This window comes from Myodes glareolus, chromosome 15 (assembly GCF_982192425.1).
Source record: "Myodes glareolus chromosome 15, mMyoGla1.1, whole genome shotgun sequence".
Classification (NCBI taxonomy): Eukaryota; Metazoa; Chordata; class Mammalia; order Rodentia; family Cricetidae; genus Myodes; species Myodes glareolus.
In genome coordinates, this window is record NC_142040.1 from 46,191,494 (window position 1) to 46,252,441 (window position 60,948).

At 47.2% G+C, this 60,948-nt stretch overlaps 1 protein-coding gene, 1 long non-coding RNA gene and 1 pseudogene across 2 annotated transcripts; 2 read left to right on the forward strand and 1 right to left on the reverse strand.

Annotated features, from left to right (window-relative positions):
* Positions 1–12,504: 12,504 nt before the first annotated feature.
* LOC148119685 (uncharacterized) lies at positions 12,505–16,310 on the forward strand. Its single transcript, XR_015735005.1, has 2 exons — positions 12,505–14,241; positions 15,683–16,310. It is a non-coding gene; the product is annotated as an uncharacterized LOC148119685 (long non-coding RNA).
* A 29,739-nt stretch (positions 16,311–46,049) lies between these two features.
* LOC148119686 (uncharacterized) lies at positions 46,050–53,373 on the forward strand. The gene is made up of 3 exons (XM_087897032.1): positions 46,050–46,061; positions 46,278–51,417; positions 51,965–53,373. Exons 1-2 carry the CDS (start codon positions 46,050–46,052, stop codon positions 46,965–46,967), a joined length of 702 nt encoding a protein of 233 aa, XP_087753158.1. The 3' UTR covers positions 46,968–51,417; positions 51,965–53,373.
* LOC148119687 (large ribosomal subunit protein eL29 pseudogene) lies at positions 50,142–50,732 on the reverse strand (annotated as a pseudogene).
* Positions 53,374–60,948: the final 7,575 nt, after the last annotated feature.

A 60,948-nucleotide genomic window follows, 5' to 3' on the forward strand; every position in this document is an offset into this window, starting at 1 on the left:
CCAACCTCGCAGGCATTTTCTTGCACAGGTGAAATCCAGGAGACTTAGCCTAACTGACTGTACCGATTTATGAGCCCTGTTTTACGTAACTGTTTCCTTTATTTCCGCAACTGCAGGGTGGTCTTTCCTTCCTTCCTTCCCTCCTTCTTTCATCTCACTAAGTAGATCCGTCTGTCCTAGAACTCACTGTGTAAATCAGGATGGCCTGGAACTCCCAGGGATACACCTGTTAGACGTAAGCCCCTGTATGACCATGCCTAGCTTAGATTCATTGACTACTGAGAGGCTAGACTTTCTGAAGACCAACAGTCGATGTAAGGATTATAAAATATCAGTCTGTTCCAACACTGAAAGTGCATAAAGACCACCCTCTCAAGGCCAAGCGGCAGGGTTTTCTGTGTCTGGGCCAGCACTGCCATGACCTTCCTCTCCAGTCAGCCCTGCTTCTGTAAATGAGTTCAGTTCTGCAGCAGAAACTTGGGGTCTGGAAACTGCTAAAATAGAAAAACTCTCCTGGTCAGGAGAGGTGGTACAAGCCGCTAATCCCCACACTAGGGAGACAAGGCCAAGTAAACCTGAGTCCAGGACCAGCATAGCCTCTATGTAGAGGGTTCTAGAACAGTCAAGCAACACAAAACCCCTGTCTCAAAGCAAAACAGAACCATAAAAGCATCCTTGGGATAGTGTATGCGTATGGAGGGCTGAGTACTTAGTGTGGCATTAGTGATCTTGCCTGGCATGCACACAATTCTACAAGGACAATAATCATAACATGTATTTGGATAGGGAATCCAGGCTGGAGGAAGAGGGGTTTGGGGTAACTCAGTAGTTGTCCCAGCTGTTTCCCAATGTTCTCTGCGTGCTGTTGTCTTGGGTCCCAGCGCGCACGTGAGCATGAAGATGCCTATTGAGGACCCTGGAGGACTTCCCTTAGAAAGAACTGAAGTTTGCCCTGTGCCCATCATGGGAAAACAGTAGTGCGTCCTCATCTGTGTCCACTCCACCCTTCATCTTTCCCCTAGGGCCATCCCCCAAACAACACAAATTTCCAGATGTTTAATATGTTTATTAAGAAAACTGAGAAAGTACCGGGGTGGTGGCGGTGCACGCCTTTAATCCCAGCACTCCCGAGGCAGAGGAAAGTGAATCCCTGTGAGTTCAAGGTCAGCCTGCCTGGTCTTACAAGAGCTAGTTCCAGGACAAGCTCCAAAGTTACAGAGAAACCCTGTCTTAAAAATCCAAACCAAACAACAACAAAAACAACTACAGACTCTGCAAAGATAACTCTGCCTTTGCCTGTGAGCTGCGACAGGGGTGTTGCTGTAATAGCTGGAGCTCAGCTAATTGCAAGACTCAGCAGGCATCAGGTCTCCTGAGATTGCGACTGTTTTTGCGCTTCCTGCCAAAAGCCCTTTGAATCCATAGCCAGCAGTTTAGGCACCTGGGGCTGTCAGAAGCCTGATCACCCTCAGGGTAGTCTCCACCATCACAGGTCACAAGTTCCAGTCCTTGCTCCGAGATGCTGTGCAAGCCTGGGGAGGCTTGGTCTGGCTCCTCCGCATTGCTGTCTTTGTTGTCCACCTCTCCTGGGGGCATCTGGGGTTCCTTCTGACTCTCACTCTGGAGGATCTCTGCACTCCACTTCTTGGCACAATCCAGTCTGGGGTGGTATCTCAGGCAGTCCCAGCTGTCAAGCCCACAGGGAAGGGAAAGCAGTTCCCCCCTAACAGAGCAGCCCTCTTCAAAGCAGTGGCTTGGCTCTGTACAGAAACACAGTGGCCAGGACTTGGAATACTGTGAACTCAGGTCTGGCAATGCGTGTGGACTCTGCCGTCTGTGCTGTGAAGAATCTGACATAGCTTCCACAAAACCGGGGAAGAACTGCTTCACCTATGTAACACTGCGGGCAGCTCCTTGAGCATCTGATTCAGAAATCAATTAGTTATTTTTTTATACTTTAACTTCTAGGCCCCTCCCAGCCATAACAATGCAGGATACTGGGGTATAAATTTAGAATCCCACAGTTTTTTTTTGCATTCAACAAGGTGTTAAGTCCAGATCTGAAGGTCCTGGTGTTGCATGCCTTTAATCCCAGCTCTGGAGAAGCAGAGCCAGGGGCAGCTGGTTCTCTGAGTTCAAGACCAGCCTGGTCTACAGAGCTAGTTTTAGGACAGCCAGGGCTACACAGTGAAACCTTGTTTTGAAAAGTTGGGCAGTGGTGGTACACACCTTTAATCCCAGCATTCAGGAGGCAGAGATAATGTGAATCTCTGTGAGTTCCAGGCCAGCCTGTTCTACATGAAAGGCTCTAAAACCACCAAGAAAACGGTACAAACACACACACACACACACACACACACACACACACCAAAAAAGAAAGAGCGAACGAAAACAACAAACACAAAATGAAAACTAAACAAAAAAGTGAAGATTCTCAAAGTAAACTCCTATCATCCCTGATATGATTAGCTATATATGGAATTTATTAAAGTGACTTACAGGCTGTGGTCTAGGTAATTCAGCAATGGCTGGCTATTAGCTGTAAATCCACGAATCCAGAAGTTTCTCAGTCCACTAGGCTGGCTGTCTCAGCTGGTCTTCAGTAACCCCTGGAATCCTGGAGAAGTAGGCGCTGACGCCAGTGAAGTAATACAGTAGACTTGCTAGTGAGGTGAGGGGAAGTATACAAAGAAAAAAAGGCTTCCTTTTTCCATGTCTTTTTAAATAGGCTTCCAGCAAAAGGTGTGGCCCGGATTAAAGGTGTGTCTTCCTGCCTGGACATCTACATTACAGCTACGCCTTTTAGACTTCAGATCTGGCTTTTGTGTTAAAAACGTGTGTGTTACCCCAGCTCAAAAAAGTTGCATTAAAGGTGCCTCTTCATAGCTCAATGATCTGAATTAGAAATGCACCTTCCTACTTTAAGCAAAACTACCACATAGGCTTGCTCTCCAGTTCTGGATTTTAGTTAATTCCAGATATGTGCATCAAGTTAGCAACAAAGACTAGCCATCACAGAGACAGGGTTTCTCTGTGTAGCCCTGGCTGTCCCAGACCTCACTTTGTAGGCCCGGCTGGTTTACAAAGATCGGTTTGCCTCTGCCTCTGCCTCCTCATTACTGGGATTAAAAGTGTCTGTCTCCATGCCCCTCTTGGAAATCATGTTAATAGTCCTTTCATCTGCCTGAGTCTTAAGCAGATTCTAATCCTGTACTCCGAGCAGAGAAAAGATTGGCAGGCTAAGGACTAAATGAAGAGATTAAATTTTAGTACAAGCAAAGGGAAGTTTTAGAGGAAGGCAAGGGAATGGGAACATGATATACTAATACTATGATCCCGAACCCCATGGCCTTCACTTGTTCCAGGGCAACCGTGGTATTTAACTAGGGAACCTTCTAGGCACAGGGCCTAGAGCACCTAGCAGCAGGACGCCCTGCTCCCAGCTAGACCTGTGGTTTCCCTCCAGATGGCCAACAGCTGTATTTTCCCTTGAGACAAATGCTATCCATTCTCAGCCCGAGGGGAGTACTGCTTGCACTTTTGCTCATGTAGATAAACCTGTCACTTTCTTGGGCACCTCAGAGTCAGGCTGAGCTGAACCACGGTGCTTCCCCCTCCCACACACACACAGTTCCGTGTTTGCACACTCATTCGAAGCTCAGCTGCTAAAGATGCGTCGACACATTAAGGAAGTGCCCAGTACAGGTCACCAAACCAGGGCCGTCTGTGTCAGTTTCAGATCTAAACAGCTGGCTTACAGCTGGTCTTTTTACTGAACAACACACAACAACCTCTTTGGTGTGAAATACAACACCAGGAAAATCCCACGACAAAGTAACCTGACCGTTTCTTAGGCCCAAACTCAAGGTTTAATCCAGCCTTGACATATTCTGCAGTTGTGCGATTACTAAACTTGCGCACCTATCCCTGCTGATAGAGGGGCAGAGCAGGAGTTGAGGTCAATGGGGGAGGGAGTCCAAAGGTTAAGCCAAAATGCTTTTGTCACAAGTACCCAGTTTGGCCTCCCAGCTGCAGGCGGATGCTTATTTACCGCAGAGGGCGCTGAAGAGTCAGTATTTAGTAGCGATTCCTGATGTTCAGCGCCTTATCTTTGTTTGTTTGTTTTTTCGAGACAGGGTTTTTGTGTAGCTTTAGAGCCTGACCTGGAACTAGATCTTGTAGACTAGGTTGGCCTCGAACTCACAGAGATCCACCTGCCTTTGCCTCGCTAGTGCTGGGATTAAAGGTGTGCGCCATCACCGCCCAGCTTCAGCTCCTTATCTTGAGTTTTCCCCGTTCATATTCAGTGACCTGCAGTGTCCGTGATCCCTCCATTGAGCCTTCTTTCAATGGGCTGCAAGCAGGTCCGGGTTGCAATCCGACCAAACCATGTCCTTTTATTTTCTGCCTCATTCTTTGTTGGACTCTAGTGTCCAAACTAGAGAAGGAGTCGCCCCCAGAGACCACCTCCTATACCACAGCCGATGCAAAAGCATGAGGATTTTATTAATTCTGTCATGACAGGGTCCCTCAGCATTTGGGAAGCCGAGAGACCTCGAATAGCTGGTACAGTCTACTTTTAAAGGAGAAGGCCCCATAGAAACAAGAGGGGTTGTTCCTTCACCATTATGATTGGCTTATTCGAAAAGGACTAATACCAATAATTGACTGGAGAACTATTGTCAGATCAGATGAGGTAAGAGGTCATTTTGACCCCGTTTCCCAGGGGACTCAGTTTGGGTAATTGTTCAGGAACTGAGTATGTGCATGTGTAGCTGTTAGGTCCTTGGTTCCCAGGGGAGGAGGGGAAGCACTGAGGCACAGAGGCTGAGGGGGTTTGGAATTGTCAGAAATGGCTTCAGAATTGTCTAAAATCTTACACCTTTCGTTTTGCGGTTGGAATCAGGCGCTGCGTGGTAGGCTTCCGAGGGATTCAATCCAACACGAATCAAGATTCCGACACTGGAAGACCAGCACAACGCTGGAAGAAGCGAGTGGCGTCCTGGTGCAAGTGTATTCCAGATGCGGTCAGGACTCCTTGGTTTCGGTTCGGTGTCCTCCACGTTCGGCTCGTCGTCGCTTCTAAACGTTGAAAATTCTTCCGATTTTTTTCGTTAGCCCATTTTGTGTGGATGCCATCGACAAACGCTCATTTTCTGCTGAGCAAGTGTCCCAAGTGACCCCGGCCGCCTGGAAGAAGACTGATTTGGTGTTTGCACCACGGAATCTCCATCGAGGCTGCCTTCCTTTGTTGCAGTTTTCGGGCAAAGCATCTTCCAAGGTTAGAGTGTGTCGCCTTCTCCGATGGCCTTTGCCCTCTTGTCTTCCTTTCTCGGGTCTCAGAGCGGTTTCGTATCGCGGGCAAGACCACGCTGGCATAACCGCTTCTCATCCTCGCCCCCTTGGTATTTTGTTGGGCCTTGCGAACCTGTCCCAGTCGGTTGTTAGTCCCCTGGTCCGCTGTGGTGGGTGGTCACAGCGGGAGTCGGAGCCAATGAAGAAGTCCCAGTCAAAAAGCTTCTTAATTTCTTAATTTCTGGGCTCTCTGCGGCGCCGGCAAGCAGACTTGCCGTTATTCAAGGTGCACAGCGCCAGCACTAACGGTTTTTCCAGCCGACGTTCAGCGGTCTGAGAGTGTCAGCGATGCACCCCCCAGCCGACTTCCGATAGGCTTTTAGGAGGCCCAGGCTGCAATCCGATAGCGAGTTCAAATCACGTACACCATTTTCTTCCTCGGTCCTTTCCTTTTGTGGGAGAAATCCAGGCCGGCCAGGAAGGCTGAGGCAGAATTAGATACGAACCAGACACTGAGTAAAACGCTTTAAGAAGCCTTTGGCGTAACGGTGCGAGTGTGCAAAGTAAGGACGCCCAGTGTCGTTTTTTCACGTCTTCTATGCTCAGACCATCGTCGCCTCTAAATGCTGAAAAATGAGTCTGATTTCTTTCGTTAGCGGATTCCGCGCCTACTGCAGTTGGCCAACGCGCGTTTCAGCCGGGCTAGTGTCCCAAGACCTCTGACCTGGACCGCCTGGAAGACGATAAATTCCGTGTTTACACCGATTATCCGTCATGGCTGCGTTTCTTTTGTTGAGCAGACGTTTTGTGGACAGCATGTTCCACGTCGCCAGTGCAGTGTCGTCCTGGCTGGTCTTCTCGCTGGCCGTCTGTTTCTCCTGTCATTGTCCATTATGGCCTCTTGCTTGCACTGATCAGGCTGTCAAGAAGGAGACTTACGCCCGCCTGTTGTCAGCGCACTCGCATCCTACAAGTGTTTCCCCAACCTTGCATTCCTGGGAAAGTTCCTGGTTAGTCCGCCCACCTGCTTGTTCAAGCTACTGGGTGGGCACGGAGGGAGCCAGGTCTATGAAGTCCCAGGCAGAAGTATAAATGCTTCAAGAAGCAGATCAGCTATGGAGCTGCCTCCGGTCTTCACTGGAGGGGTCGCTGCTGCTCCAGCACTTAGCCTCCAAGCGATTTCAGACAAAGCCCAAGCTTTTGGTTTACCCAGCCCGCCTGTCCCCAGTTCATCCCTCCGAGCCAAGTTGTGATCAGCTGTCAGCAGTCCTGGGCTGAAATTCGAAGGTGATTTCAAACCGCATTTTGTTCCACGGTGATTTTATTTTACCACCGGAATCAGGCCCTGACAGGCAGGCTTCACAAATTCTTCTGATTTCTTTTGTTTACCGATTTTATTCGACGTTCTGTCTGGCAAAAGAACGTTTTGAAATGGACAAGTTTACCAATTCATTCGACCTCGACCCCTCCCGAAAGACTACAAAATACCTAGGGCCAGAGGAACCTGCAGAAGGCGCTGCTGTCCTCCCGGTGCAAGTGCTGCTACAGAGAGCCGGAGTCGACTTTCTGGTCCATGCAGGCCTGGGATTCCCCCCTTGTGGTACCAGAGGCCTAACCTCCTCTGCTTCCTGTCTTCTCAGAAGACCTTGGTCCATGGCCTCTTCCTTTCTATCCAATCCTAGGAGTGATCCCCTCCAACAGAGGTAAACACCGCTTCATTGTCTCCAGGGTGACTTCGCCGGATCCCATGGCAGGACCAACTCGGTACCCAGCGAGTCCAACTCCCTGAGCGCCTTCCACGGGAGCCAGGAGAAATCCGCGACTCTGGGAACACGGGGTGACCCTGCAGAAGAAAGGGTCACAATGGAGATGAAGCACCGGACCTGTTCCAGAGCGCCCCACCAGGGTTGCGAGAAAACTGTGGGACACCAAGATCTCTGACGAGAGCATCTGGGAATGCCAAAGAAGACTGCCAGTTTTGTTAAGCCTCCTAGAGCTCGTTCATTGCCCAACACGCAGCATGCTCCATGGCTGCTGCACACCGGTATTTGGCTGCAGGCGCCTCTCAGCGATATAGAGCGACCTCTGTGCCAAGAGAATAGGCTCCTAAACCTAAGCCGCAGCGGGTATTTTCAGTACAGCCCACGGCTTCCAAAAGAAACACACAGAGAGATGTATGTACCTTGGATGGTCCCTGTCAATTCTTTTAAATTAATTATTTAATTATTTTTCCAGCCCTCCATGTCAATTCTTTTCTTTTCTTTCTTTCTTTTTTTTTTTTTTTTGTTTTTCGAGATTGGGTTTCTCTACGTACCTTTGGAGCATGTCTTGGAACTCCTTGTGTAGCCAAGGCTGGCCTCGAATTCCGCTGGAATTAAGGGCCTGTGTCACCACCGCCCCATGTCAATTCTTACTTGTTTAATAACTGATTTCGAAGATATTTTTTTGTTTGTTTGTTTGTTTTGTTTCTTTCGAGACAAGGTTTCTCTGTAGCTTTTGGAGCCTGTCCTGGAACTAGCTCTTGTAGACCAGGCTGGCCTTGAACTCACAGAGATCCGCCTGCCTCTGCCTCCCCAATGCTGGGATTAAAGGCGTGCGCCACTACCGTCAGACTGACGCACAGTTTTTAAAGGCACTGATTATAGTCTGGTTCACCGTTTTTCTAGGATTCACCGCTTTCTAGGACTCTTGGAAAGGTTGGGATGGGGGCAACCGTGGGACAACCTGCAGTGAGAAAGTGGGCTTGGCTTTAGCTTTCGAGATTTGGGGACAATTAGGTCCAGGGAGACCAAACTGTGCTTGTTTGGTCTTCATTTGCAGCATAGGGAGTTTCTTCTGTTGCTGCAGGGCTACTGGTCGGGGGTGGGGGTGGGGGGCAAGAGGGCAGAGGATTAGGACCTGGTGACTTTTCACTCGCAGGCTCTGGGTTTTATGGGAACCTAATTATCCTAGGCATGTTGGTGCTTAGTGGGAGAGGATAGTGGAAACAGGAGTCAATGAACAAGTCCAAGACAGAAGCCCACGAGGTTCATTAGCAGATCTTCAGCTTGGCCAGGAAGTTGCAGGCTAACGACATTTTCACCGCAGGGGTCCCTGAGACTCCCGCGTTTAGCATGTAGGCCTCGCTTTGGGTTCTGCTGACTGTCAGCAGGCCCGGGCTAAAATCCAACAGCGAATTTAAACCGCGTACGCGATTTTGTTTATCAGTGCTTTCGTTTTGCCGCCATTATCAGGCTCTGCCAAGGCGGCTTTGGTGGGATTCGTCGCGAACTCGCCTCGCGGTCCGGATGGTGTGGGCAAAACGCTGGTATCCCTTTGCGAGTGTGCACCGTGTTAGGTCAGGACACCGCGGTTTCGGTTTTGGCGTCCTTTCCATCCTCCGCCTTTTCTAAAACCCGAGAATTCGATCGATTTCTTTGGTTTGTCAACTTCGTGCCGTCAACAAATGCCACGTTTTTAGCTTGGCAAGGTGGCAAGGCATCCTCCTCACCCCCCGCCCCGTCCCTTGGAAGACTACAAAACCGCTGCCTGGCTGCCTGCCCCCCCCCCCGCGCCCCCCTCCCCCGTCTCCAGCGTTTGGGGGGGGGCGGACAGCAGGGTCCACTGCGCCAAAGTAGTTCTCTCTCTCTCTCTCTCTCTCTCTCTCTCTCTCTCTCTCTCTCTCTCTCTCTCTCCCTCCCCTCCCCCTCCCTCCCTCCCTCCCTCCCTCCCTCCCCCCCCCCCTCTCTCCCCTCCAGGATTTAGCCATGCTTTGGGAACGTTGCTAAGTTCATGGTTAGTTCGCCCTCCAGCTGCTCCACACTGGTGGGGGAGGCAGCCAGAGCTGGGAGGCCAATGAAGAACTTCACCACAGGGGTCACAGCGATCCCAGTACCATGATTTTCTTTGTAATAGGAATTGTTCTTTCCATGTGAAACACCTTGCTTTCATGGTGCGGGAGAATTGTCTATATTCTGTCAATCATATTTTAATAAAACGCTGATTGGCCAGGCAGGCAGTATAGGCGGGAAAGCCAGACAGGAAGTAGAGGTGGAGCAAAGAGACTGGGAGTATTCTGGGAAAACAGGAAGCTCCCTCCGCCATTCCTGTGCAGACCACGGAAGAGACAGCATGTAACCTGCCCAACTGAAAAAGGTACTGAGCCGTGTTGCTAACATAGATAAGGATAATGGGGTAATATATGTTATAAGAGCTAATAAGTAGCCAGAGCTAAGGGCCAATCAGTTTATAATCTTATGAAGTCTTGTGAGTGATTTTCTTTGGGCTTGCCGGCTGTGGGGTACCGGGTGGGACGGAAACCCCAACAAGCCAGCCGTCATGTTACACTTTCACACAATATGTAACAGGTTTCTATGCGAATTAGAACGCTTCAACTCTATGATTTCCCATAACACTGTGTTAGGTTTTTATTTGCCTTCATAGTTTTTAATATATAACACAGTGCTGTGCCTGTGTGTCGCCAATTTCTAGTCACGTTCATTTTCTAAAGATTTATTTATCTATTTATTTCTTTTCTAAATTTTATTTATTTATTTCTTATGTATATACTGTTCTGCCTGTATGACAGTAGAGGGCACCAGATCTCATTATAGATAGCTGTCAGCCACCATTTGGTTGCTTGAAATTAAACTCAGGACCTCTGGAAGAACAGCCAGTGCTCTTAACCTCCGAACCATCTCTCCAGCCCTGTGTTGTTGTTCATTTTTGAGATTATTATTTGGTAAGAGCATTCTCCTCCTTTTCGCTTGCTGCCAAACTCTCCCATGCATCCATACTCTTCTTCAAAATGGTTAGCCATTTTTTCACTTCTTGCTATTGCATGAATATTTTTATTTATACAAATATTAGTCAATACAACCTACATTATGGTTTTTAATGCTATATCTCGCATAACACTGTAACCCTTTTTATGTTCCTTTACAGTTCTTAGGCCTATACTGTGCATAACACTGGAGCAGGTCTCTATACAAATTTACAGTGTATAATGTTGCAATAAAGCTGCATCTGGTTTCCAATGCATTTCCCTGTTTTGTTTGCTGCTGTTGCTGTTTTCTGTTTTAATTTTACCTGTTTGGATGTGAAGTCTACATGGATAGCTGTTGTGGAATAACACTGTAAAGATTTGTCACTTGAATTAGTTTTATAAAAACTCTGATTGGCCAGTAGTCAGGCAGGAAGTACAGACTGGACCAAACTGAGGATGATGGGAAGGACAAGGACAGTCAAGAGTCACCACAGGCAGATGCAGAGGGGCAGAAGATGAACCTGCCTTGCTAGTTAAGGTGCCACCAAATAGTAGAGAGTAAATAACGAATATGGGTTAACTTAAAATGTAAGAGCTAGTAAATAGCCTGAGCTATCAGCTGAAAGTTTACAAATAATATTAAGCTTCTTAGCCAATTATTTGCGAAGCAGCTGACAGGTATTTGGGAACAGGAGCATGGAAAGAAATGTCTATTTACAGTATATAACTACCAATTGTTCTGAATGCCCAACATTTGTGGAGGCCAGAGAATCTACATGCTCCAGAGACATTTAAAGAATGATGTCAAAAAAATAAATAAAAAATAAAATAAAAAAAAGAATGATGTCATTTACAGCCCTGCCGACAAAAGCTAAGTGGCATAACCAAGGAAAGTATCCAGCAATGAAAGATCGAGTGAAGAGTGTGGGGACAGACAGGGAAGAATTATTGTTGTTCACAAAGAAGAATGAAGTCATGTCTGCAGAGAGATGCCTGCACCTGGAAATATCACACCAAACTGATGGGTGGCCAAGTCTCAAGATGACAGCTATCTGGTGTCTCTCATTGAGAAGCCTTGCATTGATAAATACATGAAATTGTGTTTTGCTCCTATCATGAGAGTAGCTGGGTAAATACATGTGTGGAGAAATGTTGGCTAATGTTATCAAGGAGAATTGAGACATATGAGGAGATTTCAGTATTGGGGGAATGAACTCAAAGAGGACTATAAAGTTGCATGAAATTAATGTCAGCCAACCCCACATCACTTAATAATGAAAATGAGTGAATATGTCTAAATTATTTTCCATAATCAAAGCACTTGTAAAAGGAAGCGATTAGTTTGGTTTATGGCTTCAAAGAGGTAGAGTATATGATATCAGAGATAGTAGTAGCTAATAGAGTTCACATCATGATCCACCATTAGAAGGTAGATCATGAGATCTCAAGGTAGAGAGAGAGAGAGAGAGAGAGAGAGAGAGAGAGAGAGAGAGAGAACACAACAGGAGTTCTTTGAAATCTCAATACCCATTCCTAGTGACACATTTCTTCCAATAAGGTCACACCTCCTCATTTTTCCAAAAGAGTTCCACCAACTAGGAACAAAGCATTCAAATATGGACCTCAGGGATCACCTTAATTTAAACCATCACAGCAATGAGAGACACCAGATTGCTGAATTACAAGGACCTGATTATAAACGACAAAGTGCAAGTATTTTGCTTCCTGGATTGCGGTTGGTTCCAGTGTTAAATTTCTGTATATCCCACTAATGATGGCTTCAGTCTGGAAGCCACATTACTCTGAACTTGAGGTCAAAGGCTCCTGGCTCCCTGGTGCACTGTGGTCAGACCTTTCTGGTCAGAGGGTGGTGGGACTCTGCAGGAAAATGACTTCTCAGTGTGGAGATATCTGTGTGCTAATGGCCACTGGTGGCTCTTGGGTTGTGCCTGAGAGTCTTCTCAGTTTCATTTAATTTTATTTTTTAGCTTAATGGGTTCACTTCCCCTTTTCAGAAATAAAAATCGTCAGTGGCCAGGGGACATCTTGGCCCCAGCAGAACTAGGAGGCCATCAATATGGCTGTTTCTCAGCTTCTCTGTGTGTTTTCAGCAGGGCAGACCAACAGCCTGTGGAAGAAATCTACAGAATTCCGGTCCCCCCAGGTGGTCCACTGTCAGCAAGATCTTTGGGCAGTAATCCACAGGAGCCCCACTCTCGGTATCTAAATTTTCTAGGTGCTTCTACATCTTCTAAGTCTTAGTCATCCTAGAGTTTCACTTTTTGCTGCTCTTTGAGTAATTCTTTCCATGTCCCCTGGCCACATTTGCTTTCGGGTTTAAAAATTTGTGGGGCCCACAGATGTGAGTCTTGTTCCACCTTGACTAGAGTTCAGAGAGTTTGCGCTTGTTTTCACTCTTTCAAAGTTGTTAACAACAGGTTTGTTTACACACAAGATATCCTGACCTAGGGTGTGGTGGTTACTTGGTGTTTTGGACATTAAGGCAGCCCATAGAGATGGATGTGGTCCACCCCTGTAATCAGGGAATTCAAACCTGTTCCTGCTCCTTCATTTTAACACAGGAGGTTTGACATATGGACTGGTTTTTTTACAGGATATTGGTCTAGGATGTGTTTGCTGAATATCCTGCCCAAAACATCAGAATGTTTAACTCAGGAAACAGTGATCTGAAGAAGCAAGAATTGTTCTGGCTCTCTTTTGTGTTGTGTTAAAGCAGTCTTTTGACATCTCCCCATCTCCCATTTTTTTTGTATTGGGATATATAAGCCTACAGAAAATTAACGCAGGTGGTTTCAGGGTTCATTATTCACTGAGTTGCCTTCTTAGTACTATCCTGTGTCTCTGTATTTCTTCTGTATCTCTGTCTAGTCTGCATAACTTCGAATCTACACAACCCTGCCATGGAACATATAAACCAGTTAGTTGTAGCTGGACCCAGACAGATGTCACCCCGAGTGTGATTTATGACAACAATGTTATAACTCCAACTATTTCCTCTGATTCTGTTGATGCAGTTGAGGGGATTGGCAAACAAAGACTTGTCAATAGCTCTCAGAATCAACCGGTCCATCGCTGGGTAGACTATTAAAAGGCAAAAGCAGCAACTGCAGCAAGCTATGCCTCATCACTCCTGGGCTTCCAAGGAAGCGCTGCTGTCCTAAACTTTGTAATACAGAAAAACTAAGAGAGACGGTAGGAGTTGGACATGTGCAACACTGTAGCTATTTGCCTGCTGCTACTGTGTGTTGTGTTTGTGCTAGGAAGCCGAATTTTTGCTCGGCTCTTTTGATGGAGGAGGCACAGCGACAGAGACCCAGCCTGATCAGCTGTCTTGGAAAACCTTCATTCATGGCCTCTGCCTTCCTACCCAGGTGTTAGAACAATCATTGGCTGTCTGTTGAGCCTTGGGCAAAAATTCTAGCAAAGTACAGAATAATCCTGGCAGCTTGGGGCCTAACTTTTGTACTGGAAGAAAAAAACAAAAACCGTCTTTTAGTTCATGTAGGAGGACCCAGTGGAAGCACCAGGAAGGTTTTCACTCTACAATACCCGGAACAGGGACCCCAGCCTGGTGTCACATCAGTATACCCCATACCCTTGTCTTAGGACACCCGTCGAGTATAGTGTGTCTGGCACCAATAGTTGGTGGAGAAGACAGCCACATTTGTTCAGTCTCCTGGAACATTCCTTAGCCCAGTGCCCCCCTGCCACCTGTTGGTGGTTCACAGTTGTTGGCATCAGGGAGCCACAGTGAACAGTGGGCACCTCTGGGCTACTGCTTCCTGAAAGTATGGGTCCTTAGAGAACGCCTTCATTTTCAAATGAAAAACTCATTCCACTTGCCTATCATGTTACTGCTAAATGTTTACTCTGTGTTATGCTTATAATATTTTTACATAGAGCAGGGAGTAAAGGCGCTAAGCGGTGGTCCCAGCACCTTCAGAGGAAGAGAGAGAGAGACTGTAAATTCCAGGCCAGTGGTACGGGAGAATTGTCTGTATTCTGTCAATCATATTTTAATAAAACGCTGATTGGCCAGGCAGGCAGTATAGGTGGGAAAACCAGACAGGAAGTAGAGGTGATGCAATGAAAACAGGAGTATCCTGGAAAGCAGGAAGCCATTCCTTCACTCCTGCGCAGACCACCGAAGAGGCAACATGTAAGCTGTCACACTGAGAAAGGTACTGAGCCCATGTGGCTAACATAGATCAGAATAATGGGTTAAGATAAATTATAAGAACTAATAAGTAGCCTGACCTAATGGGCCAATCAGTTTATAACCTGATGTAGACTCTGTGTTATTTTCTTTGTTGCTTGCTGGCTGTTGGGGTACTGGGAGGGACAGTAACCCCAACAAGCCGGCCCTCATGCTACATATGGCGCCCAGACGTGGATAACTGAATCCACAGAAAGCTTGAGAAAGCTTGGGATCAAATAGTGTAAAGCATGGTTTCTTGGTAGCAGCAATTTCTCGGTTCTGCTCTGCTTGCTAAAGGCAAGCAAATGCTCTCATCTAAGAGAGGCTTCCTGACTCAGCTTCAGCTGCAAAACCTTACAGCTCATTAAGAGGTCCTGCCACGAAACACTTAAACGGTGTTGATGAAAAGCTTAATGCATGCTTTTCGGTTTTAAGCTGTAGCAGGAAAAAAGCTGTGCTGTTTTAAAATGTCGGCTTTATGGGCTGTCCTGCCAGGGCAAACTCTGACTCTTTCAGGCAGGCAGTCCAACTGAGTGTGGTCTGTGAGCAGGATGATGCTGCTTGCTTGCTAGCAAGGACCTTGAAACGTCATAGAGTTGTGGCAGTGAACCACAGCTCTGGCTGGTACCTCAGCCTTGAGGCTGAAAAGCTAAGGAATGAGCTGGATCTAGCCGTCAAAGCCACAGCTCTCCATATTGCTTAGTAAATTAAAGACTCATATGGTCAGAAAAAGAAAAATATACAGTAAAGAGAGATTCAAAGAGGAAGAAAACCTCTAAATATTTTACAGTGTGTTAAAATATATGCAGGCTAAAAGTTAAAGTTCTTAATGTAAAAAAAGGAAGAAAGAGAGTAGTTGGGTGTGGTGGTACACACCTTAAATCCCAATGCCTGGGAGGCAGAGGCATATTGACCTCTGTGACTTCAAGGGACAGAGGTAGAGATTGACCTCTGTGACTTCAAGGTGTGGTAGTGCACACCTTTAATCCCAATGCCTGGGAGGCAGAGACAGACAGATCTCTGTGAGTTCAAGGTGTGGTAGCATACACCTTTAATCCCAGCACTGGGGAGGCAGAGACAGGAGGATCTCTGTGAGTTCAAGGACAGCCTGGTCTACAGAGTTATTCCAGGACAAAGATATACAAAGAGCCTGTCTCAAAAAGTAAAAGTAAAAATAAAAGAAATAGAAGTAAAATAAAGCCGCATAAAGATGGAAATTACACAGAGAATCTTGATACTGTGTGTTATTATGCTCTCTTTTAATTGTTTGAATGCTGAGGAAGGAGCAACAGTCACCAAAAGACATTTGTTTATAAATGCTGCTGAACTAACCCAAGATAGGTATTTTGAAAATACCTTGGCTTCAAAACTGAAGTCAAAAGGTATGTTACTTTGGAGAAGAGATTTTGCTTTTGTTTCCACAGAAAATGAGAGGCTATGGATTTATTCAGAGTTAAGAAAAATCATCTTTGACCAAGGGAGGCCACCTGAGAAATCTCCGACAGGAACAGATGGCCCAGATGACAGAGTTCTACATCCAGAACAGGTTCAAGACTGCTGCCTGAGATGATCAAGACTCCCAGGATACTTCAGTCAGGACTTGATTATAACTCTAAATTTTCTTTAGGTCCCCATAAGATCATCAGTGCCCCCAACCAGCAGGAAGTAGCCTGAAATACTACGCCCACATTCCCAACAAATGGACTATGGGTATTTTTCTTTGTTTTTAAAAAAAAAGAGGGAAATGGTACGGGAGAATTGTCTGTATTCTGTCAATCATATTTTAATAAAACGCTGATTGGCCAGGCAGGCAGTATAGGTGGGAAAACCAGACAGGAAGTAGAGGTGATGCAATGAAAACAGGAGTATCCTGGAAAGCAGGAAGCCATTCCTTCACTCCTGCGCAGACCACCGAAGAGGCAACATGTAAGCTGTCACACTGAGAAAGGTACTGAGCCCATGTGGCTAACATAGATAAGGATAATGGGGTAATATATGTTATAAGAGTTAACAAGAAGCCTGACCTAATGGGCCAATCAGTTTATAATCTTATGGAGTCCCGTATGTGATTTTCTTTGGGGTTTGCCGGCTGGGGGGGTACCGGGCAGGACGGAAACCCCAACAAGCCGGCCCTCATGCTACAGGCCAGCCACATCAGGACAGCCAGTATCAGGGCAGGATTAGCTCTCCAGATGACTGTTGGGAGGTTTCCCTAAACATTGCAATTCAAGGGGAATCATAAAGAACCCATGATTGCCAAAATAGTCCTCTAAAGAGCCAAACAAAACAAAGCAATCCAAGTTGTTGAAATAACCAGGCTAGCTAAGATAAAACAATTATATTTTATTTATTCTAAGGGGAAAACTCACGAAACAAAAAAATGAGAAATCCTAGCACAGCAATGTCCCAAGGGAAAAAGCACACATGTAGCATGAAGGCTGGCTTGTTGGCGTATCTGTTCCCGCCCAATACCCCACAACTGGCGAGTCCCAGAGAAAATCAGTCACACAGAGATCTCTATAAGTTATAAAGCTGATTGGCCCATTAGGTCAGGCTTTTTATTAGTCCTTGTAACTTATATTAATCCATTATCGTTATCTATGTTAGCCACACGGCTCAGTATCTTTCTCAGCGTGGCAGCTCACATGTTGCCTCTTCGGTGGTCTGGGCAGGAATCGCGGAGGGAGCTTCCTGCTTCCTAGAATACTCCCAGTCTCTTTGCTCCACCTCTACTTCCTGTCTGGCTTTCCTGCCTATACTGCCTGCCTGGCCAATCAGCGTTTAATTAAAATATGATTGACAGAATACAGATAATGCTCCCGCACCACACACAGAGAGAGTACACTTGGAGGTGCACACATTTTCCCTGGGTGTCAGCAAAATCATGCCCTAACTAAGACCCACCTCTTAAATATGATTGGCTAACAAGGTTCCCCATCACCAGATAATGTCAGCACACCAGATTTCTGAGAGTCTCATAGAGTCATAGTAGTAGAACCAGCACTCAGTCTGAGATAACCAGAACTTGTATACATAGATCAGACCTTAGGTTACATAAAATAACCCATCTCCAAGATAAAGAAATAAACTTATTTTCCAAGACATGGTTTCTCTCTGTAACCCTGACTACCTTGGAACAAGCTGGCCTTGAACTCAGAGATTCGCTTGCATCTGCTGGGATTAAAGACGTGTAAGCAGCAAAAATAAACATTTGGGAAATGACAAAATCTTCAACAAATGGTTCCTGAAGAATTCAATGGCCTCAAATAAAATGCAACTAGGTCTCACTCTGTGACACCCTTTAGGGACACCATTTAACACAAATTCATTCTTCCTATGAGACCCAAAGCTCTAAAGGTGGCAGATAAAAAGAAGCCCAGACACTCAGGATCCCTCATGGGCAAGCACTTGCTGAACAGGCCTCCAGTGCTAAGGGAATGGTGCTACCAATGGCAATGAATGTGATGAAACTGAGAAGCTCGGATCCAGAAAGGGAAATGTTTAAATGCACACAGATTAGGAAAAAAAATCACTGATGGCTTTTCATCTGGCAGTGGATTAGTGTCTACAATACACACAAAACAATTAGTCTTTAAAACAACGTTTAAAGGAAACACTCTGTCTTCATTATTTCTGATATTATGTGCAGCGGTGTTTTACTGAAAGCTATTCTGTGTGTAAGTGTCAAATGCCCTGGAACTGGAGTAACAGACAGTTGTGAGCTATCATGTGTGTGGTAGGAAGTGATCCCAGGTCCTCCGGGAAGGCAGCTGGTGCTCTCACCCACTGAACTGTCTCTCCATGCCCCAAAATTCATTTGTTAAAGAAGAGATTGTAACAAAAAGGCCTGCTTGTTGGGGTTTCTGCACTGCCCAGTTCCCACAGCCAGTTAGCCCCAAAGAAAATCACACAGAGATTCTATACTAATGATAAACTGATGGCCCATTAGCTCAGGCTTCTTATTAAGTCTTGTAACTTATATTAATCCATTATTTTTATCTATGTTAGCCACATGACTCAGTACCTTTTTCAGCGGGGCAGATCACATCCTGCTTCTTCGGTGAGCTGGGCAGGACTGGGGAAAGACAACGAGTTTCTTTAAAAACATTTTTATTGCAGACATTAATTCTCTGCCAAATGAAAATCTATCAAGGAGTTTTTCCCATTCTGGGGCATTTGATCATTTCTTTTCCTGGATGTAAGGTTGCCAGTTTCATGACATTCCTCTTGCCATTGGTAACCCTTTCCTTAGTGCTGGAGTTCTTTTCAGAAGTGCTTGTCCATGAGGGGATCCTGAGTATTTGGCTACTTTTTATCTGCCAACTCTAGAGCTTTGGGTTTCATGGGAAGAATAGATCTGTGTTGAATAGTGTCTCTACAGGGTGACACAGAGTGAGAACTAGCTGCATTCTACTTGCGGCCTCTGGGACACACGGATGTGAGCCTGTTTTGCCCTGGCTGGAGGTCAGAGAGTTTGAGCTTATTTTTGCTCTCTCAATCTTGTTGATAACAGATGTGGCTACAAATGAGAGATTATAACCTAGGGTGTGGCTAATTAGTATTTTGGGTATATAGCTGTATCTGCTCCACCTGGACCATAGGTCAGAGAATTCAAGTCTATTTCTTATGTCATGTTAATGAAATCAGTTGCCTACCCCCTTCCCTTTCAGAGTGAAGTATGTAAGTATGTGGAAAATAAATGTAGAAGGATTCAGGATTCAGTCCTCCTCAGTGCTGTTCTGTGTTCCTGTCTCTTATTTCTCTTATATCTCTGTTCCTTCTGTTTACTAATTCTCCCCCTCATGCACCTACACTGAAATGTATGAGTTTTGTCAAGGTTGGTCTTTGACAGTGGTCACTCAGATTTCCAAGAACTATTTGTTGACAGTTTTCTCATTTTCCAAAAGTTTATTTTTGCTGCTTAGTGGGCTGGATGGTTTTAGTGCATAATTCTACCAGAACTTACAAGAAGAGCTAATACCTATACTCCTCAAGTGTTCCACATTATACAAACAGAAGGAACATTACCAAACTCTTTTTATGAGGCTACAGTTACCTTGATACCAAAACCACACAAAGATTCAACCAAGAAAGAGAATTACAGACCAATCTCATTCATGAACATTGATGCAAAAATACTCAAGAAAATACTGGCAAACAGAATTCAATAACACATCAAAAAATCATCCACCATAATTAAATCAGCTTTATCCCAGAGATGCAGGGATGATTCAACATACAAAAAAATCTAACAATGTAATCCATCATATAAATAAACTGAAAGAAAAATCCATATGATCATCTCATTAGATGCTGAAAAAGCATTTGACAAAATCCAACACCCCTTCATGGTAAAGGTCTTGGAGAGATCAGGGATACAAGGAACATATCTAAAATAATAAAAGCAATAGCAAGCCAACAGCAAACATCAAATTAAAGGAGAGAAACCCAAAGCAATTATGCTAAAATCAGGAACAAGACAAGTCTGTCCACTCTTTTCATGTTTCTTCAACATAGTTCTTGAAGTTCTGTCTAAAGCAATAAGACATAAAAAGATCAAGGGGATACAAATTGGAAAGGAAGAAGTCAAACTTGCGCTATTTGCAGATAATATATTCATAAGTGACCCCAAAACTCTACCAGGTAATTCCTACAGCTGAAAAATACCTTCAGCTGTGACAGGATACAAGATCAACTAAAAAAATCAGTAGCCCTCCTAAATACAAACAATAAAGGGACTAAGAAAGAAATCAGAGAAACATCACCTTTCACAATAGCCTCAAATAACATATCTTGAGGTAACATTAACCAAAGAAGTGAAAGACCTATTCAACAAGAACTTTAAGTCTTTGAAGAAAGAAATTGAAGATGATAAACAGAAAATGGAAATATCTCCCATGTTTTTGGATAGGGAGGATCAACATAATAAAAATGGCAATCCTACCAAAAGCAATCTATAGATTTAATGCAATCGCCATCAAAACCCCAACACAATTCTCCACAGACCTTGATAGAACAATAAAGAACTACATAGGGAAAAATAAAAAACCCAGAGTAGCCAAAACAATCCTGTACAATAAAGGAACTTCCGGAGACATCAACATCTCTGACATCAAGCTCTATTACAGAGCTACAGTAATGAAAACAGCTTGGTATTGGCATAAAAACACACAGGTTGACCAATGGAATCATCTCCATGCACAAAACTCAAGCTCAAATGGATTAAAGACCTCAATATGAATCCAAATACACTAAAGTTGACAGAAGAGAAAGTGGGAAGTAGCCTTCAATGCATGGGCATAGGAGACCACTTCCTAAATATAACCCCAGTAACAGAGACATTGAGAGCAACAACAAATAAATGGGACCTCCTGAACTGAGAAGCTTCTGTCAAGCAAAGGACACAGTCAATAAGACAAAAAAGCAGCCTACTGAATGGGAAAAGATCTTTACCAACCCCACATCAGATAGATGAATGATTTCCGGAATATATAAAGTACTCAAGAAATTAGACATTAAAATTCCAAATAACCCAATTTAAAAATGAGGTACAGAACTAAAAAGAGAATTCTCAACAGAAAAATGTCAAATGGCTAAAAGACACTTAAGGAAATATTCAACAACCTTAGTCATCAGGGAAATGAAAATCAAAACAACTCTGAGATTCCATCTTAGATTTGTCAGAATGGCTAAGATCCAAAATACCAATGATAGCTTGTACTGGAGAGGATGTGGAGTAAGGGGAACACTCCTTCATTGCTGGTGGGAATGCAAACTTATACAATCACTTTGGAAATCAGTGTGGCTGTTTCTCAGAAAATTGGAAATCAACCTACCTCAGGATCCAGCAATACCTCTCTTGGGCATATACCAAAAGATGCCCAATCATACTATAAAGACATATGTTCCACTATGTTATTAGCAGCATTATTTGTAATAGCCAGAACCTGGAAACAACCTAGATGACCCTCAACTGAAGAATGGATAAAGAAAATGTGGCACATTTACACATTAGAGTACTACTCAGCGGTTAAAAAAAATGACATCTTGAATTGCATGCAAATGGATGGAACTAGAAAACATCACCCTGAGTGAGATAACTGTTAAGTCAGGAGTGTAACCCCAGCCCCTGGCATCCATCCCAGCTCCCTGGCCTGGGAGTTGCATTGGTCTGGACTCCAAATCCCAGCTTGCCAGGTCAGGACCACACCCACAGGGTATTTAAGTGGGCACCCAGAGGAGGAACACATGGTTTGGGACTTGCATGTATTCCCCAGTTTCCTGTCTACCTGTCATGCTCTTGGCCACCCAAGGGTGCCGTATTTAATAAAACATGGGCATTTTTAATTTGCTTTAATCTGACCTGAATGGATTTCTTTGCACCGGTAGAGAGGCTCATTTTAGGATTTTTTTCTAACAGTAACCCAGACCCAAAAAGATGACTATGGTATGTACTCACTTAAGTGGATACTAGCTACAAACAAAGGATATTGAGCCTACAGTTCATGATCCGCGAGAAGTTAAGTAACAAGGTGAACCCTAAGAAAAACATATATAGATACACCAGAAAAGTCAAAATAGACAAGATCACCTGACAAAATTGGGAACATGGGGTGGGGGGAAAAGGGAGGGTAGAATGGTAAGGGTATGGGTGAGGAGAACTTGAGGGAATGGTATAGGAAGGACAGAGATGAGAGCAAGGAAAGAGATATCTTGATTGAGGGAGCCATAACGGGGTTAGCAAGAAACCTGGCTCTCTGGTCTGTTTGGATGTTCACCTTTATATACCTGGATGGAGGGGGACCTTGGACTTCCCACGGGGCAGGGAACCCTGACTACTCTTAGGATTAAAGAAGGAGGGGGAGGTGGGTAGGGGGAGGGAAAAGGGAGGCGGGGAGGAGGTGGAAATTTTTAATAAATAAATAAATTAATTTAAAAACATTTTTAAAGTGATTACTATACTTTTCATCCTTTTGAAGAAAAAAAAAAGAAACCTGGCTCTAGAGAAATTCCCAGGAATCCACAAGGGTGGTCCCAGCTAAAGACCCTAAGCAATAGAAGAGAGGCCCACTCTTGACTTACCCTGTATTCAGACTGATGAATATCTTGAATATTACCACAGAACCTTCATCGAGCAACTGATGGAAATAGAGGCAGAGACCCACATTGGAGAACTGGACTGAGCTCCCAAAGTCCAGTTGAAGAGTGGGAGGAGTGAGAATATGAGCAAAGTGGTCATAGCCATGATAGGGACACCCACTGTAAGAGTCTACCTGAACTAATAGGAGCTCACCAGTTGGACATGGAAGGAACAAGCATAAGACTAAACTAGTCCCTCTGAATGTGGCTGACAGTTGCATAGCTGGGGCAGACTGAGGGGCCACTGGAACTGGCACCAGGATTTATCCCAGCTACTTGTACCTTTTTTTTTTGTTTGTTTGTTTTTTGTTTTTTGTTTTTCCTATTTTCTTTGGATGCATACCTTGTTCAGTCTAGATATAGTAGGGAGGGCCTGAACTTTCCCCAAAGGAATGTGCCTTACCCTCTCTGAGGAAAGGATGGGGGCGGTGGCAAGTGGAGGGAATGGGAAGAGGGGAGCGAGTGGGATCTTGGATTGGGTATGTATAATGAAAAAAGACAGTGTTGGGGGCTGTGGACCCAGACCCTGAATTTCCTGTAAACAACTTGTAATGCTTGCAGCTGCTCTGAACAGGAGACCCTCAGGAGTTCCTGATGGCAGGGGAGTGGTTTCTGGTGGGTTTGGCTGAGGCATGACCATCAGTTAAGGCTCCATATATAACTGACTCTGGTACACAATAAAGTTGACATTCTTGTTTCAAGGATGATCCCTGTCTCTGTACGTCTTTGTGTGTAAAAAATCTCCAGGCCATTGCCCAGCTTGCAAATGGTCTCTTAGTGCAGGCACCACACTACAGGTGTAGTACCGTAGTACACATAGTATGGGCGCCACAATACAGGCCTAGTACCATAGTACACATAGTAGTATGGACGGTACAAGATAGTTTGTTCTCTTTTTAAAAAAATAATAATAAACAATAAAGAATAAAAAAGACTCCATAAATCAGAAAAAAGAGCAAAAAAGTATCTGGGAAGGTTTGCTGGCAGGAAAGGGAAAGAGAAAATGATATATACTAATTCTCTGATCTCCCAAATAAAATACATCACTTTACAAAGAGAAAATGGCATTGCCTTAAGTCCTCATGTGGATGCCGATAAGAAGGGAAATGACAAATTTCACCTTGTGGACTTTTGAGTCACCAGCCTCTCTGAAGTCTCAGAGAGGGAGGTAGAATGTTCTAAGCTGGGTCTTACTAAGTGCACCTGAATTTCAGTTCATCATGTTCTGTGTTTAGGATAATTATTTTCATGTGCTGTTGTGCAATCATTAAAGAGAAACTATCCAATTAACAGAACTTGCAGTTACTTGGAATTGAACAACCTATAGTTTTTCCCTGCAGAAGTCAGATTCTCCCTCAAGCTGCAGTCTGTAGTTCTCATTTAAGGAGGAAGCATGGTGAGGATGCATAGATATCCCTGGGGACGGGAACAGGGTTTCTCTGTGTAACCATGACTGTCTGGAAATGACTTTCTACACCAGGCTGCCCTGGAACTCAGAGATCTGCCTGCCTCTGCCTCCTGAATGCTGGGTTTAAAGGTTTATGCCACCAACCTTCTAAGGATGCATAGATCTTGATAAAGATTTCCTTCTAAGGCAAGTTCTAAAGGGGAAAATGTGTAGTGTAAGTTTATTACACTGTGTAATAAAAGAAAGTCATTGCTAACATAAAAGGCACAACATGCTTTGTGTTATTCAAAACAAGCCCAAGTAATGTTTACTAAAATCCTTTCGCTAGATTAATTGCTATGGATTTCTTTTTGAGGAATTAATCTAAATTGTTTCTCTCTCTCTCTCTCTCTCTCTCCCTCCCTCGTTCCCTCCCTCCCTCCCTCTCTTTCTATATGTTTTTGAGGCAGGACTTATAATTAAACAGTAGTGATAAAGGTGTGGTCTCCTTACTCATTTTTCTCAGGTTTGCTTTTGTGAGATGGTCTGAAAAAGTCAGACCCTCATGTCCAAGAGAAAAACCGATTCTCAAGAGAGAGAGATTTGTCCCTGCTCCAGAGTGCAGCCTTGCCCTACAGCAGCAACTGCTTGCATCTGGAACGGTCTAGCCACAGAGGTTTTGCTGTTTGTTTGTCGAATTTTATTTTTGAGACAAGGTCTCAAAGAGTAGCAACATAGATGCAAAACAATGCCTTTTCTCTGGTTTCACTTGCTTGTGCGTCAAAGTTAAGAAACAAAATCAAGCAAAATACCAGAATTTTCCTTATACTCTTCTCTTTTTCTTACAGCCTCAGATGAGAAGTTGATTCTCTGGAAATGAAGAGTCTGTAGACAACAGTCCTAGGGGGACTTAATTCTTTTTATTATTTTCTTCGGATTTTTGAGACATGGTCTCTCTGTATCCCTGGCTGTCCCATTCTCACTACTTAGCCAAGGCTTACCTAGAACTTACAGAGATGCACCTGGCTTACAGCCTGAGCCTCCACATCTGGCTTTATTTATGTATTGTGTGTGTGTGTGTGTGTGTGTGTGTGTGTGTGTGTGTGTGTTGGTGGAGGGGGCAGAGCCACGGCAGAGTGTGGAGGTCAGAGGGTGATTTCACAACTCTGGTCTTCAGGGTTGGCTGCAGGATGAAACTTCTTGCCAGCTCTGGGGCTTAGGCCTTTGATAAATGCATTAATTCAGTCTTATTGCTAAAAAAAAATCACTAAGTCAAAATTCAGTATAGTGTTATAAAACTATGATGAAGTCCTGTGTCTAAATCAATGGCGTTTTCTTAGACTGAAAAGATGCCTTCTGGGTTAACGGAACTTACTGCTCTTCCAAATGACCTTAGCTTGGATCCTAAGATCCCTGTCAGTCAATCCACAGTTGCCTGTAACTGCAATCTTAGAGGATGAGGTGCCCTCTTCTGGACTCTGAGGGGAATGCATTCACATGGTAAGGGGGCAATCACTCACACACACACACACACACACACACACACACACGAATAAAATACATGTTTAAAAAAAATAAATCAATAGTGTTCTCTTATTCAGCAAGGTGGGGGAGGGGAACAAGCCTTTAATCCCAACATTCCAAAAGAGAAGGAAGGCAGAGCTTTATGAGCTCCAGGCTAGTAGAAAGATTCTCTCTCAAACAACTTAGCAAAGATCACATGTCCTCTGGAAGAGCAACCAGGGCTCTTAACCACTGACCATCTCTCCAAGCCCATCTGTCAGTCTCTTAACAATCCACAGAAGTGAATCTTTAGGAAGTTATACATTTGAAACTTTTTTTAGATCTTAGGTAGGATTGGGATGGGTTGCACTGTTGGTGGAGGTGTGTCATGCAGCTGGGCTTTGGGGTTTCAGAAATCCCACACAAGGCCAGTTTCTCTCTCTCTCTCTCTCTCTCTCTCTCTCTCTCTCTCTCTGTGTGTGTGTGTGTGTGTGTGTGTGCTTTCAGCCTTCAGACCACTTCTAACCTCTCAGCTAGAGTACCATGCCATGCCTGCTTGCCCTCCCCTCCCCATCTTTATGTTCATGGACTAACTCTCTGAAACTGTAAAGAGGCCTCCAATTAAATGTTTTCTTTTATAAGTTGTCTTGGCAGTGGCGTCTTTTCACAGTAACAGAAAACTAAGACACATCCTAAAGCTATCTGTTCAGCACACTGATTATATCCAGATGGTTATTGGGAGTCTGCAAATACAGGACAACCTCTGGAAAGGTGACTTTGCTGAAACAAAATAAAACCACCTGAAATTTTGAGCTGGGGTTACTGTTGCATTGGCACTCACGCTGCTTTATTTATTAAAAATAAGCTTTATTTAGTAAACCACAAATCAAGTATCGCTACAAGTTAACATACTGATATTGGGAATGGACCCAAGGTCCTCTGACAGAGCAACCAGGACTCTTGACTATTGAACCAGCTCTCTCCAAGCCTCATAACTCTTAAACCAGCCGAAGAACTTGGCCAGAGTTTTAATCATCCTCCCTCACCTACATAATTGTAAATTAAACGTTTTATTGTCATGCATTTATTAACATGTTTTATTCACCTACAAAACATGACTATGCCTACAATATCCTTTGAATCCTGTTTTATTCTATTATACCATTAAAATGCAGGCAGTTTTGCTTGTTTCCTTATTTACAACAATGTTTCATTATTATGTAGAGCAGTGGGTGGCCAGATACTCACAGCTCCCGTATAAACGTCGCCTTTTGTCCCCACAGCTTACTCCCTGTAAGCAGTTTCTGAATTACCACTCAGAGGCTTATATTAATTATAAATGCTTGATCTATAGCCCAGATGCAGTCAGGACACCGTGGTTCCCTTAGTTTTCGGTTCCTCTACTCTCAGCTTCCTGTTGTCCACTGACCCTGAAAATTCGAAGGATTTTTTTCCTTAGCAGGTTAGGTGCCAACTGCCATTGGTAAAGGCACGTTTTGGCCGGGCAAGTGTCCCAAGACATCTGACACCGCCCCTGGAAGACGATAATATTAGTGTTTGCACGATCAAATCTCCATTGCAGCAGCGTTTTATGTGCTGCCCTGACAATAAAGCACTGTCCACGACTCCAGCCCTGAGCGGTCCTATGGCCTCTTTCTCTTGCCATCTTCCACTAACTCCCTCCCGCCCGTCAAGGCACTGCTGCGGTCCCGAAGTGCGCCCTTGCCTTGGGAAAGACAAGCAACCTGGCCGACCTGACTGCTTCTCACTCGCCCCTGGGTAAATGAAGAAGTCCCAACCAGAAGTCAAAATCCTTCCTTTGCAGTCCACAGCTCTTCCTACCAGCTGCAGACCCGACACTTCTTCACCTCTGGGATCCCTGGGGCGCCAGCACTCAGCCTAGTGGAGATTCCCGGTGCACAGCACCAGCATGCCGGTTATCCACACTCCACGCATGTACGGGATTCGTCAGCCCAGTCAACTTCTGAACCTCTGTAAGCAGGCCCGAGTTGTAATCCCATTGCGATTTCTAACCGCATCTGTGATTTTCTGCTTCGGTCCTTTCGTTTTGCAGCCGGAGTCAGGCTCTATCAAGTGGGGTCCCATAGGATTCCACACGCATCACGATCCCGAGGACGTGAGCAAAACGCTGCAAGAAACGGCTGACGCCCCGCTTTGAGTGTGCACCAGATGTAGACAGGACGCCGCGATTTTGTTTCGTTTTCGAGTCCTCTACACTTGGCTTTTATATCAACGCTGAAAATTCACCCGATTTCGTTCGTAGCCGATTTAGTGCTGGCTACCGTCAGCAAAGACGCGTTTGGACTGGGCAAGTGTCCCACCATTCGACCCGAACCGAACGGACGGACGTCGCGCCTGCGTTCTTTTCATTGTGCCTAAGATTTTGGGGGATGTCACGGTTAGGACCCGAGTAAGGCGTTATCTCCGATGACTGTCTCATTCTCTCCTCTTTCACGGGTCGCAGTGCGGCTAAGGTCCCAGGCGGAAGCAAAAAAAAAAAAACCAACCAAACAAACAAACAAACAAACAAAAAAACGATTCTGACGCCGAACGGAGCTCCACCAGTTAGCTGCTGTCCGGACAGCTCTACACCGCCGGAACTGAGCCTCGCCACGAATCCCCGTGCCCAGAGCCAGCGCTAAGGGCTTCCCGGCCCCTGTTCCGCTGTCCGCGAGCGCCATGATTCATCCACCGAGTCGACTTTTGATCGGATGGCAGCAAGCTAGAGCTGCAGTCCGATCGCGATTTCAAACCGCGTCCGTTATTTTCTCCGTAGCTTCTTTGGTTTCTCAGACTGAATCAGACTCTGCCAGGCAGGCTGTCCCGGGATTCCACCCGAACCACGAACCACGGTCCCGACTACTTGAGCAAAACGCTGCAAGAACCGTCTGAGGCCCCAGGGCGAGTCCACACCAGATGCAGTCCGGACGCCGCGGTTTGGTTTCGTTTTCGCGTCCTCTACACCAGGCTAGCCACCGTTTACATAAACGCTGAAAATTCACCCGATTTTTTTCGGTAGCAAGTTCATAACCAAATGCCATCCTCAAAGACACGTTTTGGCCGGGCAAGTGTCCCAAGACACCCCACCCGAACCGAATGGAAATGGACAAATTTGGCGTCCCGTCCCCCCCCCCACCCCGCAACCGCAACCTAATCTCCATGGTCCTGGTGGTCCTTTCACTGCACCAATGGTTTTCAGGGGCCTCACGCGTAAGGACTGGAGAATGGGCTTGTCTCCGAAGGATGGCCATCTCTCTCCATTCACCTTTCACGGCTTGGCTAAGGTCCGGACGAGCGCCCCGTGCTGTGGGCTAGACGCCGGTCCACGCCTGCCTGACCGATTCTCACTAGCATCGAAGCCAATGAAGAAGAAGTTCCAGGCTGAAGTAGAAACGCTTCCGGCGCCAAACGCAGCTCCGCCTGCTGACTGCAGTCCAGACGCATCTACACCGCAGGCGTCGCTGTGGCGCGGACGTTCAGCCTCGCGACGATACCCGGTGCACGGAGCCAGCGCTAAGGGTTTTCCCTGGCAGTGGTCCGCGAGTATCTGTGATTCATCCGCCTAACCTACTTCCCATTGAAAGGCAGCAGGCCAGGACTGCAATCAGACTGCCATTTTGAACCTCGTCGGTGATTTTCTCCACAGCTTCTTTCGTTTTTCAGACTGAATCAGACTCTGTCAGGAAGGCTGCCTCGGGATTCGCCCCAAACCAGGAACCACTAACTGGATGACGACGCGAGGTTTTGGTTCCTTTTCTGGTCCTCTATGATCTGATCAAGGATCGCTGAAAATTCACTGGGTTTCTTTAGTTAGCCGATTCCGCACCGAAGCGGTCGGCAAAGGCTCATTTTCTGCTGGGCAAGTAAGTATCCCAAGACGTTCGTCCCTGGCCACCTGGAAGACGACAAATTCGGGGTTCTTACCAAAGAATCTTTGTCCCTTTCGCTGTGCCTACGGTATAGGCGACAGCACGATCCAGGCCTCGAGTATAGCTCTGTCTTTGATGGCCATCCCCATCTCGTGGTCCTTTCTCCATAGGCAGAAAGGTCAATAGGGCCCAGGCTAAGGCTCCTACCGCAGATAAAACGCTGGACCACGCTGGTGTGACAGCTTCTTTCTTGCAACCTCTGGGATTTGGTCTGGTCTTGAGAATGCGCCCCAGTCCGTGGTCCAGCCCCCAGGGACAGCCCTGGGGTTTAAGTTGGTGGGCAGAAAGAGGGGGAGATGCAACTAAAGGGGAAGTGTGTGCTTGCAGGCAAAAAAACAGTTCTGGCAACATTCCACAACTCACTTTCTTAGCTGCAGGCCCTACCATTTTGCACCACAGGGATCCTGTGGGGACCCACCGGCCAGAAAGAATACAAACATCCTTGTCAATTACAGACCACAAAGAAGCTCCCCTGTCAGTTAGGGGGAGTGAGTGAGGGCAGCTGGATCACAACATAGCTACATCCATTTTTTTTTTGCAAAATTCAAAATGTTAATTTTTCTGCCCTGTAGTACTCCATTGTGTAAATGTACCACTTTTTCCTTATCCATTCCTTGGTCAAAAGGCATTTAGATTGCAAATTTTATGTTTTCTCAAAAGCTGTTAAATAGCAAAGGACAGGGGAGAAGGTGGGGTGTCAGAAAAGTCCAGTCTGATGGAATTCAAGTCTGAAAGGTCTCTGGCTGAGAGAAAGAGAGATTAACTAACAAAGGAGGTACTAATTGCTTCTAAATCCTGTAGACTGTTGTCTCAATAGGAGATAAAATACCAGATTAATTTTCTAGGCCCAGAACTTATCCTGCAGAGGTGATAGAGGTGAATATTTTATTTAACTTGTAAACTTAAGATGGCTGTAAACTGCCAAAAATACAGATCCCAAAAGACAGGCCTTTGCTTCCAGCACATTCTGACTATCATGGTTCATTTATGATTCCACCTGAATTGCAATGTGTAAGAAAACTTCCACAGAGTATATCTGGGTGGGAAATGCTGGCCTGATACTTGCTTTCTTGAAGTGAATGGACTGGAATTTGTATCCGAACTTCCTCTTCCTCTGAAGGTCACAGCGTTGCACCACAACCCCCAGCTCTGCTTTGTAAATAACAGTTTTCTAACATAGAACAAGCTAAAGATTTAGTAGGAACATGACAAGCAGCTTGAATGAGTTTTTAATTTGAAAATGAAGACATTCGGCAAGGAAGCATGCTTGCAGGAAGCAGTAACTCAGAGGAACTTATTGTTCTCTTTAGTTTCCTGGTGCCAACAACTGTGGTGGCAGCAGCCAGGCCGCACCAGACTAAGGACTCTTCCAGGAGAGCAAGCAAAACTGGTTGTCTTCTCCACCAAGTGTTGTTGCCAGACAAACCACCCTAGACATGTGCCCCAAGGCAAAGGCATGGGCACACTGCTGTGGAGCATGGGCTAACCCTGGGAAACTGAAAGGAAGCCTCCTATCAAGTGTGTTCTTTTATAAGTTGTATTGGAAGTGGCGTCTTTTCACAGCAAGCGAAAGCTGAGACACACCCTAAACCTGTCCGTTTGGCATACTGATTACATCCAGCTGGTTATTTTGAGACTGCAAATATAAGACAGCCTCTGTAAGGTGACTTTGATGAAACAAAATAAATCCACATGGAATTTATCTTAGTAAAAATGCATGTTTTAGGACGAGAGTTGCTATGAGCCAGACACTATTTTTTTAAAGACTACTTCTTTAAAAGTTTTTGTTTATGTGTGTGTATCCCCGAGCTAGAATTAGAAGTTGTGAGATGTCAGATATGGATTCTGGGGACCAAATTCTGGGAGAACAGCACACACATTTCACCATAGACCCATTCCTGTGGTCCAAGACAGACATTTACCTGAGGACCTTTAGTCTCAAGAAGAAGACAACCGCATTTACCATATGGTATTTCCTACTGTCAGCTTCATTTCTTTTCCCCTCACCAACTTTAAAGCCATAGTCCTAGAATAGAAATGTCAGTCAAGGCTTTTTTTTAATGCCTTGTGCCTGCTTTTGTGGGACTCCCATTCATGTGTTTCTAATTGAAACTGTCATTCCTTACCCTGTCTGTTTTATGTTTAATTAATTATGTAAATGAGTTTTAGATTTATTTATTTTATGTGTATGAGTGTTTCCTGCATGTATGTTTGTGTAACATGTGCATGTAGTGCCTACTTGTACAAACAGTAATAGAAAGCATCAGATTTTTTGCGGGGTGCACCATGTAGCACCGGTCACTTGAAAAAAGAAGGCACTCTAGATGAAATGTTAAGGCCTATGTGTCAGAAGGAAGGTCCAGGCTCACTGATGGGCTGATTTCCGAACAGCTATACGAAGGCTTATTTATTGGTTGTTACATAAAATATTTTTTCATACCAAGGTTCCAAATCTAATTTACATGTCTTGCTAAAGGAGAGCATCCCATGCCCGCATGACTCTAGTTCTTTATTATGTGTCATGTGCATTGCACAATAATAGAGGAGCCTCAGGTATGGCTGAGGTATCTTCTGACCAAAGTCATGGAATGTCTGCAATGCTCCTTCAGTAAAACAGTCCTACAAATCACAGAAAACAGCCAGCCACTGTTTTCCACAAGTCTTCTTCAAAGTACTTCTGAAAAAAAAAAAAAAACAGGCTACAGGGAGACCCCTCCAGGAGTGCAGCTGGACAGGGCTGCAGCTGGCCTGATTCCTGGGAGAGGGCACATGCCCTTAATCTGCCCTTGTCTTCAGTACCTTCTGTTTCAATTATGTAAATCGTGTCTGAGAGTTTCCCAAGCTTACAAAGCCTATTCAAAACATGGTTGGGGGTCTGGAGAGATGGCTCAGAGGGTGAGAGCACTGGCTGCTGTTCCAGAGGTTCTGAGTTCAATTCCCAGCAACCCCATGGCAGCTCCACAACCATCTGTAATGAGATCTGGTGCCCTCTTCTGGCCTGCAAGTATACATACAGCAGAACACTGTATTTGTAATAAATAATAAAAAAAAAAAACTTGGTGGGGAAAATTCAGCACACTGGATAGTCCTTGATCGAGAACTTGCATTTGGCATTGTTCTTTTGACAGACTTAGATGTTTTGGGATATGGAAATTAACTCGCTAAAGGTGTAAATTGGAGAACAAGAAAAAAAATGCCCTTGGCTAAGGGAGGGAGTCTCAGTGCAGCTTGAAAGAACAGATTCATCCTTCAGGTGCCCTGGGTCTTCTTTCATGAACCCACACGAACCCACAACCTTCCTACTACACATGCTCGCTCTAATGTCTACCCCAGATAAAGTGACTCTGCTAATTCATACAACAAAATTCCCTTGGAACTAGAATTGCAGTCAGTTTAGAGCCAAAGTAACATAAATGGTAAAATCCCAGAGACAGATATTGGGATTCATGCTGTCTCCGATGGCCTCTTCCTCTTACCGTCTATTTTCCAGTCATGGTACTGCTGCCGTCCCGGAGTTCTCTCCTACCGCGGGAAAGACACTCAGTTGGACCGCCAAGACTGCTTCTCAATGGCTCAATCATCCCTGGGGAAACCTAAGAAGTCCCAGTCAGAAGCCAAAAACGCTTCCTTCTCAGTCCACAGGGGGCGCTATGACCCCGGCACTCAGCCTAGTGGATATCCCAGGTGCAGCACACCAGCACGAGCACTTTTGCCCACCGGTAATCCACGCGTGTCTGCGATTCGTCTACCAAGGCACATCTTCTGATCGGCTGTGAGCACGCCTGAGTTGTATACCGACCGCGATGTCAAATTGCGTCCGTGACTTTCTGCTTCGGTCCTTTCGTTTTGCTGCACAAATCAGGATGAGCAAAACAGACTGCGTTGGAATTGGATCCGAACCACGATACCTAACGTCTCCTAGGTCTTCTTGGTCTCCTCTGATTTAGCGGTCACGACGCAGCTAAGTGCCCCCTGTGCGGGCAAGACGCCAGACAAAGCCTGCCTGACCTTTTCTCACTCTCCCTTGAGCCTATGGGGAAGACCCGGGAAGAAGCAGAAACGCTTCTGACGCCAAAGGCAGCTCCGCCTGCCGGCTGCAGTCGGGACTCCTCTAGACCGCGGACTGCTGGCATAGCTGTGGCGAGGGCTCTCAGCGTCGCCACCATTCGGGGTGCACAGAGCTAGCTCTATAGGTTTCTCCGCCCCTGTGGCGCTGTTCAGGAGTGCAGCGATTAGTCCACCGAGTCGACCTCCGATCGGTTGCCAGCTCGCCCGAACTGCAATCGGACCGCGATTTTCAAACCGCGTCAGTAATTTTCTGCTACTGTCCTTTTGTTTTGAGACCGTAAAGGAACTCTGTATGTAAGGTTACTGTGTTAGTCGATTCCGAGGACGATGCCAACGACTTGGACGGGTGCGAGTCCGCAGCCGAGAATGGGTGCGAGTCCAGAGTCGATTATTGGGGCGAGTGCGCAGCTGAGGACCGGTGCGAGTCCAGAGCAGGGGATGGGGGCGAGTGCGGAGCCTAAGATGGGGCCATGTCAGGAATCATCTACTGGGACGAGTCCCTTCCCCCAATGGAACGATGGGGACGAGTCCAGTCCCTACCAAAGGAGGACACGGACCGGTCCTGTCTCGACCACGGGACGACGGGGTTCGGTTCCTTCTTGACGACTGGACGACAGGGACGGGTTCCTTCCCGACCAAAGGGCGACGAGGCCGGATCCCGCCCAGACGACAGAAAGACGGGGGAAGGATCCCATCCCGACCATGAGAATATGGGGAATGGTTTCGTCCCGACCACGTAACGACGGGAACCGTTCCATCCGGACCACGGGACTAGGGTCCCAACCAAGGGACGATGGAGACCAGTCCTGTCCCAACCAAGGGACGACGGGGACGGGTACTGTTCTGACCGTGGGACGATGAGGACCGGTTCCATCCCGACCTCGGGACCATGGGGACCGGTCCGGACAAGACCTCGGGACGAAGGTGGTCAGTACAGTCAAGACGACGACACGAAGGGGACCGGCCCCGTCGCGACCGCGGAACGTCTCGGACAGGTCCCGTACCAACGACGGGACTACGGGGACCGGTTTCGTCCCGACCACGGAACGACGAGGACCGGTCCCGACCAAGGGAAGACGGGGACGGGTCCAGTCCCAACCGCGGGACTCCGGGCACCGGTCCGGACCAGACCACGGGACGACGGGGATGGGTCCAGTCCCGACCGCGGGACGATGCAGAACGGTACCGTCCCGACCGCGGGACGACGGACACCGGTCTGAACAAGACCACGGAACGATGGGGACCAGAACAGTCAGGACAACGGGACAACGGGGACCGGTCCCGTCTTGACGACCGGGAGATGGGGACCAGAGCCATTCAGACGGTGGCACAAGGGTGTCCAGTCCCGTTCCGACGACGAGACGAATGGGAATAGTCCCTTTCCCACAAAGCAACATCTGAGACCAATCCTGTCCCCAAAACGAAAAAACGCGGACAGGACACGACCGCGGGACGACGCGGACCGGTCCCGTCACGACCACGTGACGACGCGGACGGGTGCAGTCTGGACTGCGGGACGACGCGAATGGGTCCCGTTCCGACCGCGGGACGAAGGGCACGGGTCCGAACCAGACCACGGGACGACGGGGACCAGTACAGTCAGGACAAGGAGACGACAGGGACCTGTCCCGTCCCGACCACTGAACGACGGGGAGCGGTCCCGACCAAGGGAAGATGGGACCGCGGACAGGTTCGGTCTCGACCATGGGACGACAGAGACAGGTTTCGTCCCGACAACGGGACGGGACGATGGGGACCGGTCCCATTCCGACCAAGGGACTAGCGGATGGGTCCTGTACCGACCGCGGGACGACGTATACCGGTCCCGTCCAGACCGCGGGACGACATGGACAGGTCCCTTCGCGACTGCGGGACGACGGGCACCGGTCCGGACCAGACCACGGGACGATAGGGACCAGTACAGTCAGGACAACGGGACGACGGTGACGAGTCCCGTCCCGACCACGAGACAACGCAGACGGGTCCCATCCAGACCGTGGGACGATGGGCACAGTTCGGACCAGACCACATGACAACGGGGACCAGTACAGTCAGGACAACGGGAAGACGGGGCCCAGTCCCGTCCCGACCACCGGACGATGCGGACGTGTACCGTCCCGACCACGGAACGACGGGGAGCGGTCCTGACCAAGGGATGATGGGACCGCGGACGGGTTGGTCTCGACTTTGGGACGACGGGGACTGGTTTCGTCCCGACAATGAGACGATGGGGACCAGTCCCGTCCCGATCAAGGGACGAAGGGGACGAGTCCTGTCCTGACGACGGGGAAATGGGAACCAGAGCCGTTCCGACGATGGCATAAGGGTGTCCAGTCCCGTTCCGACGACGGGACGAAAGGGAATAGTCTCTTTCCCACAAAGGAACGACTGGGACCAGTCCCATTCCGACTATGGAACAACGGGGACAAGCCCATCCCGAAACAACGCGGACAGGTCCCGTCCCGAGCGAGCGCGGACGATGCGGACGACTGCTCCCGTTTCGACGAAGGAACGAGTCAGCTGCACCACCTACCGGTCTAGAGGTTGCGGTTTCTTTTCTGAAATTTCGCAATTTTCTAACCCCGCCTTCCTTCAAGACTACAAATACCCAGGCCTGAGCAGCCTGTAGCAGCTCTTCTGCCTGCTCCTGTGCATGCGCTGCTGTCCTCCCGGTGCAAGTGCTGTTGGAGCGATGGTGTGGATGACAGAGCAGCAGGTCCCGATCGGACGACGGGGTCGAGTGCGGAGGAGAAGATGGGGCAAAGTACGGAGTCGTCTACTGAGACGATTCCTGTTGCGACGACGGGACGACTGGGACAAGTCCGTTCCAACGACGGGACGACGGGTACGGGTCCCGTCCCGACCGCGGGAAGACGCGGACCAGTTCCGTCCCAACCGCAGGACGTCGCGGATGGGTCCCACACCGACGACAGGACTGCGGGGACCGGTTCCGTCCCGACCGCGGTACCACGGGTACCGGTCCGGAGCAGACCACGGGACGACGGGGACCAGTACAGTCAGGACGACAGGAAGAAGGGGACCGTTCCCGTCCTGAGGACGGGACGACGAGGATTGGTCCCGTCCAGACTGCGGAACGACGAGGACCGGTCCCGCCCCGACAGCGGGACGTCGCAGACGGGTCCCATACCGAAGACGGGACTACGGGGACCTGTTTCATCCCGACAACGGAACGACTGGGAACGGTCCCGTCTGGGACGCGGGACGACGGTCCCGACCAAGGGATGACTGGGACCTGTCCCGTACCGACCGCGGGACGACGGGGACCGGTTCAGTTCCGACCGCTGGACGACCGGGACCGGTCCGGACCAGACCACGGGACGACGGGGACCAGTACAGTCAAGACGACAGGACAACAGGGACCGGTCCTGTCCCGAGGACGGGAGGAAGTCAACAGGTCCCGTTCCGATCGCTGGACTACAGGGGCCGGTCCTGTCCCGACGCCGGGTCAACAGGGAAAGGTCGCCGACTGGTCCTGTACCGACGACGCGACTACGGGAACCGGTTTCGTCCCGACCACAGAACGACGGAGACCGGTCCCGACCGGACCACAGGACGACAGTTCCGACCAAGGGATGACTGGGACCTGTCCCGTCCCGACCCGGGGACGAAGGGGACCGGTTCTGTCCAGACCGCTGGACGACGGGGACCGGTCCGGACCAGACCACGGAACGACGGGGACCAGTACAGTCAGGACAACGGAACTACGGGGACCGGTCCTGTCTTGACCACGGGGCGACGGGTACCCGTCCCGTCCCGACCACAGGGAGTCGAGAACCCGTCCCGTTCCGACCACGGAGCAACGGCGATCGGTTCCGTCCCGAGTACGGGACGACAGGGACGACGGTCCCGACGATTCCGGGTCCTATGTCAGGGGGGAGGCTGCAACCGACCCAGAAGGCATGTCCGGATCCGACGCCCAGTTCGGTCCGGGATCCGAGGACGACGTGTGCGTATGTGCAGCCCACGACGGGCGCGGCCCGGAGCCGACGGCGGGTTCGAGTAGGTAGCCGAGGACGGAGGTCCAGTCTGCAGACGAGGACGTGTCCATGTCCGGAGCGCATTCCTTGCCTAATACTCTGCATTTCATATGGCTGCCGCTTACTGGTGTTCCACAGCAGAGGGCCTTAGAGAGCTCCAGGAGACTATCAGAGTTTGAAAGTGGGTTCCCTGCCAAGATGATTTTTGCCTAAACCTGTTTACTTCGTCCCAGCCGGTTTGGTCTTCACTGCAGCCGGTTTCTTCCAAAAATAAACACGTCAATATGCTTTCGGTGGTCCGTGTCAATTCTTAATTACTTAAAACATAAACGCATTTTACTTGGTTGTACCTGCGCCAGTTTTCAAAGGTACTGACGACACCCCGAAGCCCACGTTTCCAGGATTCCTGGATAGGCTGGTGTGGGGACCATGGTGGTCAGTCCTCAGGCCCTCGGGTGAACGGGGTGAGTAGGCGCCGCTAGGATCTGGGGTCAGGGGTGATGAGGAAGTGGTAGCCAATTAATAGCAGAAAGGCTGTTGATGACAGTTCAGCTCTGCCTCTAAGCTGCAGGCCGGCCACTTCTTTGCTGCTGGGGTCACTGTGAGGCAGGCATTGGGCCAAGTGCCACTTCACGGTGCACAGCGCCCGATCCTGCAGTTTTCCAAGGTTGCTCCGGAATTCCATCCATACCACGATCCCGACGACGGGAGACGCACGGTGCGGTGCAAGAAATGTCTGCTGCCCGGGTGCCAGTCCGCACCCTATAGCGCTCAGGAGTCCGCGGTTACTTTTCCTGTTCGCGTCCACTATGTTCGGTTCGCTGTCGTTTATATAAACGCTGTAAATTCACCCGATTCCTTTCCATAGCGATTCAGTGCCAACTTCCGTGGGCAAAACCACGTTTTGGTCAGGCAAGGGTCCTAAGACATCCGACCCGAACCGAATGAAGACGAGGAATTCGGTGTCTGCACCTCCGAATCTCTGTCGTGCCTGCTTTCCATTTCTTGCGCCCAAAGTTTTCGGGGCAGGGGTTGGGGCTTCCAGGTGTCAGGACTCAAGTATGGCCTTGTCTAGGCCGGCCTTCTCTTTCTCTTCTCTTTTTGCAGTCGCGAGGCAGCTAAGATTCCTACGAGTGCCCCTACTGCAGTCAAGACGACAGACAAAGCCTGCCTGACCATTTCTCACTCTCACTGGAGCCAATGGAGAAGACCCAGGCAGAAGCAGAAATGCTTCTGACCCCAAACGCAGCTCCGCCTGCCGGCTGCAGTCGGGACTCCTCTGTACCGCCGGCCGCTGGCGTCGCTGTGGTGCGGGCACTCAGCCTTGCAAGGATTCCTCTTCAGGGTGCACAGAGGTTTGCCGGCCCCTACGGCGCTTTCCGCGAGCGCCATGATTCATCCACCCAGTCGACTTTCGATCGGATGGCAGCAAGCTCGAGCTGCAGTCCGATCGCTTGTTTCAAACCGCGTCCGTTATTGTCTCCGTAGCTTCTTTTGTTTTTCAGACTGAATCAGGCTCTGCCAGACAGGCTGTCCCGGGATTCCACGCGAACAGCAAACTACGGTCCCGATTAGGTGAAAAAACGCTGCATGAACCTTCTGAGGCCCCAGGGCGAGTCCACACCAGATGCGGTCTCAGGACACAGGGGTTTGGTTTCATTTTCGTGTCCTCTACACTAAGCTAGCAACCATATATATAAAGGCTAAAATTTACCCGATTTACCAAATGCTAAAGGCAAAGACACGTTTCGGCCAGAAAGTTTCCCATCATTCTTCCCGAAACGAATGGAAATAGATCAATTCGTTGTTCCTCCTACCCCCACAACCTAATCTCCATTGCATCTGCTTTCCTTTCACTGTGCTGAGGGTTTTCTGGGACATCACAAGTCAGAACTCGAGAATGGCCTTGTCTCCGGTGGCCCTTTCCGTCTCTCTCCTTTCACTCAGCCCCAACACAACTCCTGGTAAAACTAGAAAGAATAAAATAGGGCAAAACCATCCGAGCAGAATCCAGAAGAGATAATTACAATACGTATATGTTTTGGAAAAGGAGTTTCAAAATCACTTTAACATGAAAACCAATCATTTTTACTGGAAATTTGACCCAAGATAAAAAAGTTTCCCAAAGAGGAAGAAACATGAGGGCACAACCAAAAAATTAACTGTGTCACAGAAAAGTTTATAAAATTTAAAACTCAGGAGTGGGGTGTGTCCTCCAACACTTACCTGGTACCAGCATTTCAATGTCTACATCACAAGAATTACTTACTTTCTGCATGGATCAGGCCCTGAATCAGGAAGTGGGCCTCCCAAAGATGAGATTCTGCAGCCATTTAAACTCAGTCTATGCTGCTTTTTCCTTTTGAAAGCTTAGTAAGTTTTTCCAACTAGTGCCAATTTCCTGCTGGATGCTGAGCAACCCAGCTTGGTGAAGAAGAGGAAAGGACTGGCTTAGCCTGGCCTGCGGGAACAGAGGCTTCCAGGTTGGGATGCAGCCTTGACTGTGAAGGCTGAGTCATAAGAGGACTGATTCCACCAGGCAGAGGTGGCTCAGGCTTTTAATCCCAGCACTCCTGGTCTACAAGAGCTAGTTCCCTGACAGAAGGGCAATTACAGAAAGAAACCTAACAGCAGGATGTGATTCAAGCAGACAAAGCTTACGGATGTTGCTCCCTGGATTTCTTTTAGTCCCACTTTCCATTTCTGTATTTTCCCCTAAGGATGGCTTCTGTCTGGAAGCTACATTCATCCAGGCTGGAGACCAAAAGCTCCAGGCTCCATGCTGGACAAGCTGCCGAAAACCCAGTTAGGAAATCCATTTCTCTGCTGAGCTGAGCAAGGGTTGATTCTCCAGGAACTCCATAGCTCTATAGGTGGCAGATAAAATACCCAAACACTCAGGATCACTCACGGGTAAGCACTGGCTGAACAGGGCTCCAGCACTGAAGAAATTGTGCTGTCAATGACAAGGGGTAGGCCATGAAGCTGAGAACCTCAGGTCCACTAAAGACAATAGTCAAATGCCCACAGAATGGGAAAACTCTTTGATGGCATTCATCTGGCAGATCATTAGTGTCTACAATACACCAAAGACTATGGATATTTTCCTTTGCAATGAGAGTAGGAGAATTCTGGGAAGGAGGAACCCCATTGCTTCACAGTCCTGTCCAGACATGGAAGAAGTAAGAAGGAAGATGTGACCTGTGCCACTGAAAAAGTACCAAGCCGTGTTGCTAACAAAGATAAGAATAATGGGTTAATATAAGTTTTGAGTTAATAAGAAGCCTGAGCTAATGGGCCAATCAGTTTATATATAATGTAGACTCTCTGTGTGATTTTCCTTGGGACCTAAAGACTGTGAAAACTGGGTGGGACAGAAATCCCAACAAGCAGGCCCTCATGTTACACCACTTAGGACAATAGTTTCTATGCAAGGAAAAATAACCTTACAACCACAACTCATATTTTCCTAAAACACAGGAAAAGCTCACAGTATGATCACAAGTTACATACTTTTCTCAGGAGACCACAAGTGGTTAAACATTTTTCTTTGTATTAATTTGTATTAATTAAGATGTGTAATAACAACTTCACCCCAAGCAATGATTCTTCTATTAACGATTACCAAATTTTAAGCCAGTCAAGCACCATTCAGCCAGGTCCTTTGTACTGGCAGGAAGCTTTCTGTGGTTACAGTGTAGCAGATTAATATCCTATTGCCACTCTACCAACCTCTGCTACAGGCTCCTTCCAGGCCTGGGTATTTGTAGACATGAAGGAAGGCAACGTCAGAAAATGGCGAAATTTCAGAAAAGAAACCGCAGCTTGGTCATGCGGATCGATCCCGAAACAACACAACATACAGAGTTTGATTCTGGTCAACAAGCCAAAGGACAGTAGCAGAAAATCACGGAAGCGTTTTGAAAATCACCGTCGGATTGCAGCTCGGGCCAGCTGACCTCCGGTAGGAATTCAGCTCCGTGCACCAATCACAGCATTCGCGGACAGCGCCAACGTGGCCCTGGAACCCCATAGTGCTAGCTCCCCACTCAGGCTACAACAGTGACCCTGAGTTTCGGCGCCACAGCGACACCAGCGGCCATCGGCGCAGCCTGCCTGTTGAGCTGCATTTGGCCTCAGTAGCATTTCTGCTTCTGCCCTGGTCTTTCCATTGGCTCCGGTGAGAGAGACAAATGGTCGGGCAGCCATTACCGGGCGACTTGCCCTCCGTGGGGGCACTCGGAGGGACCTTAGCTGCGTCGCCACCGAACGCTAAAAACAGAGGTGACAAGAAGGCCTTCGAAGACGGGAGCCATACTCGAGTCCTGACCCCTAAAACTCCCTGAACACCGTTGGCGGGAGGAATCAAACGCGGGCGCAAGGAAGTTTCGGGGTTGGGGGTTTGGGACATGGACACACCGAATCCCTCGGGATGTCTTGGGACCCTTACCCGACCAAAACGTGTCTCTGCATAGGGAAGTTGGCACTGATTCTGCTACGGAAAGGAATCCGGTGAATTTACAGCGTGTATAGTAACGATGGAGAATCGAACACCAGGAAAAGAAACCGCGGCCACCTGACCACTATAGGGTGCTGACTGGCACCTGGACACCAGACGTTTCTTGCATTGTACCGTGTGTCTCCCGTCGTCGGGAACGAGGTCGGGATAGAATTCCGCAGCAACCTAAAAACTACAGCATCGGGCTCTGTGCACAGCGAAGTGGCACTTGGCCCAGTGCCTGCCTCACAGGGAAGCGGGCTGCAAGGAAGTGGGGGGCCTGCAGCTTGCGGTCTGAGCTTAGGACTGGCATCAACAGCCTTTCCGCTATTGGAGAGCACTTCCTCCCCGCCCCCACCCGCCACAGCCCAGCACCCCAGACCCCACAGCGGAGCCTACCCACCTCTTTCACCTGAGACCTGTGGACTCAACACCCTGGTCCCCACACCAGCCTTTCCAGGAATCCTAGAAATATGAGCTTCGGGGTGGGTGTGGTCTTTGAAAAGTGGCGCGGGTACAACCAAGTAAATTACGTTTATGTATTAAGTAATTAAAAACTGACACGGACCACCGAAAGCACATTGATGCGTTTATTTTGGGAGGAACCGCCTGTGCTGAAGACAACCTGGAGAGGTTTAGGCAAGGATTTTCTTGGCATAGAGCTCAGTTTGAAACGCTGAAAGTGTCCTGGAGCTGTCTAAGGCTCCCAGCTGTGGAACACCGGTGTGCAGCAGCCACATCGCAGGCAGCATATTAGAAAATGAAGGAGCTCAGGACATGCTCCCGTCGTCCTCGTCATCTGCTGCCTGGAACCCCATCTTTGGCTCCATACTCGACCACTCCATCGGCTCTGGCGGACATGCACAGGTCGTCGTTGTTGACTGCAGACTCGCACACTATGCCCTCGGCTCCGTCCTCGCCCCCGTCGATGTCGGCTCTGCACTGGCTGCCATCGTGGTCTTCTCCAGAACCGCTGCTCCGTCGTCGCCATCGCTTCGCTTGAGCAGCACTTGCACCGGGAGGACAGCAGAGGGTGCAAAGGAGCAGGCAGCAGAGCTGCTACAGGGTCCTCCAGGCCTGGGTATTTGTAGTCTTGAAGGAAGGCGGGGTCAGAAAATTGCGAAATTTCAGAAAAGAAACCACGGCCTCTAGACTTACCGTATCGTGTGTAGACATGCCACCGTTGTCCAGGTCGTCGGCTCCTCACTGGTTCCGTCGGTCATCTGCTGTGGACCCCTACCCATCATATGCCCCGCCCCACCCACAACCGCACCTCGGACCGGTCCTCGGCTGCGGGCCGGCCCCAGTCATTGGCTGCGGACTCGAACCGGTCCACGTCGTCGGCTTAGTCGAGCGGATCGAATCACGCAGCTGCATTACATACAGAGTTTGATTACGGTGTCCAAACCAAAGGCCGGTAGCAGAAAATCACGAACGCTGTTTGAAAATCCCCTTCGGATTGCAGCTCAGGCGAGCTGACATTCGGTAGTAATTCGGCTCGGTGGACGAATCACATCCCTCGCGGACAGCGCCACCGTGGTCGGGGAGTCCCTTAGTGCTAGCTCCGTGCACGCCAGAACTCAGCACGGTGACGCTGAGTTCTGGCGCCACAGCGACGCCAGCGGCTGAGCTGCTGAGCTGCGTTTGGCGTCAGTAGCGTTTCTGGTTCTGCCCTGGTCTTTCCTTTGGCTCTGGTGAGAGAGAGAAACAAACGGTCGGACAGCCGTGGCCAGGCGACTTGCCCGCCGTGGGGGCACTCGGAGGGACCTTCGGTGTGTCGCGACCGACCGCTAAAAACAGAGGCCACGGAGAAGGCCGTCGGAGACAGGGCCATACTCGTGTCCTGACTTCTGAAAATCCCCCAACACTATAGGCGGGAGGAATGGAACGCAGGCGCGAAGGTGATTCGGGTGTGGGGGTCGGGGGGACACAGACACACCGAATCCGTCGTCTTCAATGCGGTTCGGGTCGGATGTCTTGGGATGCTTGTCCGACAAAACGTATCTTTGCCTACGGAAGTTGGCTCTGATTCTTCTATGGAAAGGAATCAGGTGAATTTACAGCATGTGTAGTAACGACAGAGAACCGAAAGTAGAGAACGCGAACAGGGAAGGAAATCGCGGCCCCCTGGCCGGTATGGGAGGGGGATACAGTCTGCCCCCCCCCCCATTTTCCCATTAGTCGTCTCTGCACTCATTCCGTCCATCATCTGCTGGGGACCCGGACCCATCGTTGACTTGGTCATGCGGATCGAATCCCGCAGCAGCCTTACATACAGAATTTGATTCCGGTGACCAAACCAAAGAACAGCAGCAGAAAATCACTGTCGGATTGCAGTTCGGGCGAGCTGACGTCCGATAGGAATTCGGCTCAGTGGACGAATCACTTCACTCGCGGACATGAGTCCTAGCTCCGTCCACCGGCAATCACGGTGACGTTGAGGTCCGGCGCCACAGCGACACCAGCGGCCGTCCGCGCAGCCGGCCTGCTGAGCTGCGTTTGGCGTCAGTCTCCTTTCTGCTTCTGCCCGGGTCTTTTCTTTGGCTCCGGTGAGAGAGAGAAACGGTCCTGCAACCCTGGCCCGGTGACTTGCCCGCAGTGGGGGCACTCGGAAGGACCTTAGCTGCGTCGCGACTGACCTCTGATAACCGAGGCGAGGGAGAAGGCCGTCGGAGACAGGGCCATACTCGAGTCCTGACCTATGAAAATCCCCGAACACCGTCGGAGCAAGGAATGGAATGCAGGCTCGACGGAGATTCGGAGGGAGGGGTTTAACACCGAATCAGTAGTTTTCCATTCGGTTCCGGTTGGATGTCTTAGGACCCTTTCCCGACCAAAACGTGTTTCTGCATAGGATAGTTGGCACTGATTCTGCTACGGAAAGGAATCGGGTGAATTTACAGCGCGTATAGTAAAGATGAAGAACAGAACGTAGAGGACGCGAATGTGGAAGGAAACCGCGGACCGGTTGCCGGTACGGGGTGTGTGTGTGCAAACTTGCCCCCCCACGTCTATCCTGGCGGCTCTGCACTCGTCCTGTCCGTCAAATGCTGCGGACCCGGACCCATCGTCCGCTTGGTCGTGCGGATCGAATCACGCAGCAGCCTTACGTACAGAGTTTGATTCCCGTCTACAAACGAAAGGACAGAATCAGAAAATCACGGACGTGGTTTCAAAATCACCGTCGGATTTCAGCTCGGGAGAGCTGAGGTAGGATAGGAATTCGGCTCGGTGGACGAATCACCTCCCTCGCGGATAGCGCCACCATAGCCCTGGAACCTGAGCACTGGGGATCGCGGTGATATTGACTTGTGGCGCCACAGCGACGCCAGTGGCCAGCGGTGCAGCGGTCCTGCTGAGCTGCGTTTGGTGTCAGTAGCTTTTTGCTTCTGCCCTGATCTTTCCTTTGCTCGATGAGAGAGACAAACGGTCCTGCAACCATGGCAAGGCGACTTGCCCGCAGTGGGGGTATTCGGAATGACCTTAGCTGCGTCGCGACCGAACGCTAAAAACGGAGGCGACGGGAAGGCCTTCGAAGACGGGGCTATACTCGAGTCCTGAAACCTGAAAGTCCCCGAACACGATCGGCGCGAGGAATGGAACGGAGGCGCGACGGAGCTTCCGGGGAGGAGGGTTGGGGACGCGGACACACGGAATCCCTCCTCTTCCTTGCGTTTCGGGTCAGATATCTTGGGACCCTTACCCGATCAAAACGTATCTCTGCATAGGGAAGTTGGCACTGATTCTGCTATGGAAAGGAATCGGGTGAATTTACAGCATGTATAGTAAAGATGAAGAACAGAACGTAGAGGACGCAAACGTGGAAGGAAAGCGGGGCCACCTGACCACTATAGGGTACTGACTGGCACCTGGACACCAGACGTTTCTTGCACCGCACCGTGTGTCTCCCATCGTAGGGAACGAGTTCGGGATAGAATTCCTCAGCAACCTTGGAAAACTGCAGCATCGGGCGCTGTGCACGATGCTGTGGGCGAAGTGGCACTTGGCCCAGTGCCTGCCTCACAGGGAAGCGGGCTGCAAGGAAGTGGGGGGCCTGCAACTTGGCGTCTGAGCTGAGGACTGGCATCAAGAGCCTTTCCACTATTGGATAGCACTTCCTCCTCACCCCCCAACCCCCCAAAGCCCAGCACCCCAGACCCCAGCGGTGCCTACCCACCTCTTTCACCTGAGAGCCTGAGGACTGACCACCCTGGTCCCCACACCAGCCTTTCCAGGAATCCTAGATATATGACCTTCGGGGTTGGTGTGGTCTTTGAAAAGTGGCGCGGGTACAATCAAGAAAATTACGTTTATGCATTAAGTAATTAAAAACTGACACGGAGCACCGAAAGCACATTGATGCGTTTATTTTGGGAGGAACCGCCTGTGCTGAAGACAACCTGGAGAGGTTTAGGCAAGGATTTTCTTGGCATAGAGCTCAGTTTGAAAGGCTGAAAGTGTCCTGGAGCTGTCTAGACTCCCAGCAGTGGAACACCGGTGTGCAGCAGCCACATCGCAGGCAGCATATTAGAAAATGAAGGAGCTCAGGACTTGCTCCCGTCGTCCTCGTCATCTGCTGCCTGGGACCCCATCTTTGGCTCCATACTCGCCCCCTCCGTCGGCTCTGGCGGACTCGCACAGGTCGTCGTTGTTGGCTGCAGACTCGCACACCATGCCCTCGGCTCCGGCCTCGCCCTCGTCGATGTTGGCTCTGCACTGGCTGCCATCGTGGTCTTCTCCAGAACCGCTGCTCCGTCGTCGTTGCCATCGCTTCGCTTGAGCAGCACTTGCACCGGGAGGACAGCAGAGGGTGCAAAGGAGCAGGCAGCAGAGCTGCTACAGGCTCCTCCAGGCCTGGGTGTTTGTAGTCTTGAAAGAAGGCGGGCTCAGAAAATTGCGAAATTTCAGAAAAGAAACCGAGGCCTCTCGACCTACGGTATCGGGTGTAGACATGCCACCGTCGTCCGGATCGTCGGCTCCTCACTGGTTCCGTCGGTCATCTGCTGTGGACCCGTACCCATCGTATGCCCCGCCCCCCAACCGCACCTCGCACCGGTCCTCGGTTGCACGCTGGCCCCAGTCGTTGGCTGCGGACTCGCACCGGTCCACGTCTTCCGCTTGGTCGAGAGGACCGAACCTCGCAGCTGCCTTACATACAGAGTTTGATTCCGGTGCCCAAACCAAAGGACGGTAGCAGAAAATCACGGACGCGGTTTGGAAATCCCTTTCAGATTGCAGCTCAGGCGAGCTGACATTCCTTAGTAATTCGGCTCGGTGGACGAATCACATCCCTCGCGGACAGCGCCACCGTGGTCGGGGAACCCCTTAGTGCTAGCTCCGTGCACAGGCAATCGCGGTGACGCTGAGTTCTGGCGCCACAGCGACGCCAGTGGCCGTAGGCGCAGCGGGTCTGCTGAGCTGCGTTTGGCATCAGTAGCGTTTCTGCTTTTACCCTGGTCTTTACTTTGGCTCCGGTGAGAGAGAGAAACAAACGGTCGGGCAGCCGTGGCCAGGCGACTTGCCTCTCGTGGGGGCACTCGGAGGGACCTTAGCTGCGTCGCGACCGACTGCTAAAAACAGAGGCCACGGAGAAGGCCGTCGGAGACAGGGCCATACTCAAGTCCTGACTTCTGAAAATCCCTGAACACTATAGGCTGGAGGAATGGAACGCAGGCGCGATGGTGATTGGGGGGGGGGGGGGGAAGACAGACAGACACACCGAATCCGTCGCCTTCCTTTCGGTTTGGGTCGGATGTCTTGGGAATCTTGCCCGACCAAAACGTGTCTTTGCCCATGGAAGTTGGCTCTGATTCTGCTACGGAAAGGAATCGGGTGAATTTACAGTGTGTATAGTAACGATGGAGAACCGAACGTAGAGAATGTGAAAGCGGAAGGAAATCGCGGCCCCTTGGCCGGTACGGTAGGCGGGGGTGCAGACTGCCCCCACCCCCTGCGTCTTTCCATTAGTAGGCTCCGCACAGGTCCTGTCCATCTAACTGCTGCGGACCCGGACCCATCGTAGGCTTGGTCGTGCGGATTGAATCCTGCAGCAGCCTTACATACAGAGTTTGATTCCGGTGTCCAAACCAAAGGACGGTGGCAGAAAATCACTGACGCGGATTCAAAATCACCGTCGGATCGCAGCTCAGGCAAGCTGACGTTCGATAGGAATTCGGCTCAGTGAACGAATCACCTCCGTCGCGGACAGCGCCACCGTGGTCGAGGAACCCTATAGTGCTAGCTCCACGAACCGGCAATCGCGGTGACGCTGAGTTCCGGCGCCACAGCGACGCCAGTGGCCAGCGGTGCAGCCGGCCTGCTGAGCTGCGTTGGCCTCAGTAGCCTTTCTGCTTCTGCCCTGGTCTTTCCTTTGGCTCCGGTGAGAGGGAGAAACAAAAGGTCAGGCAGCCATGGCCAGGCGACTTGCCCGCCGTGGGGGCACTCGGAGGGACCTTAGCTGCGTTGCGACCGACCGCTAAAAACAGAGGCGACGGGAAGGCCTTCGGAGACGGGGCCATACTCGAGTCCTGACCCCTGAAAGTGCACCCCTGGGTGCAAGGAATGGAATGCAGGCGCGCGGAGATTGGGGGGGGGGGGGTAGGCGAAAACACCGTATCGGTCGTCTTCCATGCAGTTCGGGTGGATGTCTTGGGACCCTTGCAGGACAAAAACGTGTCTTTGCCCACGGAGGTTGGCACTGATTCTGCTACGGAAAGGAATCGGGTGAATTTGCAGCGTGTATAGTAACGACGGAGAATCGAACGTGGAGGATGCGAACACGGAAAGAAACCGCGGCCTCCTGACCACTATAGGGTGCTAACTAGCACCTGGACACCAGACGTTTCTTGCACCACACCGTGTGTCTCCCGTCGACGGGAACGAGGTCGGGATGGAATTCCGCAGCAACCTTGGAAAACTGTAACATCGGGCTCTGTGCACCGCGAAGTGGCACTTGGCCCAGTGCCTGCCTCACAGGGAAGCTGGCTGCAAGGAAGTGTCGGGCCTGCAGCTTGGGGTTGGAGCTGAGGACTGGCATCAACAGCCTTCCTCCTCACTCCCCCCACCCCAAACAGCCCAGCACCCCAGACCCCAGCGGTGCCTACCCACCTCTTTCACCTGAGAGCCTGAGGACTGACCACCCTGGTCCCCACACCAGCCTTTCCAGGAATTCTAGAAATGTGAGTTTCGGGGTGGGTATGGTCTTTGAAAGTGTTGCGGGTACAACCAAGTAAATTACGTTTATGTATTAAGTAATTAAAAACTAACACGGACCACTGAAAGCACATTGATGCGTTTATTTTGGGAGGAACCGGCTGCACTGAAGACAACCTGGAGAGGTTTAGGCAAGGATCTTCTTGGCAAGAACTCACTTTGAAATGCTGAAAGTCTCCTTCCTCAAGACACAGTATTTCCCTATTGGGTATATATCCAAAGGATGTTCAATCATGCCACAAGGACATGTGCTCAACTATGTTCATAGCAGCTTTGTTTGTCATAGCCAGAACCTGGAAACAACGTAATGCCCCTCGACTGTTGAATGGATAAGAAAAATGGGTATGTTTACACAATGGAGTACTACACAGCAGAATAAAAAATAACGACATCCTAAATTTTACAGGCAAATGGATAGAGCTAGAAAACATCATTTTCAATGAGGTACCCCAGAGACAGAAAGACAATTATCACATGTCCTCACTCATAAGTGCTTTAAACATAAAGCTAGGAAACCGAGCCTACAAATCACAATCCCAGAGAACCTAGACAAAGATTAGCACACTAAGGGAGACATACATAGATCTAATTGACATGGGAAGTAGAAAAAGATCTTTTGAGTAAATTGGGAGCATGGGGACCTTGGGAGGGTTCAAGTGGGGAGGAGAGGCAAAGAGGGGAGCAGAAAAAAATGTAGAGTACAAAAAATCAATAAAATTATAAAAAGTAGAAGATAATTAATAGTAAAAAACTAAACTTTTGGAAAATGACAAAAACTTCAAGAAATGGTTCTTTGAAAACTGAATGGCCACAAGCAGAATGCACCTAGATCTCACTCTGTGTCACCTTATAGGGACACCATTGAACACAGATCAATTCTCCCTATGGAACTCAAAACTCTAAAGGTGGTAGATAAAAAGGTATCCCAAACTCTCAGGATCCCTCATAGGCAAGCACTTCCTGAGCAGGGTTGTATCACTAAGACATAGTGCTATAAATGGAAGAGGGGCTGAAATTCTTAGGTCCAGCAAAGGAAGTGGTTCAATGTCCACCACATGGAAGAAACTCTGATAGCTTTTCATCAGGTGTAGTATTAGTGTCTACAATCCAAAGCACTCAGCCATTAAAAATCGTTTTTATTTATTTATTTATTAAAAAATCTTCCCTCAAGTTTATTTGTCAAAACAGCGTAAGATCCTGATCATCTGCAAATACTGTGTAGATATTCACACCAGTCCATCTGTCTTCACCTTGGCAGACTGAGACCTTTTTTATGGGGCCTTCACAGGGGCCTGGGCACCTTTGGGAGCCTGAGCTGCAGCTGAGGCCTCTGCCTTGGCTTGAACCTTGGGTTTTGTTTTTTTGAGCCTAGGACCCCTGGCCATGGAGCTTCTAATCCACTTCCCAAGCTTGGGGTGAGCAATGAATGCCAGCTGGGTGAGTTTGTGGCCTGGGGATCTTTGGCACCTTGGGCTTCACCACCTGGGGCTTCACCAGGACCTTGATGGTCTCTGCTCAGGCACTAATGGCCTTTGCGTTATTTGCAGGCATCTTCTTCAGGCCTTTCTTGTTGTGCTTCTTGGCAAAGCGCATGTTCCTCAGGAACTTGGGGTCGACCCCCTTGAGAGATTCGTATCTTTGTGACCAGGGTTTCTTGATGCCCTTTCTGTGCCATTTCCGGGACTGGTTGTGTGTGGTGTGGTTCTTGGACTTGGGCATGGCTGGACGGTAACCGGCGGCTCCCAAAACGCCTGCGACCGGAAGAGAAAGAGCTAAAACTCTTTTTAAAAGAAATTCTTTGTCTCGCTTATGTTTTTAATTTTTTATGTGTATTGGTGTTTTGCCTGATTGCTTGTTTGTTTGTGGGTGTCAGATGTCCTGGATTGGATTTATACAGTTTTTAAAAATTTTTTATGATTTATTTATCTTTTTATTTTTATGTGCATTGGTGTGAAGGTGTCAGATCCCCTGGAACTGGATTTTCAGACAGTTGTGAGCTGCCATGTGGGTGCTGGGAATTGAACCCGGGTCCTCTGGAAGAGCAGTCAGTGCTGTTAACCTCTGAGCCATTTCTCCAGCCCTGGACTTATACAGTTTTGAGCTGCCAAGTGTGTGCTGGGAATTTAGCCTGGATTCTTTGGAAAGGCAGCTGGTGCTTGCAGCTGCTAATCATCTCCTCAGGACCCAGAAGTCTTTTATTAAGGAAGAGAACTTGGGATGACCCAAACGACAAAAGGTCTAGCAAAGTGATCATATCATTGGCAGAGGCAGCAGCACAACTGCCATGTTCATCCTTGCTAGCCAGCTGTGAGAGGTGCTAACACCACTGAGATCCATCTCATCCCAGTCAGAGCAGCAATGGTGGTCATCAAGAAAGCAAGGGAGAACTAATGCTGGGGAGAAGGTGAGGAGGAGTATGGAAAAGAGGGAGCCCTTGTAGACTGTTGGTGAGAGTGTAAACTCCTTGTAGACTGTTGGTGAGAGGGTAAACTCCTTGGGTTACTGTGGGATTGGGATGGAGGTTCCACAAAGAAACTAGAGAGACCTCCCAGGGGACCCATATTTCCAGTTCTTGGTATTTACCTGAAAGACTTTAAGTCAATTTGCCCTCGAAATCATTGCACATCAGTATTTCTTTTTTTTCTAATATTCATTTGTTTTATTACGTATACAATATTCTGTCTGCCTGTATGCCTGCAGGCCAGAAGAGGGCACCAGACCCCATTACAGATGGTTGTGAGCCACCATGTGGTTGCTGGGAATTGAACTCAGGACCTTTGGAAGAGCAGGAAATGCTCTTAACCTCTGAGCCATCTCTCCAGCCCCACATCAGTGTTTCTTACAGCCCTGCCCACACTATCTAAGTGAAGGAACTAATTAGACATCTCATAATGGAGAGACGGTGAAAAGACGGATATTTACTAATGCTATGGGATTATTTTCACCTATAGATAAGAATGAAGTGTGCGATTTGTATGAAGATGAGTGCAACTGGAGGTAACCACACTAAGAGAAAGAAGTCACTCCCAGATGAAGTCATGTGGTCTGCAGAGAGACACAGGAGCCTGGAGATAATCACACCAAACTGCTGGGTGAGAGTCCATGATGGCAGAGAGAAGCAATAGCTAAGAGAGCTCAATATCTTGATAAGATATCAGAAAGTAAAGGAGAGGGGAATGGAGAGAGAGAGAGAGAGAGAGAGAGAGAGAGAGAGAGGAGAGAAACTACTCCTTAAGCTCATAATGGGGGTCTTTTGAGTTCTTAATATTCATTCACAATGATGTATTTCCTCCAAAATCTTCACACCTCCTTATTTTTCCAAATGTACTACCAACTAGGAATGAAACATTCAAACATGAGCCTTAGGACTGCCCTCAGTAAAACCATCACCAGATGAGTGAATGAACAAAGGACCCAATTACTTTATCAGTGACAATGCATCCCCATGCTGATGCCATATCAGTTGAAATCAGGTTGGTGGGTGCAGTGGGCAGACCACCACATTTGGGCTGCCTGGATCTCATGCTGCCATGCCTTCTGGCTGCGAGGATGGGATCTGTCCCCTTGAGATTGTGCTGGGGCAGCATGAGACACAAATCTGGTCACATTGATGAAAGGTTTTTCTTTTAATTTTGACCAGAAGCACACTATTGATTGTGCAGCCCAGAGATGTTTTTGAAGGGATTTCACAAGAGGATCCTTCACTTTTCACAGAGCTCACATTAGTAATCTCAGAGTCATAGTCCAGGAGTTCCTTTCAAGATGACTTTCTTTATTTTATTTTATTTTTTTAGATTAATTTATTTTTTATGTGTACAGCATTCCTTTCATGTGTGTCCACATGCAAGAAGGGGGCACTGGGTCTCATTATAAATGGCTGTGAGCCATCATGTGGTTGCTGAGAATTGAACTCAAGACCTCTGGAAGTGCAGTCAATGCTCTTAAACACTGAGCCATTTCTCCAGCCCCCAAGATGACTTTCTGAACACCCAGCTGCAGCTCTTCTGGGCCCCCTTCTCTCACCTAAGCTTCTCTGATCTCTGCTTGAATGGAGGGCATTGTCATGAGATGTCAAAGTTCTTCATGGAAGATCACTCCAGAGAGCTTTAGGATCTGTTGATGGACAGGTGATCTGTGCTCTCACTTGCTGACAGCCCAACCCTCTCCATTATTTAGTGAGTTCAGATTTCATCACACTCAAGAGCACTAGAGATCTTGGGAAATCCCATTAATAGGTGAAACTGCCCAACATTCATTGACTTTAAGACACATCTTCTTCTGTACAGTTCATGTTGGAGAAATGAGACTTATGGATGACCATGGAATAAATCAAGATGAGAAAATAATTTTTTTTCTGGCATGGTGTTGCGCATCTTTTATCCCAGCACTCAAAGGGAAGAGGCAGACAGATTCTCTGATTCAAGGCCAGCCTGGTTTACAAAGTGAGTTCCAGGACAGCCAGGGCTGTCACACAGAGAAATCCTATCTCAAAATACCAAAAACAAACTAACACAATAATAAATTAAAAAATGAAATTAGTAAGCAAAAAAGATCCTAGATACTTATGACTCAGTGAAGTGATAAATTCACAAGTACTCATTAATACTTGTATATTTGGGGACCCATGAAACAAATTCTACAAAACCTTAAAATAAATTGAGCACATTAAGATGTACACCATCTTGAAGAGAAATAAAGTGGAAGGATGTGAGATATTTGAATGCTTTATGGAAAGTACTGTTGGTTTATTTAAAAAATAAAAACTTATTTTGCCAGATGATGTCGGCAATGGCCTTTAGTTTCAGCAACTGAGAGGCAGAGGCAGGTGGATCTCAGACAATGCTTTTTTTAAAATATTTATTTATTCATTATGTATACAATATTCTGTCTTGTGTATGCCTGCAATCCAGAAGAGGGCACCAGAACCCATTACAGATCACTGTGAGCCACCATGTGGTTGCTGGGAATTGAACTCAGGACCTTTGGAAGAGCAGGCAATGCTCTTAACCTCTGAGCCATCTCTCCAGCCTTCTCAGTCTATTCTTTTTAAAACAGATTGTTTCCTGATACTTAAATGTTATTTCCTTTTTAAATTATCTGTGGTTAAAAAAATCATTGCCTTTACTGAGTATACACAAAGGGTATTAAAGCCATTTCATTAGAATAATAACAAATAACAATTTGCTTCATTTCTTTTCCTTTTTGTTTGTTTTGATTTTAAGACAGGGTTTCTCTCTTCAAGTGCTGTGGTAAAAGATGTGCACTACCAACTCTATTCTAGCTTGTCTCTTTTCTTTTTTTTTAACTCAAGAATGTATTTTAAAGAGACCTGTTTCATTTTACGTAGGAGTGTTTTCCTGCATAGATATCTGTGCATATTTGTGTACCAGGTGCCCACAGAGTTCAGAAGAGTGTTTCAGATTCCCAGGAAATTGTGGGTGCTGGGAACTGTCCCTGGGCCCTCTACAACAGCAACGTGTGAAGGCGTAAGTCACAGACAATCCCACACCAGTTTAGAATTATGATTAATAGAATAGTTATTTATTCAAAGGGGAAAAAACTTACAGATTACCGTCCCAGACAACAGCCCCTCCGCGCGAACAGCAAAGGAGTCTAGGAGCCGGAAGTGGAGCCAGAAGCCAAAGAGGGAGTGGAGGACAGCCGCTGCTTTTTTAAAGAGAGAGAGACCACGCCCCAATGGGCTGGTAACTCAGCGGCGAGTGGCTGAAGGAGTGGAAAGAGCTCCCGCAGCATCTCCCCCTTTTGTTTAAGTATGAGAGTTTTAAGCCTACTATGAAATTATATACAATAAGTACAAATCTACGAAATTATATACAATAAATACAAATATCCTATTCTAACTAGCTTAAGTCTTGTATAACTAATAACTTGGCCAAGTCATGAAAGGAAAGTAACTACATTTATATAATCTTCAATCCCATCAAAGATCTGAGAAGGGAAATAATGTTACCTGAGTAATTGGGAAGTGCAATCAAACAACTTCCAGACATGTAACAAATCACAGAGACAACTGGCTACCTGGGCAAACACCCAAAGTCACGTTTGCAGCGTTGAAGCAACCAACTTTGGCTAAGGCCTAACGTAACTGACATACCATTTTCAAAGGCAAGGAACTTTTCAAAACTATCTTACCCTGTCTTGGCACGATATGACCGTCCTGTTTTATCCATTTATGGATACTCTGTAACTCTGTCAGTAGTTGAGGTATGGGCATTTCTTTACCCAAAGGCCAGTTCTGCCAAGAAGAAAGGCTCCAGGTGGAGTGTCTTTGGTGCTCAACATTCTCTCGGGAATAGATCGGTGTTGCCAGGAGCGATTGTGTCTCCCTACCACAGAACTCTGAATTAGATTAAAGGCCATTTTCTACAGCTCTTTGAAGAGGTTGAAGATTATCTATCTATACTGAATATAATCTCTATGTATCTAAAGAACCTGATTAGTCTAATTATAAATGACAAACTTAGATGACTATTGATCTATATAATTCTCAATATCTATCTAACTTAAAGACTGAGATAATAAACAACTGTGCAATAAATGAGGACATTGTGACCTCCAAATATAAACAATGTGCAAGTATACATTGCAATATGGTAAATATATATCAATACATAAACAATATGTAAGTATCTTAATCAGAGGCAGAAGTGTACAATGCAATATGGTAAATATACATATATCAATACAATATATATATATATCAATACATAAAAATGTTTTAAACAGAGGTAGAAGCATGCATGCATAAAATAGTCAACATAATTTAACTTTGTATCAATATATAAGAATCGATACCAATATGTTTGTCTAAAAACAATAACTCACAAGTACAAATCTATTATCCCATAATCCAATTATCCCTCTTTTTTTTTTTAAAGATTCCTGCGCTTATAAAATTCCTCCCCCAACCCTCAACCATATACTAATTATAACCAACCCCTAAATGATGTCCCTAAACCCAAGGACAAACTTTACTGGGAGAGGGGACGTCGTTCTCTAGAATTACTTCCAGCTGTCATGGGGGCGACGTTCTTTCTGGGGGATCCTGTGAAAGTAAAATGATGGTTAAATTTCAAGATCAATGTCTTTTAAAATTGCAAATAGTCTGAGTATTTTGTGGAGGTCTGGTCAGAATGTTGTACAAGATGTGCACCATTTCAGCACGTTGGAACCGTCTTGTGCAGCTGGTACCCAAAACAGGTCTTGTAGTAGCACTATCAGTATCATGACGTCATATCAACCAGGTGGAGTTGTTGTTATGGGGCCCCATCTTCTTCCTGGAAACTTCAAATGTCACTGTAGGAAAAACTCATTGCTCATTGTGGAAAACTTAAACATTAATCATATAGACATATACATACATACATACATATATTCAATGAAAGACATGATAGATATATTTAATGAAGGTATGATAGATATGAAGAAAAGTAAAGATGTTTTCTAAACTCATATTTCTTTCTGCCCCATATCATGGCTCTTGACATGAGATAGAAACTCCAGAAACTCTGGGTTTTTCTTTAAACAACAGGCTTGGAATTAGAGAGGGACTGAGCCAGAGTCCAACTCTAAAACCAGCTCTATAAATTTAGAAATATGATTTAGTGTATGGTACTTACAGAACCTATTCAGTTTTCTTGATAGTCCCTATTGGGCCGTTATTTTCCATCTGTCAGTATTCAAATATCCAGGGTCCCTTGAACTTTTCAAAGATCAGTGTTTTTCTGTGGAGATAAGAACAGAACCCTGCCCCCATTCTATATGTTTTTCTTACCAACTGTATGAATATCATCATTGTAGATGAGCTGTCATTTCTCCTTTCCAAGAGGTTTCTCCTCTTCAAATCGAACCTTTATTAATTTTGATGGTATCCACAATTTTTCTTCTCCTGTGGAAACAAGAGCAAAACTCCTTCCCCAACGTAGCACATCTCCTGGCTTCCATTGAGAGGTCAGCACATCTTTGAAATAAACAGGTTGGTTTAGTTCAGAAGTTTTTTCCATTATCCAATGCCTCTCTGCTGCTGTTGTTCCTTTCTCATTAGCATTAAGAAAATTCAAGGTTGGGGGCTGGAGAGATGGCTCAGAGGTTAAGAGCATTGCCTGCTCTTCCAAAGGTCCTGAGTTCAATTCCCAGCAACCACATGGTGGCTCACAACCATCTGTAATGGGGTCTGGTGCCCTCTTCTGGCCTGCAGGCATACACACAGACAGAATATTGTATACATAATAAATAAATAAATATTAAAAAAAAGAAAATTCAAGGTTAATAAAGCATTATGCAATCTATTTCTGGGGGTATCTTTCGTCCCTTTCTGTTTGTTTAGCATATTTTTTATAGTACGATTTGATCTTTCTATAACTGCCTGACCTGTAGGATTATTTGGTATACCTGTAATGTGTTTTATATTATAATAAGCAAAGAAGCATTTCATTTTCTTAGATACATATGCTGGACCATTGTCTGTCTTTATTTGTGCAGGTATACCCATGATGGCCATAACATCCAATAAATGTGTGATTACCAAATCAGCCTTTTCTGAGCTCAGGGCAGTTGCCCATTGAAAACCTGAATACGTGTCTATGGTGTGGTGTACATATTTTAATTTACCAAATTCCATAAAGTGGAACACATCCATCTGCCAGATTTCATTCCTTTGAGTACCCTTTGGGTTACTCCCTGCAGGCAACGGTGTTTGATTATAGAAAGAACAAGTAGGACATCTCTTTATAATGTCCTTAGCTTGTTGCCATGTAATGGAAAACTCTTTCTTTAAGCCTTTACTATTGACATGATGTTTTTTATGAAATTCTGAGGCCTGCAACACGCTTCCAATCAATAATTGGTCAATTTCAGCGTTACCTTGTGCTAGAGGGCCAGGCAGACCAGTATGGGACCGGATGTGTGTTATGTACATTGGACAAAGCCTATTCCTAATTATGTCCTGTACCTGGATAAACAATGAAGTCAACTCTGTGTCATCTGGTATGAATTCAGCAGTTTCAATATGCAAGATAACTCTTTCTGCATATTGTGAATCTGTAACTATATTAAGAGGTTCTTTAAAATCCCTTAGCACCATAAGAATGGCATATAATTCTGCCTTCTGGACAGAATTATAGGGGCTTTGTTCCACCTTACTCCATTCTTCCGATTTATAACCTGCTTTCCCTGATTTATTTGCATCGGTATAAAATGTCCAGGCTCCAGTTATTGGAGCATCACGTACAATTTTAGAAAGAATCCAATTTTAGGAAGAATCCTCTTTATGAGGTTAAGTCTATCACTTTTGGGATAGTTGCGGCTAATTTCTCCCAAAAAATTAGCACAAGCTCTTTGCCATGGTTCATTATCTTCCCATAACTTTCTTATTTCCTCAGTAGTAAAAGGCACTATAATTTCTGCTGGGTCTATACCTGCTAGTTGACGAAGTCTCAGTTTACCTTTTATAATTAATTATGAGACCTTTTCTACATAAGTTTTTAATTTTTTACTTGGCTTATGAGGTATAAATATCCACTCTAAAATAATATCTTTCCTCTGCATTAAAATCCCTGTAGGAGAAATTCTGGAAGGCAGTATGACTAGGATGGAACTAAGATTCGGGTTGACCCTATCCACATGTGCCTCCTGTAATTTTTCCTCATTGTCAGTTCCTTTTCTGCTTCAACTGTCAATTTTCTGGGACTATTCAAATCCTTATCACCATCTAAGGTTTTGTTTAAATGAACTATTAGATCAGGTGTTATCCCAACAGCTGGTCGTAGACTGGAAATATCTCCTAACAATCTTTGGAAGTCATTAAGAGTCCGTAACCGGTCTCTCCTAATTTGTGCCTTTTGCGTTCGAATTTTCTCTAACCCCATTCTGTAACCTAGGTAATTAATAGAATCTCCTCTTTGAATCTTTTCAGGGGCAATTTGTAATCCCCACCTAGACAAGACTTTCTTTACTTCTTCAAACATACTTTCCAAAATATCTTTATTTGAATCAGATAATAAAATGTCATCCATGTAATGATAAATTATGGACTTGGGAAATTGCTTATGAATTATTTCCAGTAGCTTATTAACAAAATATTGACACAATATGGGACTATTGAGCATCCCCTGTGGGAGGACAGTCCATTGATATCTCCTAGTAGGCTGAGAATTATTATAAGTAGGCACTGTGAAGGCAAATTTTTCTCTATCCTTTTTTTGCAAAGGTATAGTGAAAAAACAATCTTTCAAATCAATAACTATAAGAGGCCATCCTCTTGGTAATAGAGAAGGCAAAGGAATTCCAGATTGTAGCGGACCCATAGGCTGAATTACCTTGTTGATAGCTCTTAGATCTGTCACCATTCTCCATTTACCAGATTTCTTTTTTACAACAAACACAGGAGAATTCCAAGGGCTGGTGGATTCTTCAATATGGTTAGCATCTAGTTGCTCTTGTACCAGCTGTTCCAAAGCTTGTAACTTATCTTCAGCTAGAGGCCACTGTTTGATCCATATTGGCTTCTCAGTTAGCCATTTTAAAAGATAGGGCTGTTGGTACTTCTAAAGGTTTGTTATTGGCTGTCTGTTCTTGTACAGCCTGAATGGCTGGTGACCTTTTTCCATAATACCTCATTATATCCTTCCCAGAATTGTGAGTTCCTGGAACTACAGGAATGTTAATCTGGGTATTCCATTGCTGTAGCAGGTCACGGCCCCATAAATTTATTGCAATATTTGCTATATATGGCCTTAATCTTCCTATTTGCCCTTCAGGCCCTATGCATTCCACCCATCTTGTGCTTTGTTTTACACGAGATAGGGTTCCAATTCCCAGGAACTGAACATCTACCTCTTGAAGAGGCCAATTTGGATGCCAAGATTCTGGAGTAATTATACTTACATTCGCACCTGTGTCTAATAAGCCTTCAATAAAAATGCCATTTATACAGATCCTTAGCTTTGGTCTTTGATCGTTAATGTACGTTTGCCAAAATATACGTTTACTCTGTCCTCCTGAATTTTTTGACTCATTCTCCACATGTAATTCATCATTTAGACCAGTATTACTTTTTATGGCAGACATTGGAGTTTTTAATTTTCTTGGTGAGACACATTTTCGACTGTAACTGGGAATGACTGGGTCACTTTTGGCTTGGGGGCCTGCGAGAGGCCCCTCAAGGAGTTTCCCAATGGTATCGGGTTGCCTTGTCTGTCTGTTGTTGACCTGTATTCGTAGGACCAATGTCGGCCTTTACCACATCTCCTGCATATACCTGAAGGCTGAGGTCTCCTACTTTTTTCATTCCCAGAGGAGATATTATTCCTAGAATTTCTTTGCCTGCAATCCCTTTTCAGATGTCCTAATTTACCACAATTAAAACACCTGGTAGTTTGATGTCTCCTCATAGCTTTGGAAATCGCTTCTCCTACCCAGGATTCATCATTATAGCTAAACATCTCAACATTCATTGTATGCTGTATCCATTCTTCCATAGGTGCTGATCTAGATCTTAAAGGCCCAATTATCTTTTTACATTCAGTATTTGCATTTTCAAAAGCTAGAGATTCAAGAAGTATTTGTCTAGCTTCTGGGTCTGTTACCCCTATGTCCAGAGCCTTAATTAATCTTTGCACAAAGTCAGTAAAGGGTTCTCTCTGTCCCTGCCTAACCCTGGTATATGATTTGACCCTTTTTGCTGGATCTTGTATTCTATTCAAAGCATTCAAGGCTGCTTTGTGACATAAGGACAGCACTTCTTCTTCATAAAGAGCTTGGACCTGTGGATCAGCATATGCTCCTACACCAAGAATTTGATCTTGGGAAACCTCCACACCTTTTGCTCTTCCTTGCTGTTCCATATGTTTGGATTCTTCTCTGAAATAAATTCCAAACATCAAGGAAGGTCCATCATCTAAAACTGCAGACACTA